Source organism: Rhinatrema bivittatum, chromosome 1 (genome assembly GCF_901001135.1).
Source record: "Rhinatrema bivittatum chromosome 1, aRhiBiv1.1, whole genome shotgun sequence".
Classification (NCBI taxonomy): domain Eukaryota; kingdom Metazoa; phylum Chordata; class Amphibia; order Gymnophiona; family Rhinatrematidae; genus Rhinatrema; species Rhinatrema bivittatum.
The window spans coordinates 557,334,985-557,407,073 of record NC_042615.1 but is presented as its reverse complement, the minus strand read 5'-3'; positions in this window follow the sequence as shown (position 1 = coordinate 557,407,073).

Below are 72,089 nucleotides of genomic sequence, written 5' to 3'. Positions count from 1 at the left end.
CCCCCCCACTGGACCCCAGGTAATTTAAGACATTTTGGGGGGGTTCAGGAGGGTGGGGGATTTATTTTAAAGGGTCGGGGTGGGTTTTAGAGTTGTTTTAGTGTGCCGGTTTTCCCACCCTCCCCCGATTTACGATTTACACGATATTTAACAAAACAAAACTGCGACGATCCGATTCCCTCCCCCCCCCCAGCCGAAATCGATCGTTAAGATGATCGATCACATGATTCACATCTCTAGAAAGCAACATTTCTACACTATTGGATGAATTTTCAAAGAGTTACACGTAAAAGTTAGCATCTAAGAACTTAAGTAGTCTATGTCTATCTTTATCTTTACTATGAATTTATGTATCACCTGTTACAGATGCTTTAGGTAATTTACGATAAAACATTCACAATAAAATATACACATAAAATACACAAATAGAAAATCTCATTTGGGGGGGGGGAGGAGCCAAGATGGTGGCTTAATGCCACCATTGCACTGCTCAGCGCTGCAAGAGTTTCCTTTTTCTCTTTTTACCTGTTAAGAGTTACCTCTTGATACCACTAAAGAGAAAGGGGAAAGTAAGAACTTTTCCCTTGGAGCCCCTCTCTCTGTCTGGGCAGCCGTCGATTCAGTATCAGCAATGCCTGGCTGCAGCTACGTATATGGGGTCAGTGGATCCGGCTTCTGTGTGGAGGAGAGCTCACCACAGCTTCATAGGAGGTGTCCCTGAGCCCTCTCGAAGTCACACCACCTCTGTCCACACAGGAGGGGTCACAGCAGCTTCTCGGGCAGAGTACAGGAGAGGTTCCTCGTGCAGCAGACACCAAGGGAGCAGCTGCGCTATGTATCCCTGCACTGGAAGTGCTGGAGACTGTAACAGGGAGACCAGCCGCAGCCGTACCCCTGCTAGGTGAGACACTACAAGGGGAGAGAGGTGGTGAAGAAAGAGGGAAGGAGATAAAGGCTGCGGAGAAAGTCATTTTTTCGATCCAGAAACCATCTGTGGTAACCCTGGAATCATTATGGGACCTTGTTTCAACAATGGGTAATGCTTCTAGTGAGTGCTCCACTAAGAGTAATATTTTGTTGCAACAGTTTGAGACATTTTGTAAAAATAATACGTTACAACATCAGGATAACCAGCAGAAATGTAATCAACTAGAAGAAGAAATACATACTATTAGGGGATTACAAAGCTCTTTAATTCAAGATAGTGGTCTCTTGAATAGAAGAATAGAATTTGTTGAAAATAGAACGAGACACCTGAACCTTTGTTTTTTGAATTTTCCAAGGGTTGTGGGAGAATTGCCACGTTTCTTCTTAAAGAAGAGGTTTCTTCTTGAAATTTTAGAGTTTTCTTCTGATGCAATCCTCCCCTTGGATAAAGTATATTTTTTACCAACTGGATCAAGATATCAAATGCAAGTACCTGCTGTTGATGTGGACAATCTTACAGAGTATCTGGAATCTTCTAACTATGAAGTGGTGGAATGAGCCACGTTGCTGGTTTTGTTCCTAACGGATAGTGATCTAAGTGCCGTTATAAAGAAGTATTTCAAGAAGTCGAATACATCATTTATGAGACAATCTATGAGAATATTTCCGGACTTGGCTAAGACCACACAAGAAAGAAAGAAGGGATTCTTGGCTATGCACCAAGATCCCCTAGCCCTAGGGACATCCTTCTTTCTGAGATATCCATGCAAATGTTTAGTCAAGTATAAAGGAGATAATGTTGTGTTTTTTTTTCACCGGAACAACTTAAAAATGTTATTGATTCCAGGAAAGTGATACCACCTGTTAAGACCGAAGTTAATTGATGAAAATTATAGGTAGCTGTGCTGTCGTAAGCTATGTCTTACCTCTATATGTTTCCTCTTAACCTCCTATATAGGCTAGCCTCCCCCCCCCCCCCCCCATGATTAGGGGGCTAAAGGATCCTGTGATTAAGATTTGTAATAAGAGATTTGTTTCCTTTTGCTGAACTATTTTTGTAAAGTGAAGTATCATATTTCTGAAGCAAAGTGGATTCTTTGTGAAATGTTATTTATGAAATTTCAATAAATAATGCATAAAAAAAGAAAATATACAAATAAAAATGTGACAATGATAAAATCATAAAAACTATAAAAAGGTAAAATAAATAGAACAAAATAATATAAACATATCACTTTTAAATAACATGATATAAGAACTATGTGGACAAAAGTAATCTGATGGATGGCTTTACAGGATTACATAAAAGCTAAATGAAATAATGGATTGTTTTGAATAGGATATCATCCTCAAATCAAAGGGCAAGCTATTCCAGATTTCAGGGATAACCATAGAAAATGCCCTTTTGTGTGTAGTATCCAGTCATCCCACTTTATGTGATGGTATATCCAATAGGGATGTGCAGACAAAAAGTGTTCGTTGATAAGTTTTCGTGGGGTGTCGATTTCGTTCAATATGGACTTATGGAGAATTCCATAAGTTGAGGATCTGTCCATACTTTTCCCGGTTCCCTAAATAAAAATGTAACCCCCCCCCCCACCCTCCTTAATCCCCCCCAAGACTTATCAAAACTCCCTGGTGGTCCAGCGGGGAGTCAGGAAGCCATCCCTGCACTCCTTTGCAATTTCCTCACGGCGCCGATAGCCTGTGTCACAGGGGCTGCCCGTGCTATTGGTCAGCCCCTGTCACATGGTCACGGCGCCATCTTGTGCTTCTACCACGTGACAGGTAGGTCATGTGGCAGGAGGTTGCTCCGGGACCCTCGCTGGACCCAACCGGAACTTTTGGCCAGCTTGGGGGGACCTCCTGACTCCCCCCAAGCTGGCCAAAAGTTCCGGTTGGGTCCAGCGGGGGTCCGGGAGCGGAGGCGCGGAGGAGCACGTGACGCCGACGTGACGCCGACGTCACGTGAATAAGCTTGTGGATTAAGTTGAACCAGTAGATGTGGTGCATTTGGATTTGCGATGGCCCTATCTTCCCTAAATGCCCCTTTAACCCCTCAATTATGTAATGGTCCTACAGACTCCCTCGCAGGCTTCCTGCATCAGATATATTTTAAAAAGGTTTTATTATAAGTTATTGCCTTTATGGCCAAATTCTTTTCAAAATCTTTTTTAGCCTGTCTTATAAATGTTTTACATTTAATTTGTCAATGTTTATGCTTTTTCCTACTTTCATCAGATGGATACTTCTTCTAGTTTTTAAGGAAGATCTTTTACCTCACCAATCATTTGGTCTTCCTTCTACTCTTCTTAATGCATGGAATTGTTAGGATTCGTGGGCTCGTGTGCCCTTGGCCCGAGGTGAGGGTTGGTATCACCTGTGGGGAGGAGCCCCACAGGTCCCCACCGTCGGGAGGCGAGGTCAGCTTTGGTAGGAGATTCAGTAGTGTAGAGGAATGGAGCATCCTGCGTCACAGCCACGTGATTGTAGGTGCAGTAAAGGAAGTACTGTGGGGGATCCCAAGGAGTGGGGTGAGAGACATAGTTCTGGGAGAACACATAGTATACTCACTGAACTGGAGAGGCACGTACCAGAACAAGAACCTCCAAGAGAGGGAAGCACTGGGCAGGCCCCGAGGAGCGGGGAGCATGAGACAGGAACTTCTGGAGGTCCGCAGCGGAGAGCAACCTGAGGGGTGGGGCTGCGCAGCAAGAGAGGCTCTGGCGTGGTGACGTAGGCCAACCTGCAGAGCAGGGAAAGCCCAGGTGAATCTGTGCAGTTGTGACGAAACCAACCCTGGGAGGCGGGGCTGTGCACGATGGAATCTCTGGCAGAGAAACGAGAGCACTACCACGAGGAGTGGGGGTGCTGAGTAGAGTCACTGAAACAGAACTGAAGCGCTGACCAGAGGATCGGGGGAAGCACAGGCACAGTCTCTGTATAGATCATATGTGCTACCCGAGGAGAGGGGAGGCACAGGTACAGTCTTTGTTGTAGAAGGTAGGCACTGCCCCAAGGAACAGGGAAGCATGGGTCCAGACTCCAAGCAGAAGGTGGTTCCAAGGGGTGACCCTGGGGAGCAGGGAGGCTGATAGGCAGGAGCTCTGGGATGTGCAGGGCTAGCCCAAGGAGCAGGGGAAGCCAGGAGACAGAGTGTCATACAAGAGCGCAGCAGGGCCCCCGAGGAGCGAGTACCTGAGCAGAGACCAGAGGCAGGTAGAACCGATACAGGAACCCCGGGTCCTAGAAGCCAGAAGCAGGTATCGGAAGAGAAGGAACTCGTTGGCAAGTCAGCTAGCAAGGGATGTAGGCGGTGCTTAAGAATCCCGGGCTAGTGATGTCATCAGCCAGGGATGCCCCTGAGGTTCCCGCCCTTGGGTCTTCAAAGGAGAGGCTGGTGGCTCTCGTAAGCCTAGGAAGGCCCGGAGCTGGTGTGGGTGTCCCAGATGCCATGAGAAGTCCTGGGAACCCAGAGGAATGCGGCAGTAGCAGCTAGCCTCAGCCGCGAGTAGGCCCAGAGACGAGAGCAGAGCAGTACATGAAGTGAGTTGCATTGGTTGCAACCATCTGCGACCGATGGTCATAACATGAATACATCTGGACGACTTCTAAGATAAATGTCCATTCCTCTTGCACACTCTTAAACTTTATAGCTGCACCTTTCATTTTTTTTTATTTTTCTTATTTTATCAAAGTTTCCCTTCTGAAAGTTTAGCAATAGCACTGTAGATTTACTTATTGTCCACCTTCCAATCATTATTTCAAATGTTATCATGTTATGATCACTATTGCCAAGTGGCGCCACCACTGTTATCTCTCTCACCAAATCCTATGCTCCATTAAGAATAAGATCTAAACTGGCTCCCTCTCTTGTTGGTCCCTGAACCAATTTCTCCATAAATCTGTCATGTATTCCATCCAGGAACTTTATCTGTCTAGCATGTTCTATTATTACATTTTATTACAGACAAAAAACCACTAACATTGTTCTATCAAATTATCAAACACTACAAGAACAAGCTTTTTCGAAAGTAGCCTTTCCAATATGCCCAGTATTCTACTGTTTACCTAATACCTAAAGTACACGAGTATGGTAAAACCCCAGGTAGACCTATTGTATTCTCCTGTGGATCATTATTGGAACCATTATCCATTTATGTAGATATTTTTCTACCGAACTTTGTTTTTCAACTTCCCTCATACAGCAGAGATTTGGGACACATTATAACCATGTTAGAACAATTAGAAGTCCCTATATCGAATTTATTGATGGTCACCATCGATATAGCTTCTCTTTATACTAGTATCCCACAGGATAGGGCTACTGAAATTGCACAATTGTTTCTGGAACAAAGAGCAGAACTAGTCTGGGTGCCCACCAATTTTTAATAGATCTTTTGTCAATAGCCATGAATAAGAATTTTAGTTTCAATCAGACTTTTTATCATCAGTTTAAGGGAGTCACCATGGGGGCCTCGATAGCCCCTGATATTGCGAATGTATATGTAGGCATGTTTGAGAAACAGATATTTACAGATTGGGCATATAAAAACAATATATTACTTTGGAAGTATTGATGACATTCTTTTATTATGGCCTGGAGAAGAGATGGACTTATTAGCTTTTTAGAATTGGTTGAATACACAGGATCCTAATTTAAAGTTTTCTTTTAATATGAATAAGGCAGTGATACAATTTTTGGATACATCTATCAAATATTATAGTGAGTGGTTTCAATTTTCTATTTTTAGGAAAAAGACAGATAGGAATACATTATTGCACTACACTATTTGTCACCCTGAGAAACAGACAAAATTTACCAGTGGGCCAGTTTTTAAGATTGAGAAAACTGTGCTCTATTACAGAAGAGTATCAGGATAGAGCTACAGAAATGTTTCAGAGATTTAGGAATAGAAGACTTCCAACTAAGAGTTTGAAATGTTCCTATAAAAGAAGAAAGTGGGCTAACTGAGAATTATTGTTACATTCCGCTCCTTTGAGTGGGGCTAAATGACTGGTGTGTGACCTCCCCTTTTTCCCGATAATTTGGAAAGTACAGCAGAGTATTAGAACTCATTGGGATATCTTACACTTTCATTCTGTATTTCAGGAGAGTACCATTTTTGCTCTAACACGAGCAAAAGATTTGAGAGATAAACTGGTTTGCTCCAGTTATAGGAGACAGATAGGGGAGAATTAAAGGGTCATTTCAAATATGGACACTGAAATGTATGCCAATTTTTATTTGATGGAAATACCAGTTGTCACCATTTTCATTTGATGTCTGTGGGCCGGATTTTAAAAGGGTTACGCGCTTGCTTTTCACTTGACAGGGATAATTTGGAAACTTGCAGCTCAGGTGATTCTTTGCTTATAGGCAAAAGGACTACTTTTGCTTTTATTGGAACCTCTCTGTTGGGATTCCCTAACTCTCCTGTTTCATTAACATCCTTCGAAGATACCTCCCTCCAAACCATGTGCTGCTGAGCAAATGTTGGCTTTCCCCTTTGTTCTAGTTTAAAAGCTGCTCTATCTCCTTTTCAAAGGTTAGCGCCAGCAGTCTGGTTCCACCCTGGTTTAGGTAGAGCCCATCCCTTCAGAAAAGACCCCTCCCCCTTCCCCAAAATGGTCCCCAGTTTTTTACAAAACTGAATCCTTCTTCCTTGCACCATTGTCTCGTCCACACATTGAGACTCCAGAGATCTGCCTGCCACTGGTGACCTGCGTGTGGAACAGGGAGCATTTCAAAGAATACTACCCTGAAGGTTCTGGATTTCAGCTTTCTACCTAAGAGCCTAAATTTGGCTTCCAGAACCTCTCTCCCACATTTTCCTATGTCGTTGGTACCCACATGTACCATGACAGCCAGTTCCTCCCCAGCAATGTCTAAAATCTTATCTAGGTGATGTGTGAAGTCCGCCACCTTCGCACCAGGCAGGCATGTTACCAGGCGATTCTCCCACCCACCAGCTACTAGGGGTGTGCATTCGGATTGACCGCATTAGTAAAACGCAACTCATATTTTTTTTTTACTTAAAAAATTGATTCGACATAAACGATCGGATTTCCCACATATCGAACATAGATATGTTCGATATGTGGGAAATCGCGATTGTTGAGCCAAAATAAAAATATAAACCCCCTCACCCTCCTTAATCCCCCCCCCCCCCCCGACTTACCACAACTCCCTGGTGATGGAGCGAGGAGTGAGGACGCCATTTCTGCAATCCTTGGCGAGAAGCATGTGACGTCGGTGGCACGTCGAGTGACGCGGCATCACGTGATTCCCGGCTCGTTCGCGCCGGACGGCTCGTTCGGCCCAAAAAGAACTTTTGGCCAGCTTGGGGGGGTCAGGAGGCCCCCCCAAGCTGGCCAAAAGTTCTTTTTGGGCCGAACGAGCCGTCCGGCGCGAACGAGCCGGGAATCACGTGATGCCGCGTCACTCGACGTGCCACCGACGTCACATGCTTCTCGCCAAGGATTGCAGAAATGACGTCCTCACTCCTCGCTCGATCACCAGGGAGTTGTGGTAAGTCTGGGGGGGGGATTAAGGAGGGTGAGGGGGTTTAAATTTTTTTTTTGCACATATGTACATATACCCAACTCATTGGATTTTTTTTATGTCCATATTGGCCGCAAGTGGGACCCCCTTTCGGACATAAAAAATATGAACATAAAATTTTGCTCTGCACATCCCTACCAGCTACCTAGCTATGTACATTCCTAATAATTGAATCACCCACTATCAGAATGGACTTAGCCCTTCCTTCCTGTGCATTAACCCTGGGAGAAACATCCTCAGTGCGAGAAGAGAATGCATTACCTGGAAAGCAGGTCCTTGCTACAGGATCACTTCCTTACTGCACCAGATTGATACTCTCTGACCAGGAGACCTTCCTCCTCCGAGGCAGTACTAAGGCTGCCAGACTGGAGTTGGGACTTGGCTATTATGTCCCTGAAGATGCCATCTATAAACCTCTCTGTCTGACTCAGCTTTCCCAGTTCTGCCACTCTAGCCTCCAGAGATCTGACTCATTCTCTGAGATCCAGGAGCTCTTTCCACCTGGTTCACACATACAACCTCTCACCAATGGGTAAAATATCATACATGTGACATTTGATGCAGAAGACTGGTAGGCCCCCCTTTTTTTTTCCTTCCTTTGACTAGCTTTTTATAACAAATACATAAACTCTAAGCTTTTTCCTACTTTTGGTTATCTTTTTATACAAATACACAAGCTCTAAGCTTTTTTCCTACATTTGGCTAGCTTTTTTATAGCAAATACATACATACTCACTAAAGAATATACCCCATCAGTTTACCTCACCCAAAACTTTTTTAAGTTTTAAAATTTCCCAAAACAATACATACCGATCCTCTTCAGCTACCAGCAAGATAATGCTTTCCTCCCAGTGTTCCCACCTATATATGTCAGTATCTATGGTAACTGGTATTCCCTCACTTACACACTATGAATGCTATTTATAAAGCATCCCCATCCCTTGCATAAAGAGTATGAACATGTTAACATGCATGTCAATAGGTTTTTCTATAATGATATGTCCATGTTCATAACATTATGTTAAGTGTGTAAGTGAGATGTTTTATGAGCCAGATGCAAATCAATTTTATGTTTATGGGGAAATGCTCCCATTTTGTGCTTATGGGTAAAATGCTTCTTACTTCTGGCTCATTTTCTGGACGCAGATGCTTTATTGAGCTGCTAGAATGCTGAAGCACTTACTGATCGCTGAAGCATCCATGTAGCAATGCACCTACTAGGCAACAATACATAATGTACTTTTTGTTTATTGATGTGTCAAGGCCCAGTGCATTGATGTGCCAATGTATCTTCATAGTTGCACAATATCACAATGAACATTGCAGTATATACGCTCATGTGTCAAGCTGTCTTCCAGTTACTAATGTCCCCAAAAGTCTCCGTAGTGATTGAATATTACTTTGAACATTGTCATGTATCCATTTCTATATTGATGGGTATTCACTGTTAAGCTATACATCTATTAACATCTGTTAAAACCATCCACAAAAATTTCCATGCTGATATCCTGCTATGTTTGAGACTTGAGTATGCCAAGATGTGCCTACCATTCCGAGTAGCAGAACACAATGGGGCAGATTTTCAAAGGGTATGTTACGCGCGTAACCCCCGAAAAGCTGCCCCAAGCTGCCCCTGCATTTGCCGAGCCTATCTTGCATAGGCTCGGCGGCACGCACAAGCCCTGGGACGCACGTGTGTCCTGGGGCTTCGAAAAAGGGATGCTCTGGGGCGGGGCCATGGGTGGGGTGCCGGCCCGGGGGCATTCCGTGGGCGGGCCCGAGGCCACCGGAACAGCCGCCGTGCTGGGGGATGGCACGCCGGCAGCATAACTTTCTGGATAAAGTTAAGGAGGGGGTTTTAGATAGGGCTGGGGGGTGGAAGGAAAGTTCCCTCTGAGGCCGCTCCGATTTCAGAGCGGCCTCGGAGGGAACGGAGGAAGGCTGAGCTGCTCGGCGCACGCAAGTTGCACAATTGTGCACCCCCTTGCGTGCGCCGACCCTGGATTTTATAACATGTGAGCTGCAGCGCGCGCATGTTATAAAATCGGGTGTAGATTTGTTCGCGCTGGGTTGTGCAAACAAATCTACGCCCGCACGCAGGTTTAAAGATCTGCCCCAATGGTTTTTGTAAGATTTGTATTTACTCTGCATGTGCAAATGGCAACTTTTAATACCAAAATTTTTTTAAATGCAAATTTAGAATTTTCAAAACACCAGAAAATTAAAGTTTAAATGGTGCAAAATTTGAGTTCAACTTTCAAGGTGCTTCTTGAGCTATGCAAGCCATAAAAAAGACAATATTTTTTTCAAGCTGAATATTTTAACGTTGTTTGCACTCGCCAATTCAAGAACATTTTGAGGGGGAGTTGAGAGGAAAGGTTTTGTGATGGTAATCTAACAATGTGTATGCACATTCTTTATCATAAACATTGTAAATCACTGGTGGGAGAGGAAAGGTGATTTCATACTAAAGCAAAACAGTACTACACTTGCAAGACTGTCTTACCAGTTAAAATTTCAGACAAATATAAAGTAGACACATATTTATTAAAATAAAGTAAGAAACCACACTTTTAAAACAATCCTGTAGCTGAAAGCGCATCATGTTGATTTCAAATCTAAGCCTGACTAAACGATTGAAAAAAAGATCTTGTTTCACAATGTCTGCAAGTCATTCAACCACTAACCTCTCTACACCAAGCATGACGTGCCAACCAAAATATGTCAAGATTACTTGTGCTCAATAAAATCTCTAAACCAAATGACATACAGCGTGTACTTCATCACTGATGTATTTCCATGAATTAAGGAATATATAGGGCCCAATTCACCGAAACTAAAGACTTAAGAACATTTCTGCCAGATATTTATTGACTTTGGCAAATAAAAATAATCAGATCCTAAGTTTTAAAGAAAAGAACATACATAGTTCAAAAAAATGAATGACCCTCCTCAGTGAGGGTTTTTACATCAGTCCCCTACTTTAGAATCATTTGTAATATTACCAATGACATTAGACAATCCATGAGCTTCATTTTCCATAACCAGAGCTGATCTCCTAATATCACCAACTTCTTCAACTGAGGATGAGAAATGAGCATGCTTTATGTTTGTATCAGTATTGATGGATTTAAAATAAATAAATATGGACTATCTTTTGCTGATTTGTCTTGTCTGTTTTATCTGTATTGTTGGTTTCTAATCTATGATCTATAGTTTTGGTTGGGTAGGCAGTATAAAAGAATTTCAAATAAATAAATAGATAAATAAATATATAAATAAATGTTCTCACACGACGTAAGTGTTGCGGTCCCGGTCGCGACCGGGGTCTTACCTTCTCTTCTCCCCCAGTCCCGGCGGCGCAAACATCGACGGCGTCCCCGCGGAGGCCGCCGTGGGAACGCCCTTTCTCTAGGCGCGCGCGCGCGGGAGGGGCACTGAAATAGCCCACTTCCCGCCGTGCGATGCTCCGCCCCTTCTGCTGACGTCAGACGCTGGGGGGGATTTAACCCCGGTGTCTGCACTTACTCAGGACCTTGCAACCGGGTCCCTCCTTGGTCCCTAGTTGCTCCTGGCCACGAGGTGTCCAGCTACAGAGTCTGCCTGCCTGCTTCAGAGTCTCCCTGCTTGCCTGCTACCGTACCTGCCTGCTTGCCTGCTACGTTGCCCGCTTGCTCCAGTGGCTGGGCCCCTACGGGCTCCTCCTGGGGGGGCTCCGGTCTCTGTTCCAGTTCCGAGTCTTGCCACAGTTCCAGCCTTGTTCCAGTTCCGAGTCTTGCCACAGTTCCTGCCTGGTTCCAGTTCCGAGTCTTGCCTGTTCCTGTCTGGTTCCAGCTCCAGCCCACTTCAGTTCCTGCTTGAGTCTGGATCCCTGCCTGCCTGCTCCAGTTCCGGCTTCCGTAATCACCTAAGTCCCAGCGGCTGGGCTCCTAATGGCTCCTCCTGGGGGAGTACCGGCTTCCAGGGTGAAGTTCACCTCCAGCTCCTGCCTGGTATCCGCTAGGGATGTGAATCGTTTTAGGACGATTAAAATTATCGTCCGATAATTTTAATATCGTCTTAAACCGTTATGGAACACAATACAATACAGATTCTAACGATTTATCGTTATAAATCGTTAGAATCGTGAGCCGGCACACTAAAACCCCCTAAAACCCACCCCCGACCCTTTAAATTAAATCCCCCACCCTCCCGAACCCCCCCCAAATAACTTAAATAACCTGCGGGTCCAGCGGCGGTCCGGAACGGCAGCGGTCCGGAACGGGCTCCTGCTCCTCAATCTTGTCGTCTTCAGCCGGCGCCATTTTCCAAAATGGCGCCGAAAAATGGCGGCGGCCATAGACGAAAAAGATTGGACGGCAGGAGGTCCTTCCGGACCCCCGCTGGACTTTTGGCAAGTCTCGTGGGGGTCAGGGAGCGATTTCCCGCCGCGATTTCCCGCCGCGAATTGTTTTCGTACGGAAAATGGCGCCGGCAGGAGATCGACTGCAGGAGGTCGTTCAGCGAGGCGCCGGAACCCTCGCTGAACGACCTCCTGCAGTCGATCTCCTGCCGGCGCCATTTTCCATACGGAAAATGGCGCCGGCCATACGCGTATGACCGGCGCCATTTTCCGTACGAAAACGATTCGCGGCGGGAAATCGCTCCCTGACCCCGCTGGACCTCCAGGAACTTTTGGCCAGCTTGTGGGGGGCCTCCTGACCCCCACGAGACTTGCCAAAAGTCCAGCGGGGGTCCGGAAGGACCTCCTGCCGTCCAATCTTTTTCGTCTATGGCCGCCGCCATTTTTCGGCGCCATTTTGGAAAATGGCGCCGGCTGAAGACGACAAGATTGAGGAGCAGGAGCCCGTTCCGGACCGCTGCCGTTCCGGACCGCCGCTGGAACCCGCAGGTTATTTAAGTTATTTGGGGGGGGGTTCGGGAGGGTGGGGGATTTAATTTAAAGGGTCGGGGGTGGGTTTTAGGGGGTTTTAATGTGCCGGTTTTTTCGATTTTTCGATTTTTAACGATTTTTAACGATTTTTCACGATATTTTACCCCCCCAAACGGCAACAATACGATTCCCTCCCCCTCCCAGCCGAAATCGATCGTTAAGACGATCGAGGACACGATTCACATCCCTAGTATCCGCCTCCCGACCTGTCAATCACCAGAGACTATAGTACACCTCTCCCCAGTATCTCACAGGTCGGCCCAAGGGTTCACTAAACAGCTCATTCACAACAGTAAGGGCAATGAATCTAAAATGTTTGGTTATACAATTATCATACTGCCTCATTTAAATATGTTCAAAGCTGTTGGTAGAGTAACTCTAGTGTAGCTCATTCCTGTTCTTCAAGGTCAAAATTGGGTGAGTGCAGCAGGGACCCCCAAGCCTCCAGAAGAAACACTTACTGTGAAGTAGAAAATGACTAGGCTCTCTTCAGTGGTAACATGCGAGGAATACTTTCCTTGGTAATCTGTATTAGAAAATAATAAACATTATTAGACATGGTTGTGACAATAGGCACTGGCAGGGATGAAAAGCAGCAGTTGCAGACTGACTAATGCAAGTTTCTGGTTTTCTAGGTTACGCTTATACCTCCTTCCTATTCTGAGCAGGTTAGGTGACATAGCCGGGGAATGTTAACCCCTTGATATCTGGTTTAAAGGAGGACCTTTTGCTTTTGGTCCTCTAACAAACCTTCTTCATGGCTGAATATTCAGTCCTTGAGATCTATCCTCTCCAGGACCTCACTGTGGCAACAACTGGTGGAAACCCAGAGCAGAACATGCTGTGTCCTCATGAAAAGGTTCTTTCTCATGTTGCTCTTCCTATTCCCCAGTCTCATGTCTGGAAGACTTTCAATGTCCTCCCAGGTTGTAGGTTTGAGTTTGTCTTTTTCTGGCACTGACCTCAGATTCACTGGTAGCCATTTTGAAAAGCTAGAGCTGTAGGATCTGAATGATTGGGGATCGCTCCTTTCACTGGAAAACCTCCCAATGCGGTAAGAATTGGTTTGAGGGGTGAAGAGAGGTCAGAGAAGACCAAGAAGTGTTTTTTATTTTTTGCTGTGTTTGATGGGTGGGAGGAGAGACCCAGCTTGAGTGGCTTTTTTTCCCAAGATGGCAGCAGCGGTAGCAGCAGCTTCAAAATGAAATGAAATAAAAATGAACAAAATCACATTTGGTTTTCTTTCATTTAATTTGGAAAATGAAATTAAATGACATTGGAAATGTCATTGACATTTCCTATTTTGTTTCAAATGACAGAAATATCTCTACCCACAGTGAGAGCAGTTTGAGTGTCTTTTGTCTCTTTTGCTCTCACTCCTGAGTTAAGCTACTTTGTAGTGAACATAAGAACATAAGATATACCATACTGGGTCAGACCAAGGGTCCATCAAGCCCAGTATCCTGCTTCCAACAGTGGCCAATCCAAGTCACAAGTACCTGGCAAGTACCCAAACATTAGATAAGCAATAGTAGCTTGTGATAAATTAATTACCGTAATAGCAGTTTAAGGATTTTTCCTCTGGGAACTTATCCAAACCTTCTTTAAACCCACTTACACTGACTGCTGCAACCATATCCTTTGGCAATTAATTCAGAGCTTAATTATGTGCTGAGTGAAAAAAAAAATTCTTTGATTTGTTTTAAATGAGCTACTTGCTAACTTCATAGAGTTCCCTCTGGTCTTTCTATTATTTGAGAGAGTAAATAACCTATTTACATTAACTTGTTCAAGTTCTTTCATGATTTTGTATCTATCATATCGCCCCTCAATCGTCTCTTCTCCAACTTGAACAGTCCTAACTTCTTTAGCTTTGCCTCATAGGGCAGCCGTTTCATGCCCGTTATCATTTTGGTCATCTGTCTTTGTAATTTGTCCAGTACAGCTATATCCTTTTTGAGATATGGTGACCAGAATTGCACACAGTATTCAAGGTGTGGTCTCACCATGGAGCTATACAGAGGCATTATGACATCCTCCATTTAATTTGCCATTCCTTTCCTAATAATTCCCAACATTCTGATTGCTTTTTTGATCGCCATAGCACAATGAGCTAACAATTTCAATGTATTATCCACTATGACGCCTGGATCTCATTCCTGGGTGGTAACTCATAAGATAGAACCTAACATTGTGTAACTATAGCAAGGGTTATTTTTACCTATGTGCATCACTTTGCACTTGTCCACATTAAATGTCATCTGCCATTTGGAAGGCAGGTCTTCCAGTCTCACAAGGTCCTTCTGCAATTAATCACAATCCGCTTGAGATTTAACTACCCTGCATAATTTTATGCCATCCACAAATTTGATCACCTCATTCATCGTATCCCTTTCCAGCTAATTTAAAAATATATTAAAAAGCAACTGTCCAAGTACAGATCCCTGAGGCACTCCACTGTTTACCTTTTTCCACTGTGAAAACTGACCATTTAATCCTACTCTCTGTTTCCTGTCTTTTAACCAACTTGCAATCCACAAAAGGACATTGTCTCCTATCCATGAGTTTTTAGTTTTCTTAGAAGCCTCTCATGCAAGACTTTGTTGAATGCCTTCTGAAAATCCAAATAGATCACATCTACCGGTTTACCTTTGTCCGCATGTTTATTCACCCCTTCAAAAAAATGTAGGAGATTTGTGAGGTAAGACTTCCCAGAAGTCTAAGAAGTAAGATGGGAGAATTAGAATGTATAGCAGTGAATGATGACATAGACTTAATTGGCATCTCAGAGACATGATGGAAGGAGGACAACCAATGGGACAGAGCTATATCGGGGTACAAATTATATCGCAATGACAGAGAGAAGCACCCGGGAGGCAGTGTGGCGCTTTATGTCCGGGATGGCATAGAGTCCAACATAGATGGCATGCAGTCCGGGATGGCATAGAGTCCAACAGGATAAACATCCTGCATGAGACAAAATGCAAAATTGAATCTTTATGGGTAGAAATCCCTTGTGTGTCGGGGAAGACTATAGTGATAGGAGTATAGTACCGTCCACCTGGTCAAGATGGTGAGACAGACAGTGAAATGCTAAGAGAAATTAGGGAAGCTAACCAAATTGGTAGTACGGTAAAAATGGGAGACTTCAATTACCACAATATTGACTGGGTAAATGTATCATCAGGACATGCTAGAGAGATAACTTTCCTGGATGGAATAAATGATAGCTTTATGGAGCAATTGGTTCAGGAACCGACGAGAGAGGGAGCGATTTTAGATCTAATTCTCAGTGGAGCACAGGATTTGGTGAAAGAGGTAATGGTGGTGGGGCCGCTTGGCAATAGTGATCATAATATGATCAAATTTGAATTAATGACTGGAAGAGGAACAGTATGCAAATCCATGGCTCTCATGCTAAGCTTTCAAAAGGGAAACTTTGATAAAATGAGAAAAATTGTTAGTAAAAAACTGAAAGGAGCAGCTACAAAAGTAAAAAGTGTGCAAGAAGCATGGTCTTCATTAAAAAATACCATTCTAGAAGCACAGTCCAGATGTATTCCACACATTAAGAAAGGTGGAAAGAAGGCAAAACGATTAACGGCATGGTTAAAAGGGGAGGTGAAAGAAGCTATTTTAGCCAAAAGATCTTCATTCAAAAATTGGAAGAAGGATCCAACAGAAGAAAATAGGATAATGCATAAACGTTGGCAAGTTAAATGTAAGACATTGATAAGACAGGCTAAGAGAGAATTTGAAAAGAAGTTGGCCGTAGAGGCAAAAACTCACAGTAAAAACTTTTTAAAATATATCCGAAGCAGTAAGCCTGTGAGGGAGTCAGTTGGACCATTAGATGATCGAGGGGTTAAAGGGGCACTTAGAGAAGATAAGGCCATCGCGGAAAGATTAAGGGGGTCATTTTCCAAGGAGTTACTGCAAATCGTGCTAACACGATTTGCAAATTTTTAATTTTGTATTCAGGGGGTGGAGTATATGTCAAGTAGGAAAGAGTTATCATGTGCCGTGAAACAACCGCAGTGTTAGCACGGCTTATAGCTACACCTCTTTCATTTGCAGTATGTTGTGCACTAGAGGCTTATCACAGTTCACAATGTTTCCAGACAGCCTGTAGGCTAGGGGAGAGAGAGAGAGAGAGAGAGAGAGAGCGCCTTGCTATAGTGTCTCTTCCCTAGACAGGTATTTGTATCCCTATGAGAGGCCCACCTAGTAACGCGAGGTGGGGATTAGGTATGAGTGTAGGGGGTTGGGGGCCACTTTCACATTGAACATGAGACGTACGAACAGAACAATGGTCTCTTGTGAAGATTTGATGGCCTTCGGAGTGAGGAAACTCACTCCAAGATGAGATTTGGGCAATGTTCTCTCCACCTAGCTTGATGGAACAGCGTCTCATGATGCTTAGGGTCTTCATACCACTCTTTCTGATGCATTGACCTTTTTTTTTTTTTTTTTTTGCTTCCTTGAGGTTTTGTCTGCCTCTTTTGGTGCTTTGTTCCCCTTTCAAGATGCCTTGAGCTGTTCATTCAACATGGTGCCAATTTTCCCCTCTCATGCAGCCTTGCAAGTTTCATGCCATTGTTATTGATGCCCTTTGCTCACTTTTGGAGGCTTGGGGTATTCCGACCAGTCTTGCTGCTACTTTGCCCTCTGTTGGTGCCTTGAAGAACTCCTGCCACTGCTGGTAGTGTATTGCCCCATTACAAGTCCTTGGGCTATTCATGTCACTTCTGGTGCTACATAGACATAGTTTTGATGTGTTGAAGTGCCTTCACCTTCTGATTATAACTACCCACAGGTTTCATTAGAAATGATTAGCAAACCCCAATTTGGGATCCAAAAATAGTCTGCATTGCTTTCCCCATTGACTTTAATGGGAAATGAATAAACAAATATAACATATAAATATGGTTTTTTTTTTACATTTGAAATATGAACATAAGAACATAAGACTTGCCATACTGGGTCAGATCAAGTGTCCGTCAAGCCCAGTATCCTGTTTATAAGAATGGCCAAGCTAGGTCACAAGTATCTGGCAGTATCTCAAAGGGTAGATAGGTTCTAAGCTGCTTATCCCAGGAATAAGAGGTGGATTTCTGCAATCTATCATAATGGTTAATGGATTTTTCCTCCAGGGAACTTGACCAAACCTTTTTTAAATGCAGCTATACCAACAGCTTTCATCACATCCTATGGCAACTAATTCCAGAGCTTAATTATGCTTTGAATAAAAAAGTATTTTTTTCTTGTTTTAAATGTATTACCTACTTACTTCATTGTGTGTCCCCTGGTCTTTCTATATTCAAAAGAGTAAACAATTGATTAACATTTACTCATTCAATTCCACTCATTATTGTATAGACCTCTGTCATATCTTCTCTCAGCCATCTCTTCTCTAAGCGGAAGAGTTCTAACCTCTTTAGCCTTTCTTCATAGGGGAATTGTCATTACATTGGCAGCCCTCCAGTGTCAGGTATCATAGATGATGTTATTGATAGTTAAAAATTTCTAATAACAGGTCCGCAATCTCATTTCTCTGTCTTTCAGCACTCTGGGATGTAAACCATCTGGTCCAGGTGATTTGCTACTCTTTACTTTGTCAATTTGCCCCAGTACATCTGTTGCGTCAGTTGGTCTCAGACGGCTTCACCTGACATGCCTCACCTCTATTTCAGCCTTCTCCACCAGCCTCATGAAAATGGCGTCCGTAGCATCTCCTTGCCACAACCTCCGGCGTCCCCAGAGCGGCTTTGGCGCAGCATCCCACCATGTTGACCTGAGGCCTCCTAGGGCGCACATGCCTCACGTCTTGTAGCAGTGTTGGCATGAACCTCGGGGGCATCCCCCTGGAGTGACATCACTGCTTCTAACTACAAAAGGTTGCCCATTTGCTGACTCTCACCGAGTTAGCAACGGATTGGATTCGTTCCGGTCTGAAGCTTCTCTGCCGCGTCTGCTACTACTGGAAGCTATCTATACCCTCCAGGTTTCTACTAACTTGGGTACCCACTCCTCGGGGGCCCTTTGCTTATTTCCAGGTGCCTATCCTGAATCCAGGTACTCACTCCTCGAGTGCCTTTGTGTCTATCCTGGTGCCTGCTACCAATTCTTCTACCTGCTGGAACACTACCTATCAGCTACAGAGAGTGAGTATTATTTCTCCCAGCCTGTTCATCTACAGCTCTTCGTTGTCTATCTGCATCAGACCCTACACCACCATTGTGGAACGGGTCTCCTCTGCCGAGGATCACAGACTGTTGTTACCTATCCTCTCTCTACTGCTTATTGGGAATTCTATCTACTCAACTACAAGGGAGTGTGTAATAACATTTGCCAGTCTGTCTCTCCTACAGCGCCTCACTGGATATCTGCATCGGGGCCTTATACCACCATTGTGGGATGGGTTTCCTCCGTCGAGGATCACAGACTGTTGCTATCTAACCCACTCTCTACTGCCACCTCTGGTGAACCATACAAGCTGCATAATAAAGATATATTCTCTGTGTTTGTGCATCTGAGTCTAGCCTGGTGCTACAGTTCCCTTCGGGGTTCCTCCCCGTGGGAGTCACTACCACTGTTGCCCCTAAGAATCCACCAAACACCTCAATATCATAACATCTTCTAGGTTCATTGAGATTTGCTTCATTTCCTCTAAACAGTCACCTTTGAATATCATTTCTGGCATGGATATGTCACTGCAACAAGAAAATAATGTGCGGCAATAACTTAGACTGAACAATACCACTTTAAACCAAACTGTTAAGTTTTAATGGGTGCACAAAACAATAGTGCACCAAATTTAAATATTAGCATTTAGAATAAGTATTTACACAAAGCCCCAACACGGCCGTGTTTCACGTCAAGCTGCGTCAGGGGGAGGATTCCAAAGGTCTGAAAACAGAAACAATTTACATGCAGTTATTGTGCAGGGAGGCGGACACACTGAGCAAATATTTAAACAATATATGACATGAGGAACCACTGAAGAACTCAACGAAGCAACAATATCAAAACCAACAAAGCATGGTGCTCAGGGAATAATATATATAAAAATATATATTAAAAAGTCCTAAACCAGTAAAGAGAAGGGGGGGGCGGAAAAAAGGGAGAAAGGGGAAAGGGGAAGGTAGAAGGAGAGGAGGGAAGGAAAGGGGACAGGTGGAAGGGGAAAAAAAGGGGGAAAAGCAAGAAGGGATAAGGAGAAAGGAAACGGGGGGGGGAAGGGAAAGTGGGAAAGGAAGGGGGAATGGGGAGAAAACAGGGGTAAAGTGAAAGAGCCAGTGAACTAAATGAACTCACGAACTGGAAGCAGCTTTAAAGGAACAAAAATAGGAAAATGCCCCTATGAATAGAGTGAAACATAGCCAACCACCGTTTCACAGAAGCCTCAAAACAGCAATACCTTAAACGGGCTGAAACTGTGGCTCAAGGCACGGCAGAAACGTCGGTACATCAACAAAACTAAAAATAGAGGGGCGGATTTTCAGACTCCGCGAATAGGCCTACTTTTGTTTGCGCTCCAGGCGCAAACAAAAGTACGCTGGATTTTAGTAGATACGCGCGGAGCCGCGCGTATCTGCTAAAAACCGGGATCGGCGTGCGCAAGGCTATCGATTTTGTATAGCCGGCGCGCGCCGAGCCGCGCAGCCTACCCCCGTTCCCTCCGAGGCCGCTCCGAAATCGGAGCGGCCTCGGAGGGAACTTCCTTTTGCCCTCCCCTCACCTTCCCCTCCCTTCCCCTACCTAACCCACCCACCCGGCCCTGTCTAAGCCCCCCCCTTACCTTTGTCGGGGGATTTACGCCTCCCGGAGGGAGGCGTAAATCCCCGCGCGTCAGCGGGCCTCCTGCGCGCCGGGACGCGACCTGGGGGCGGGTACGGAGGGCGCGGCCACGCCCCCGGGCCCGCCCCGGGCCGTAGCCACGCCCCCGGGCCCGCCCCCGGAACGCTCCCGACACGCCCCGAAAACGCTGCGCGGTTCGGGCCCGCCCCCCCCCGACACGCCCCGACACGCCCCCTCCGAAAACCCCGGGACTTACGCGAGTCCCGGGGCTCTGCGCGCGCCGGTAGGCCTATGTAAAATAGGCCTCCCGGGGCTCTGCGCGCGCCGGTAGGCCTATGTACCGGCGCGCAGGGCCCTGCTCGCCTAAATCCGCCCGGTTTTGGGCGGATTTAGGCGAGCAGGGCTCTGAAAATCTGCCCCAGAATGTTCAGTCTAAGTTATTGCCGCACATTATTTTCTTGTTGCTGTATCTCTAAATGTGTGTGCTCTTTACTCCGCTCTCCCTGCATGGATATGTCTTTTACATCTTCCTCAGTGAATACTGAAACAAAGAATTAATTTAATCTCTCTGCTATGGCTTTGACATCTCCATGTGCTCCTTTGACCCCTTGACCATCTAATTGTCCAATTGACTCCTTGGCAGCCTTTGTACCTCAAATGTACCTGAAAAAGTTGTTATTGAGAGTTTTTGCTTTCACAACAAGTTTCTTTTCAAATTTTCTCTTTGCCTTCCTTATCACTTCTTTGCATGTGACTTGCCAGTGCTTATGCTATTTCCTGTTTTCTTCATTTGGAATAAACCAAATGAAACAAAATTTTTGCCTCTGCATATCCCTGCTACCTCTGATTCATGGAATAGTTTTGAATAAGGATAAAGGACTCCAGCCTTTACACTTTTCAAAATAATTAGTAGAGTAAATAGAGTACTACCTCAATACCTTTCACTAACTTTCAAAAATAAACAATTGTTAACATAAATTCACAAAAACTTGACTCATCAAGAAACTGAGCCACAGAGGAGCACTGCTAGATCATTTCTCATTTGAATTGGAATTCTGCTTTAAGCATACAGGCTGATATTCAAAAGATATAGACACCTAACTTAAAAAGTTGGGTGCCTATATCTTCCTAAATCAAAATTTGCCCTGCTGAGCACTTAAATGTAGAGCCCTAAAATCTTGGTGGGCCCATGAGTTGGAGCTGGGTGGGGAAAGGAAGATGGGAATCTAATGATTTTCAGCACTGGATCTTAACTTTGCTGTCTAAATATAGCCAAAACAAAATGGCAGACCTCAATTTTAGGCATCTAATATTTGGTGAATTTTCAGCCATAAAATTAAGCTCCTATATTCAATTGAAAATTTGCCTAATTTAAGGCCCCTAAAATCGAGACTCCTAGCTCAGATACTCAGCTTTCTGTGAATATTGGCTTATATGTTTCATTGCAGGTGTTAATGCTTCTTATGGGTAGAGCATAATGTCATTGCATTTTTAGGACCTGGTAGATGTAATATTTATTTTTTTAACAGAATTACTCCACTGTGAATGCTTGTGTTTAAGGAGCACAGATGCTTCTTTAGAAGGTATCTAGATTTGGACAGGGTCAGATTTACATTTGCTGCACCCATTGGCAGTGTCGGGGGTAGGGGAGGCTTGCACTCTTCCTCCTGTGGGGGGTTTCCTCTCCCAGGTGTAGCAGGAGTAGCAGCTTGATAGAAGAAATTCAGCCAGGGCTTGCAGCTGCCCATTGCATGACCAAGACTTTACAGTGGTCCCCACCCCTCCTCCCACACTGACTTCCTGTTACTATGGAATCCCATGTGAGGGGCAGGGTTTGATCATGTGATGGATGGCTGCAGGCCCCACATTTCTTTTTTCAAGTTGCTGCTGCCACCACCATGGGATCAGGATGTTGTTACTTTAGGTAAGCTGCTGGGAGGTAGGCCCTGATAGAGGCTTAGCAGTAGGGGCAAGGCTCTAGCTCCTATCAAAATTTGGTGCTGGAGGCATTTGCCTATGTTACCTATGCCTAAATCCAAGCCTTTTTTTTTTAAGGTCATTATGCATTTTTAGCAACTGACCCTCCTGTCCTGCCTCTCTTATGGCACTTATTCCCTTATCTACATAGAAGTCATTATTTAGTAAGTTGGTAAATGACAAACTTATCTGAGTAAAGTTGCCTGGATAGCTTAAGCTGAATATTCAGTGGCCCAAGTCTCTCACTGAATATACAGTACTTAGCAAAAGTTACTAAGTTAAAGTTAATCAACTTTAGCTAAGTTAGGTAACATTGTTACCAGTAGCATGCGGTCAGGGCCTTCAAGAGTTTCAGTGAATCTCTGGATCTTTTTTTTTTTTTTTGGGGAGGGGGGTGTTCAGCTGTAGATTTGTGTGGCCAATAGAAACAGCAGCCTGTCGCTGCCTGAAGGCTGCACCTCAGAGGAAACCAAGAAAAAAAAAGATTTGTGGTCTGAAGACCAGGTAGGGGACCTTATGGGTAGGACCAATCGTAGGGACTGGATGCAGACAAGTGGCAGTCCAGGTACTGATTGAAGCAGCAGCATAGCATGAGATAGAAGGCAGGATGTTGCTTTGGCTGGAAGAAGGTCCCACCATCTACCCCACATGAAAAACAAGCCAGCAGAGAGTATGAGACAGGATGTCTTCAAACTTGGAGCTAGCTTCTATACCCATGTGGATCCAAGGGCAGTTGGCAGGAGGATAATTAATGTTGTGTGGCTCTTTCTTCTAGGATCTTAGTGCTGGTGTTTAAGATGAGCTAAGATGGAATCAAGATGGCCGCTGCATAGCAGATGCATTTCAGCACAGCTCCTGAGAATTCCAGGTATACTTTAACTATTTCCACTGAACAAGTTTTCTTTTTCTAATGGGGAAACGGAAGGAAGCTTTACAACAAGGGAAGACGGTAAGTTCGCCGGTTCACCTTCACCAAACATCGCTAACTGAAGCGTGATTTACCCAGAGTTCGGTGATCGAAGCTGGCTTGGCCATCGGCAGCAGATGTTTCTCTTAGCCCTGATTACCATTCCACTCCATGCCCTTCTGCTGAGGCTTTGTCAGAAACACCTGGGGAGCTGGAAGGCTCCGCTTTTTCACCAAGCCCGGCTTCCACCATTTTGCCGGTGCATATCCAGCATTTGATGTTGAAGAAGGGACTCGAAGGGCACGACTTACTAAGGATAGTGAGGTTTATTGTCTTCCTTGATGATGGAATCGAAGAAAGCAAGTTTGGCAGAAGTTATTACACCTTCTGGGATTCCTTCTACAATTTTTCCTAATCTCTCTGACTGTGCTAAGCCTGATGTTATTACTTTGGATAATCTCTGGACTGTCCTAATGTCAGTTAATAAATCTCTCACTGACTTGGTTTCTCTAACTACAGATTTATATAACAAATCTCAATCTTTTGAAACACGGCTGGTCTCTATGGAACAGAAAGTGACCGAGATAAAAACTAATATATTAGAAATTCAAAATGTACAAGTTAATGTTATCAAAGACTTGTCTTCTACTTCTCGTAGAATTGAGAATATTGAAAATTCTCTTAGATTTGCAAATTTTAGGATACTTAATTTTCCTCGAATTCCTCTAATTACACCTTCTGACCTCTTTTCCATGTATTTAAAAGAAGTTTTGAAACTTCCAGAGAACACTCTCCCTCCTTTGGAAAAGATTTATTTTCTTCCAACAAATAGAAGATCATTGAATAATAATGCTGTGGAAGTTCCCTCTAACCTGACTGATTTTCTTGAAAATTCTGGAGAACAAATTGTGCTAGATCGAGCTACATTATTGGTGTCATTTGTCTTTATGCAAGATCACAATAATATTCTGCGTTTATATTTTCAAAACAAGGACTGTTTGTTTAGAGGCCAAAAGATTTGGATATTTCCAGATATAACTAAGGTAATGCAAGAACAGAGAAAAAAAGTTCTTAGCAATGAAAGATTCAGTGTTCTCTTTGGGAACAATTTGCTTTATTCGTTATCCATGTAAATGTGTGATAACTTTAGATTATGCTAAATTTGTCTTCTTTGATCCTATCCAGTTACTCTCTTTTTTTGGATGCTCGTCAGAGAATTCAGAACTTAACTGCTACAGATAGAGTGGATTATGTGTAAATGGGTTGATTTTCATGCTATGCAGCTACCTTCCTTCTTATAGAGAATATTGAATTTTGTTTTTTTTAAGCCATTCCCCATGTTTTTTCCTAAAGTGTTCCTCCCCCACTATATTGTGGTCTAAAGTGGCAATTTGAGTATTTTTTCTTTGTTTTATTACTGCATAATCATCTTTGTTTTTCAATATGCCAATATTTCTATATTGAATATATCATGTATATTTGATTTGAAAATTATAAATAAAGAATTTAAAAAAAAAGATGAGCTAAGAAAAAGTTCAGTGAGATAAAAAGACAGTGAGAGAGGAGAGCAGGGACGGGGAGGCTGGAGAACAAGGCAACTGGAGAATGGGAGGTGAACTGGGGAGAGAAAGAGCTAGAGAATAACTGCTGGAACTGGGGAGAAGTCTAGTGGGAAGAAGGGCCTAGGAAGTATGACTACTGGGGGTCTGGGTGGGGAGAGGGGACTGAGGACTGGGGAACATGACTGAGGGTCTTGGAGGAGAGAGGTTATGGAACAAGACTTCTGGGGGTTGGAGATAGGGGACTGGGGAGCATGACTGGGAGTCTTGGAGGGGAGGGGCTATGGAACAAGATAGCTGGGGCCTGGGTGAGGAGAGAGGACTGAGGCACATGACTGCTGGGGTCTTCAGGGGCTGGGAAACAAGATTTCTGGTGTAATTCATCCTTGACCACTTACCTCACAGAGAGTTCCTGGGTCTGTGACCATCCTGGCGGGAGCCCCCCAGGGAAGACTCCATTGGTCCTCATGTTCTTGGGGCCCGGTACCTCCATCAGGGGAAGAAGGTGTAAGTAGGTGGGATTTTGCTCCCTTCACCCCAGGAAAACAAAAAGGACTGTGAACAAAGCTGGAAATATGTACCAATATATACAGGTTAATTAGACTATATAAATATATATATTTCTACATGACTATGTACATCACTAATAGGATGTCAAACAGCACACTTATCTACTTGTGGTTAATAGTCTCAGGCCACATGAATATATCCATTTCTACAAGGTAGCAAGAACATTTAATATTTGACAATTTCGGAGTTGTTGGCCCCCACAGTATACCACCATGTAGAATAGAAGGGACCCACTTAATCAATTGTTATTATTATTCTCCCCCTTTTTTTTCCCCAAGTCTCACTCATGTGAAATGATGCAACTGGGCTGGTGGGCAATGTTGGCCTGGAGGAGTCAGTTGTATCTAAATTGCCATTTCCTTGGGGCCACTTCCACTTTGCTGAAAGATCTGTGTCAGCTCTGGGGTCCACAACCTCCTAAAGACCTGACTCTACTTTCCAATCTGTTTCTGGGGTCCATGCCCTCCTGGGGGACCCACCTCTGCATACTAGAATGCTACTGGTATCCATGCCCCGCTGGGAAACACAACTGCACTTCTGGACCTGCCTCTGTGGTCCCCTTCTTCCTGAGGTATAGCTCAATCTTTCCCTGGGGTCCACACTCTCCTGGGGGACTGCTCAATCTGCTACTGGGGTCCCCTTGCTCAATGGGGACTGCTTGATCTGCTGCTGGATTCATGCCCTCCTGGGGGACCGCTTGATCTGCAGCTTGGGTCCTCTTGCTCAAGGGGGACCCAGGGTCACCTCTCGATTTGCCACTGGGGTCCCCTTCCTCCTGGGGGACTGCTCTGCCTCCAGATATGCCACTGTCCTTTGGTTTCTCTCCCTTTTAATGAGGCGTGTTTTTCCTGGCTTGGGTTTACAGCTCCACTAGGCACATGGATTGTTTAGAATTTAGTGATCCAGGCCCTCTGCAGTGTTAGCTTTTAGTGATTTTTGCTGTGCTAAGCTCATAGCCAGTCATTTGCTGTTACTCAGCCTGGGTGGGTCACCTTCTCTCAGCCAAAAGACCAAGACCCAGGCAAGACCATGGGAAGAGAAATTATGTACACCCTTTCATCCTTCCTAGCCTTTTTTTTCTTTCTGTTGTCACCCTTGTTAGTCTGGTGAGAATCTGTTTTTTTCCTAGTACTGCTTTTCAGTACATTTTTCTCACAAATCCGTCCCTCATTCAGAATTGTCCAATGTAGGACTTTTCCAGTCATAGATCTGTGTGATTTAAAGTGATATTTCACTGTAAGTTATTAGCATTAATCCAGGGGGCTATGACATGCAAATCCCCTACCTGAGTCTCTGACTCATCTATTCAATGGTCATATAAGCACCCTCACAGTAAGGGGTCTGGCAACCTTTTTAATCTCATTCTGGGTTTCCTGGGCTGGTGGCTCGGGTTACATAGCTGGATTGCCCTCTTTTTTTTCTCTGCTGCAGTTCACTAAAAGGTAGTATGCTCTTTAACCTCCATCTCTGGAAGGGGGGTTTCACTGAGAATGGGGGGGGGGGATAGGTGGTGAGAGTGGTCTTGGGAACATGACTATTGGGGGACTGGGTAGAAAGAAGGAACTGGGGAACATGACTGTTAGGGATGGCAAGAGAAAATGGAAGAATGACTGGTGGAGGGGCTGTGGGAAAAGACTGCTGGGGAGTGGGATACTGTGGGGCTGGATGAGGTGAGGGCACTGGGGAGCATGACTACTGGGCACTGTTGGGTCTGGGTGGGGAGATCTGACTGAGAAGCATGACTGCTGGTGGCTGGGTGGAGGAGAAGTGGTTGGGGAGCATGACTGCTGGGGGCTAAAGTGGTCTGGGTGGGGAAAGAAGGTTGGGGAGCATGATGTCTGTGAACTGGGGGGTCTGGATGGGGAGAGGGGGCTAGGGAACATGACTACTGGGGGTCTGTGTGGGTACAGGGGACTGGGGAGCATGACTGGGGGTCTTGGAGGGGAGGACTGTGGAACAAGACTGATGGGGGATAGAGAGAGAGAACTGGGGAGCATGACTGGAGTGGTCTTGGAGGGAAGGGGCTGCGAAACAATACAGCTGGGGGCTGGGTGAGAAGAGACTGGGGCACATGACTGCTGTGGACTTTAGAGTCTAGGTGGGGAGAGGAGGGCTGGGGAGCAAGACTGCTGAGAACTGGGGGCTAGGTATGGAAAGGGGTCTAGGGATCTTGACTACTGAGAGACTAGGGAACATGACTGCTGGAGGATGGCAAGAGTGGACAGGGTCATGACTGGGGAGAGGGGCTGTGGAAAAACACTGCTGGGGACTGGAGGGCTGAGTGAGGAGATAGCACTAAAGGGCATGATTTCTGTTGATTGTTGGGTCTGGTGGGGAGAGCTGACTGAGGAGCATGACTATTGGTGGCTGGGTGGGAGAGAGCGGGCTGGGGAGTATGTCTGCAGTGAACAGGGTGTATGGGTAGGGAGAGGGGACTAGGGAGCAGGACTGCTAGGAACTGGGGGATTTAGGTGGGGAGAGGGGACTAGGGAACATGACTACTGGGGGTCTAGATGGTGAGAGAGGACTGGGGACTGGGGAGCATGACTGTTGTGGGATGGGGAGAGGAACTGAGGAGCATGACTGGGGGGTCTTGAGGAGAGAGGGGAGGGGTTGCAGAACAAGACCACCAGGGACTGGGGGGCTGCATGAGGAGATGGTTTGAGGAGCATGACTGCTGGGGGCTGGGGGATTCTGGGTAGGGAGAGGAGACTGGGGAGTATAATTGCTGTGGGGGTAAGTGGGGACAGGGGGCTGGGCAGCAAAACTGTTGGGGAACTGAAGGGGAAGGGTAAGAAAAGGAGACTGGGGAGCAAGTCTGCTAGGGACTGGGGGAGGTCTACATGGAGAAAGAGAGCTGAGGAACAAGACTGCTGTGGACTGGGTGGGGAGAAGAGCTTGGAAGAATATGTATAGGGGCAAGGGAGGGGGTGCGCTGTAAGAGCATTGTGTGTGTGTGTGTGTGTGTGTGTGTGTGTGTGTGTGTGTGTGTGAGACAGAAAAGTAGGGAGTATGAGTAAAATCATGTAAGCATGCGTGTTTAAGAGTGTATAAAGTTTGTGTGGCACCCTTCCCTTAATCCATGGCAATCTCACCATGACTGGGAATCAAAAAATCCCATGAACTGGGAGCAGGAGATTTTTTAATTCTTATAAGTTCAATTATTGGATGTTGTTTGATGAATCTGCTCTTTGAAAATATTATATTGGAGTTTGGGGAAATTTATAAACATTTTTATGAGGTTTAAATTATTGAATATTCTATTCATCAGCTGTCTTGAAATATTTATTATTTTTATTAGTATAGTTTTACTATTTTGATTGATGTTTTATATTTCTTGATTTTATTGTTGGTTGGTCTTTCAAATGCAACCAAAGGGAAGGATTCTGCTAGTGAGTAGTTTCTTAATAGGGATCTATAGCAATTTGGCTTGTTCTGTTTTCAATAGGAGATATATTGATTTTCTAAGGCCTGCTGTAATATTTGCAATACAGTTCTTTCCTGGGTATAGTGGTAACTGAGTCCTGAGAGTCAGTGTTGTTTTAATATGGCAGATTTACTTCTTCTGGTAAACTGTAGTCTTGGTAGGCTGTGATAACTTGTATTGGACTGTGTTTAAGTACTATCCAAAAATACTGTATCGGGCCGATTAAGTAAAATTCGCGGGAGAGCCGGCTCTCCGACGTGAGAGCCTGCTCTCCTGATGCACACCCAGGCCACTCTCCTGCGCCCACGATCCTCTATTTAAATGAGGGCCTGCTGTAATAAGGAGGCGCTAGGGACACTAGCGCATCCCTAGCACCTCCTTATTGACAGAAGCGGCAGCTGTCAGCGGGTTTGACAGCCGACGCTTAATTTTACCGGCATCGGTTGTCGAACCCGCTGACAGCCACGGGTTCGGAAAATGGACACCAGCAAAATTGAGCGTTCATCTTCCAACCCGTGAACCGCGGGCAGATTTTTAATTTTTTTTTTTAAATTTTAATTTGTTTTTATTTTGGGGGCCTCCGACTTAATATCGCTATGATATTAGCAGTTTTTTCTGCTTTTCTGTACACTTTCCCGGTGCCGGCCGAAATTAACTCCTGCCTTCGGGCAGGCATTAATTTCTGAAAGTAAAATGTGTGGCTTGGCTGCACATTTTATTTTCTGTATCGCGCGGGACTAACTAATAGGCTCATCAACATGCATTTGCATGTTGTGGGCGCTATTAGTTTTTGGGGGGTTGGACATGCATTTTCCTCGCGCTATTACCCCTTACTGTATAAGAGGTAATATTAGCGCATGGAAAACGCGCATCTAGACGGTGGCTAACGGTGTGCTCAGCCTGAGCGCACCGTACTGAATCAGCCTGTATGTGAGCTATTGAGTTAATATAGAACCTGTCTTGTGAATGTCTCTGATCTCACATCTGAAGAAGGGATAAGAAAATTATTACTTACCTGCTAATTTTCGTTCCTGTAGTACCATGGATCAGTCCAGACAGTGGGTTATGTCCCCAATCCAGCAGATGGAGTCAGCACAAGCTTTGAGGGGGCGTATCCACATATACTACTACCCCCTCTGCAGGAGTTCAGTATCGAGTATATCAAAGCCAGAGTAGAAACCCCCGAAGGATCAAGTTTGTGGAAACAGATAATGAAAACAATTGTAACCGCAACAAGTAACTGCAAACATCCTACCAACTTGTAGGGAGCTGTGAAAAACAGCGAAAAGAAACAACTGTGAAGACACAGAACACTGCGAGCAAGAAGTAGCGCAGAGCTGAGCAGGATCAAGAAGCCAAACGCGGTGGGCATCTGGACTGATCCATGGTACTACAGGAACGAAAATTAGCAGGTAAGTAATAATTTTCTTTTCCCTGTACGTACCTGGATCAGTCCAGACAGTGGGATGTACCCAAGCTTCCCTAAATCGGGTGGGGTCCTGCGAGGCCTGCTCGGAGAACCTGCTCGCCAAAGTGTCCAGAGACCGAAGAGGCGAGGTGCAGACGATAGTGCCTCAAGAACGTGTGTAACGATTTCCAGGTGGCTGCCCTACAAATTTCCTGCGAGGATACCGAGCGAACCTCCGCCCAGGAAGCCACCTGAGAACGTGTAGAATGCGCTACGATTCTGGGTGGGGGAGTCCGACCCGCCCCAATGTAGGAAGCAGCAATGCCGGCCTTCAGCCATCTGGCAATGGTAGTCTTCGAGGCCTGAGACCCCTTCTTAGGACCGGCCCAGAGTACGAAGAGATGGTCAGAGGTCCGGAACTCATTTGTAGCCTCCAGATAGAGGCGCAGAGTGCGCTTGACTTTCAAGAGACGGAGAGACTTCGGCTCTGAGGAAGAGAAGGACGGCAACTCCACCGTCTGGTTCACATGGAATGCAGAAACCACCTTCGGAAGGAAGGAGGGAACGGTGCGAAGCGAAACTCCAGAGTCGGAGAAACGGAGATAGGGCTCGCTACACGACAGAGCCTGCAGCTCCGAGATGCGTCGAGCGGAACAGATGGCCACAAAAAATACAGTCTTGAGAGTGAGATCCTTTATCATTGCGCTGCGCAGCGGCTCGAACGGTGGTCCCGACAGGGAGCGAAGCACAATGTTAAGACTCCAGGAGGGACAAGGGTCCCGTAACGGAGGACATATATGCTTGACACCCTTGAGAAAACTAGAAATGTCAGGATACTGTAGAAGAGAGCCCCCATCGCTCAACAGCGAACCAAGGGCGGCCACCTGAACCCGTAGTGAATTATAGGCGAACCCTTTTTCCACCCCCGCCTGTAGAAACTGAAGGATCTGAGGTACAGAAGCCTTAGCGGGTCTCGTGGCCTGGCTGGTACACCACAGCTCGAACACCTTCCAGACTCGAACATAGGCCGCCGACGTCGATGTCTTTCGTGCCCGCAATAGCATGGATACTACCCGCCTCCGGGTAGCCCCGACGCCGGAGGCGGCGCCTCACAAAAGCCAGGCCGCAAGACAGAAGAGTTCTGCCTGCTCGAAAAATACCGGGCCCTGATGTAGGAGCTGGGGGAGGTGCCCCAGCCTGATTGGCCCGTCGATCACCAGCTGTAGCAGGTCCGCAAACCAGGGTCGCCTGGACCATTCTGGGGCGACGAAAACCACGGTCCCCTGATGGCTTTCTATTCTGCGGAGCATCCTGCCCACCAGGGGCCATGGTGGAAAAGCGTAGAGCAGAAGATGTGGCGGCCACGGGAGGACCAGGGCATCCACTCCCTCCGCGCCGCGCTCTCTCTGGCGACTGAAGAAGCGTGGAGTCTTGGCGTTGAGAGCGGACGCCATCAGATCCAAGTGGGGGGCCCCGCACCGATGGACGAGAAGTTGCATCGCTTTGTCGGAGAGAGACCACTCTCCGGGGTCCAGCAGTTGACGACTGAGGAAGTCCGCCTGGACGTTGTCCACACCGGCGATGTGCGAGGCCGCTAGCCGGACGAGATGACGCTCCGCCCATTGCATCAGCAGCGCCGCCTCGAGCGCGACCTGCGGGCTGCGCGTGCCTCCTTGTCGGTTGATGTAGGCCACGGTGGTAGCGTTGTCCGATAGGATTCTGACTTCCCGGTTCCGAAGAAGCGGGAGGAAATGTCGCAGAGCTAGCCGGACCGCTCTGGTTTCCAGACGGTTGATTGACCACTTCGCCTCCACCGTGGACCACGTCCCCTGTGTGGCGCTTCGATCGCAGACTGCACCCCAGCCTGCTAGACTGGCATCGGTAGTCACCACCACCCAATTTGGCAGATCGAGGGACACGCCACGGGCCAGGTTCGGCGGATCCAACCACCAGCCCAGACTGTCCCTGGCATTCTGCAGGAGCGGGAGAATCATCTGGTAGTCCTGCGATACTGGTTTCCAACGGGAGAGGAGCGCCCACTGTAAGGTCCTGATGTGCGCGAAAGCCCAAGGTACAAGGTCGATGGTGGACCCCATCACTCCCAGGAGTTGCAGGTAGTCCCAGGAGGTGGGCTCTGGTAACACAGAGAACCGTCGTGTGTGATCCCGCAAGGATTGAGCTTTGTCCTGGCGCAGAAAAACTTTGCCCAGTAGGGTGTCAAAGGTCGCCCCCAAAAATAACCCAAGCATTGCGAGGGCATGAGGGAGCTCTTGGAGAAGTTCACTACCCATCCCAGGGAATGTAGAAACCGTACTACTCGAGTCACCGCTGAGCGTCCATGATCGAATGACTTCGCCCGGAGGAGCCAATCGTCCAGATAAGGATGAACCAGGATGCCCTCCTTCCGGAGAGCTGCCGCCACGACTACCATGATCTTGGTGAAGGTGCGTGGCGCCGTCGCCAATCCAAACGGGAGAGCCGTGAACTGAAAATGTTGGTCCAGAATTTTGAAACGAAGGAAATGGTGGTGGTCCGGGCGGATGGGAATGTGCAGGTAGGCCTCCGTTAAGTCCAGGGAGGAGAGGAACTTCCCCCAATGCACCGCCGCAATCACTGACCGGAGCGTTTCCATGCGGAACCGAACGACTCGAAGGGATTTGTTGACTTCCTTGAGGTCTAGGATAGGCCGGAAGGAACCGTCCTTCTTTGGTACGACGAAATAGATGGAATAGTGGCCCGAGCCCACCTCTCCGAAGGGCACGGGCGCAATAGCGCCTATCTCCCAGAGTCTGTCCAGAGTCAGCTGCCCCGCTCCTCTCTTGAGGTCCGAGCCACAGGGGGAAAAGATGAACCTTCCCTGCGGGGGGCGGACAAATTCCAATGCGTAGCCGTGTTTTATGGTATCCAGGACCCACTGGTCCGAGGTGATCCGTGCCCACTCCGCGTAGAAATACGTTAGTCGGTCCCCAATCCTGGGGACAGGGGAGTGGGCGAGACTGGCATCATTGTGAAGACTTGGTATAGGGGTTCCCGGTTCCGGGAGTAGTGCGTGCGGGCCAACGCCCGCAAAAGGAGCGCAACCAGGGCTGAGACCTGGGGGCGAATGACCGGGAGCCTGCCTGTCTGTATCCCCTGTAGCGCCGTTGCGCTCTGGTCCGAGAAGAAGAAAATGCTCTGGATGGTCGAAACCTATCCTCCGGCAGCCGATGAACAGCGTTCTCCCCCAGGGACTTGATGATCTGGTCCAAATCCTCCCCGAAGAGGAACTTGCCCCTGAAGGGAAGAGAGCCCAGACTCGACTTAAAGGACGTATCAGCCGCCCAATTGCGTAGCCACAGTAGTCGTCGTGCTGCCACTACCGAAACCATGGATCTTGCGAGGACCCGAAAAAGGTCTTACGAGGCGTCCGCCCCATACGCCACTGCGGCTTCTAGCTGATCTGCCTGGGCAGCCTCATCGGATGGCAGGTTCTGAGACGTGAGGAGTGAGACCTCGAAAACCCGCTTAAGGAAAACTTCCAACTTACGATCCTGTGTGTCCCGCAACGCCGCACCTCCCGTCACTGGGATAGTCGTCCTCTTCGTGACCGCCGACACTGCGGAGTCCACCTTTGGGACCTTGATGAGGTCCAGAAATCTTCGGGGAGCAGGTACAGCTTTTCCATAGCCCGGCTGCTCTTCAGGGAGGCCTCCGGGGTGTCCCATTCCCTGGTGAGAAGTTGTAAAAACGAGTCATGAATGGGAAAAGCCCGAGCCCTCGGCCGGTGTGCCGTCAGGACAGGATCTCCCTTCCTTGAAGAAGTGATGACAGCGGGAGCTACTGGGGCAGGCGGGTCTGGTGGCGGGTCCAAATCTAATTCTTGGATGATCTGCGGGATGAGGTCGTCCAGCTCTTCGCTCTGGAAGAGGCGTAGGGTACGCGGATCATCCCCCCTCCTGCGTGCCGTCCCCTTGTCCCCCGTCCGGGAGGTCAAGTCCATGTCCCGCTGGGTCTGGCACCGCCCCCACTGCCGCGGGCATGGATCGGACCTGGGTAGGAAGGCGGGAGGCCCCCACTCCCGGAGGGTTGGGGGGGGGCCGGCGTCGAGGGCGACATCCGAGGGATCTTAGGAGGGGGGGTCCCACAGGTGCTTCCAGCCCCTGCAGATAAGCGGTATGCATGAGCAGGATAAACTCCGGAGAGAACCCCGGCCTGCTCGGGTGCGCTTCAGGGGCGGCGTGGTTCCTGCTCCCTGGCTCTGGGTGCTTGGTTCCTGCACCAAAATCGGGGGAACACCCCCGCTGGTAGAGTCCTCCAGGGATCCGTTCTCCCTCGTGGCCTCCAGGGATCCGTTCCCCCTCGTGGCCTGCACCTCAGGGCGCTCAGAATGTAAAATGGCCACCGTTCCCACCAAAAATGGCGGAGTGGCCGGCCCGCGCCACCCGGGCAAAAAAGAGAAATCAGTCAGGGACTGTGAGGTACCTTCCCCCCCCAGGAAGGCATCGTGCACAGATGCCCTCCCGGGAAATCCGGGACCCCGGGTCTCCGCAGGCCGCACAGCGGGACGGCCGCGGCATCGGGATCGCTGAAGGAGAAAAGAAAAAGCCACGGGGGGGGGCCACGCGCACAAAAGCGCCGCTGCGGGGGGGCCCGCACTGCCTGCTGTCCGAAAATAGAGGAGGGTGCCACGGGGGGCCCTTCCCGGCCACACGACCCGCCCCAGACATCTTTCCCTAAATGGCTGAGCAGCCCATGAGGAGCTGTAAAATGGCCGCGGGTGAGGGAGTAAAGAGCGAAGAGGCCGGCTCCACCGGCTTTCGCGGGCACCGGGGGCTGAGCTGTGAAGGAAAAAACTACAAAGGAAAAACAAACTTACCCCTGGCTGCAACGAGAAATAAACAGCAAGGCCGCAGAGAAGAGACAAGGAAGATAAGCCACTCCCCAGAAGTTGAAAGAACTCTGCCTTTTTTTTTTTTAAACTTAATACAAACTTGATACAAACTGGATCCACAGAAAAAGACAACAACAAGCCATAATCAAGCAAGAAAGTGAAGAAAAAGGAAAAGGAGGGGAAGCCTGATTCCCCTACTCGCATCTGCTGGAGTCAGAAGATACTGAACTCCTGCAGAGGGGGTAGTAGTATATATGGATACGCCCCCTCAAAGCTTGTGCTGACTCCATCTGCTGGATTGGGGACATAACCCACTGTCTGGACGGATCCAGGTACGTACAGGGAACTAAGTAGTTTTAAAAGCTTTTGTACAATATTTTTAGATACATATAATTTACTTAATAGCCTGACATGTTCTGTTTTCTTAAAAGGAGATGTATTGGTATTTAAGGCCTGCTGTAATATTTGCAGTATTGTTGCTTGAGCACTATTTTGCTATGGGAGGTTTACTATGTTGTAATTCCTTATTCATGCCTTTCTGAGGGCTAAGCCCATACCCACTACATGTTAAAATGGGCCTAATGCCATACAAATTCCAAATATCTTCTGTGTCTTGGGGAGAAGGAGCTGAGGGAGTGAGACTGCAGGAGACCTGGGGAGGGGGGGGAGGGGGGGAGAGGGGAGAGGAGAGGGAAATGAATGAGCAGGACTGCTGGTGACTCGAGGTGGAGGGGGGGGGGGGAGTGAGACTGAATCCCCTGCTATAAATGCCACTGCATGCCATTAATTGATATTCTTCTCCTTACTAAATATAAGGGGGGAAATACCCTCAAATGCCAGCAGTGGCCTTATCCTACCTCTAAATTCCCCCCCCTCAAAAGGATCCCGTTGCATTCATAATATTCAAAATAATTTATTAAAATGGTGCCATATTGTTTGTTCTCTCTGGTCTCTTTCAGAAATGCATAAACAGCAGCACTTTGCTGTTGTAGGGATTCATATCTCATTATTTGCCTCCTTGTGAGAATCCCATACTTATAAGTCATCATCCTGATCTACTTACTAAGACTGAGAAAAAAAAATGTTTAAAAGGATTGACTGAAAGCAAGTGGTAATAGAAAGCCTACATTTAGCATAATCCTCTTTAAAAGGCTGTTCCAACCACAGTAATCAAGAGTATAGTGTCAATCCAGATTCTTCATTATCTCTTCATAGCATTATGTATCATCATCTACCCAACAGCAAGTTACTAGATCATAAAATAAGATTACTGCCTTAAAATGCCAGGTCATATCACAAAAATACTCCTATCTCTCTATCTACCCATCAAAATAGAGTGGAAGTGCTTCTGAGTAATATGTGATTCATCAGAGCTGGTAGAGAAAATATTTATACTAGAGAACATTTATTTCTAAATAAAATAGTCAATCTGAAATTGATCCAATGTGGATAAACACATTACTTGCATTAGAATCTATTCCACTATCAAGCTGGATACTTCTGCTGAAACAAATATTTGTAATCCAATCACCATATTTAATATTTAGCTGTGAATAGTCTGTAGGGCATCAAATGGCTGGAAAGGTAAGTAATCATGGAAAGTTTGCTGTTTCTTTGTTAGCAAGCTACCCAGAACAAAATATCCTCAATGTTTTGCATGAGCAACTTACTAAAAATGTAACTGTAATTTAAGTCATGTATGTATTAATGATAGCACTACTGTGTTGCTCCTCCCATGCACTTCAGAGTTTCTGAGAAAATGTATGGGCATAGTGAAGATGAATGATTTGACGGTGAACAAAGCCACCATAATAGCATCAGCAGGATTTAAAACTAAGCACAGGAATAGATTTCAGCAAAATGAGTGCTCTTACTGTTTTGTTAATTTTTTTTTCTGTTGAATATTCACCGAGGTTTGCAAAGAAATAATTTGCATAACTTCCTGCTTCTCATATGCTGTTGGCTTCCAGTGTATGTTTAATAACATTATCATGCCATTGGCAAACTTATTAAATCAAAAGACCAAATCATTCTAGGGGAAATTAAATAAAAAAAAATCTATCTGGGTGATATCCAATGCATGCACAAAGAAAACAAGTGCCCAGCTATTACTCCTGCTTTCTTCATAAATAATAAACTTTATTATCCCATATGAGGGCAATTTTCAAAGGCATCTCTTCTCAAAGTCATATACCTAGGTAAGATGGCCTGGCTAAAAATTGCCCTTCTCAAATGTGGCTCAAAGTATGCACGGGTTCCATGGGACATGGACTTCTGGCCTCATTAAAAATACACTTTCTTGTGGGCATGGTTATTTATTTATTTTATTTATTTAGCAAATTTTCTGTACCGTCATTCAGTTATACCATCACAACGGTTTACATAATTAAGAAAATAAATACATAGTTATAGTATAAAATATAGGATAATTAAAATTAAAGAATTAAGGTACAAAACTATCAAGTACAATGTCATGTAAAATAATTAAATATCAAAGGCATAATAAAATATAAAATAGGTAAAATAGAGATAAAACAACGTAAAAGAAATGATTAGTTTACAGGCAGGTCTCAGACAGCTCCATTATAGGCTCTAGTAAACGGCCAAGTTTTCAGATTTCTTTTAAAAACCTTAAAATCAGATTGCATTCTTAATTCAAAGGGTGGCTCATCCACAGTTTCAGACCTGCTAGCTTACAGACGGGATTGTCATAAGGCCCTTTATTCACTGATCTAAGATTAGGCAGAGAAAGGAACCGGCACATGTCTATTCCATTCTGAAATGCAAGTGTGGTATTCTGAACCCTTCTTCCCCATCCCCAATGCTGTGCACAGTTAGCAGGTACAATGCACACAGACATTTTTAGCATCCATACTTTGAGCTTGCTAATTTTCAAAAAGAAACAATGTAGGTAGTTTTTCTTTCAAAATGTTACTGAAATATACACATTAAAAGTGCTCACATGGGGTAGATTTTAAAAGAAGCGTGCGGGTGTACATGTGCACGCAGTACTTGGCGTGCACACATGGACGCCCGATTTTATAACATGCACACGCAGTGTGCACATGTTATAAAATCGGGGTTCGGCGCACGCAAGGGGCTGCACAATTGTGCATTCTGCTCGCGCCAACACCGTGATCTTCACCCATTCCCTCCCAGGCCACTCCCTAACCCCCTACTCTATCCTTCCCACCCCTTCCCCTAACATTCCCACTCCCTAGCCCTATTCTAAACCCCCCCCCCGACCTTTATTGTACCTCTTGCGGCAAATGGCCACTGTGGTGGAGGCCTCTGGCCCCAGCCTGCCCCGCCCTCTCAGACCGCCCCGCTCCCTGGAATGTCCCTCCCCTTTTTCAAAGCCCCGGGACGTAGACGCGTCCCGGGGCTTTACGCGCGTCACTGGGCCTTTATAAAATAGGCTCGGCACATGTAACCCCCCCCCTACCCTAGAGCTTTGAAAATCCAGCCCATAGTTTGCAACCAAATAGGCTAGTTTTCCCCTACATCAAGTACAGTATTTTATATTAGAGATGTGAATCATGTGATCGATCGTCTTAACGATCGATTTCGGCTAGGAGGGGGAGGGAATCGGATCGTCGCAGTTTGGGTTTTTTAAATATCGTGTAAATCGTGTAAATCGTGTAAATCGAAAACCGGCAACCTAAAACATCCCTAAAACCCACCCCGACCCTTTAAAATAAATCCCCCACCCTCCCGAACCCCCCCAAAATGCCTTAAATTACCTGGGCTCCAGAGGAAGGCCGGCGCCATATGGCAACACGATTCGACTGCAGGAGGTCGTTCCGGACCCTGCTGGACTTTTGGCAAGTCTTGTGGGGGTCAGGAGGCCCCCCCAAGCTGGCCAAAAGTCCCTGGGGGTCCAGCGGGGGTCCAGAACGACCTCCTGCATGGTTTGCATTTCAGTTAGACTTCTCAACCTTAAAACCCCCTTTCTAGTCCAACATTAGAAAGAAACAGAACCAACTATACCACCTAACCACATTACCCTATTCAAAATCAGGTTCTCACATCTGACTGTCAGATACTCCCTTGTTTTTGATCCTGTGCTCCATCTTCCTGGCAGGGTATAGGACATTCCTGGCATCTCCAACATGTCATTTCCATAACTACTTTTTCTTCTTCCATTCCTCTATCATCTCTGGGGCTCTCTCTTTTTTTCTGCTTCTCTTCTCAGACCCAAGCCTGGTCATAGACTGAATCCCCATGAAACACTTCTCCTGACAAGAGGAGTCCCCAGGTTCACCAGCCTTGGCTGGGTACTTCCTTCACTCCTTGTTTTCAGTCTCCACCTGACAAAAATAGGAGCCCTAATTTATAGTTCTATGACCATAACCCAAGGAGTATGTTATATTCTGGTATGTTTGTAGACCCTGGATAGGGGTGAGAGCTGACTCCACCCACAGGGGGGAGCCCTGAGGGGACTCACCATGATAGGCGTGGCCTTAGCTGAGATGGACACACCAGCAATAGGCTTTATTATACTGGAAATGTAGAGGATCACACCAAGTGGGATAGATAGACACAGTCCAGAGATATGGGTGGCTTGTAGATGATATCCCCGGTAGTGGTCCACGGAGCGGGGTATGCCAGGGAGTCCCTCCTTCGTGGAACTTCCTGTATTGATCCAGTTGTGGCCCGTAGCGCAGGGTACGCCGAGGATCACAGGAGAGTGTTGAGAGTAGAGCAGGAGGTCAGCGGAGCTGAAGAGCAGATGGTACTCACTCTGAAGTGTGCAAGGAAGTTTGCTGAGGCGATCACGGTAGTGACCCGCGGCATGGGGGTACACCGAAGGTTCCGTCAGCAGAAGGGAGCGAAGTCACAAGGCTGAACCAGACAAGCCCACAGTAGGAGTAGAGAGATTCCAGGCAGGAGGGCCCTCCAAGGAGCGGATAGCCAGAACGCGACAAGGCCCCCGAGGAGCGGGTACCTAAAGCGTTCAAGTCTCTGGTCAGGACTGAGTTCAGCATAGTGAAGCAAGCGTCTCCGAAGGAGTGGAATTCAGCAGGAAGGAAGTCCTTGCTAACTCATGGATAGCTCAGACCGGCTGGCTCAAATACATGCAGGCAGATGACGTCATTCAGAGGGGACACCCTGAGGTTCCCGCCATGACCTGTATAAGATGGGACCTGGAATGTGCACGCGCGTGCATTAGGTAATACCCAATTCAAGATGGTGGACGGGATTGCCCACACCTTCCCAGGAACGCTGAGGAGAGCAGCATGGAGAGGCAGAGGTCGCCAATTGTCCTAAATTACTGGTGCAGGCAAAAAGAGGTGAGCAACAGAGGTCGCAGCCATCTGCGACCAACGGGCGCAACAGTACCCCTCTTCTTAGGGACCCTCCCAGGAGATTTCGGCTTCTTAGGATGAGTTAGATGAAATTGATGTATCAAATCTTTGTCAAGGATATTTGTAGCAAGCTCCCAGGTATTTTCTTCTGGTCCATATCCTTCCCAGGATATGAGGTACTCCCAGTGCTTCCCACGTTTGTAAATATGGAGAATGTCCTCCACTTGGTATGTAATATCCTTTTCGGCATCAAGAGGTTGAGGATCCAGAGTCTTGGTAGAAAACTCGGTGAGGACCAGCGGCTTCAAGAGAGATACATGGAAAGCATTATGTATCTTCATGGAAGCGGGTAACTGCAGGCTGTAAGTTACTGGTCCCAGATGACATGATATGAGTGTCTGAGTATCGCTGTTCTGACTGAGCATGGCTCCTACTTCGACATCGGAGGCATCAACCTCAACAATAAATGGTCGTCGAGGGTCTGGGTGGTGAAGGCATGGTTTTTTGAGGAAGGCTTCTTTGAAGGTCTGAAAGGCAGCAACTGCTTCAGGCAACCACTATGAAGGGTTGGCTCCTTTCTTAGTCATGGCAGTGAGTAGTGCCATCAAGGTGGAGTAGTGCGGGATGAATGAACGTTAATAATTGGTGAAGCCGAGGAAGCGGCGGAGTGCCTTTAGGCCAATGGGTTGAGGCCAGAACTATATGCTTTTGGTTTTTTATGGATCCATCTGGAACCCTCTGCTGGACACCATGTAGCCCAAAAAGAAAACAGACTCTTGCTGGAAGGCACATTTTTCAAGCTTAGCATAGAGACGGTTTCTCCCGTAGTCTCTGCAGAACTCTGACGACATCCACTTGATGCTTTGCAGATCTTGGGAAAAAATCAGTATGTCGTCTAAATACACAACCACACATTGGTACAGCATATCTCGCAGAATCTCATTCATCATATTTTGGAATATGGCCGGAGCGTTACATAGGCCAAAGGGCATGACCATATACTCAAAATGGCCATCTCGGGTATTAAAGGCTGTTTTCCACTCGTCCCCTTGATGAATACAGACCAGATTATAGGCCCCTTTTAGGTCCAGTTTTGTAAAAATCTTGGCTCCCTAGAGCCTGTCGAATAACTCTGAGATCAGAGGTAGGGGATAACGGTCCTTGATGGTAATTTCGTTTAGTCCTCTGTAGTCAATACATGGATGCAGGGATCCATCCTTTTTGCCGACAAAAAAGAATCCTGCGCCAGCAGGTGACTTGAAAGGTTGGATGAATCCTTTTTTTGCAAGTTTTCTTGGATATAGGCCGACATGGCCTTAGTCTCTGACAGAGAAAGTGGGTATACCTTCCTCTAGGAGGCTCTGAGCCTGGTTTTAGATTAATAGCACAGTCAAAAGACAGGTGTGGTGGTAGTACATCAGCTGCTTTCTTAAAAACATGTCGTGAAAGGACGTGTATTGTGGCAGCAAACCTGGAAGAGAAGCGGTGGTAGACATGCAGGGTATAGGAGTTACACTCTTGAGACACTTGTCATGATAAGCTGTACCCCAATGTGAAAGTTACATGGTGTTCCAGTCAAACTGGGGTGTGTGATCTTGCAGCCATGGGAGGCCAAGTATTATCAGATGAATGGCCTTGTCAAGAACCAAAAATGAGATAGTCTCCGTGTGAAGAGCACCAGTGTGCATGCAAATTGGTTGTGTGGTATGGAATACTTCTCCAGGTAATGGTTCGCCATGTATAGAAGAGAGAAGCAGCGGAGTGGATGTTAGAATGGTAGGAATCCGTAGATATTCCACCAACCTTTTAAGTATAAAATTGCAACCGGCTCTGGAATCGACAATTGCAAGAGTCTGGAATTCAAGGGTCCCGGAGATGATCGAGACTGGGAGTGTCAATGGAGGAGATGGTGTAGTAAGACCTAGGAAAAGTCCTCCGGCAGATCCTAGGTCTGCATATTTCCTGGACAGATGGGGCAGGATTGAACAGCATGGCCTGGTTGACCGCAGTACATACAGAGGCCCATTCTCTTACGGTAGCGCCTCTCCTTGGCGGTTAGATGGCTGCGGCCTAATTGCATGGGTTCATCTTCTTCAGGAATTGGTGTAGGCTGGGTGTGTGCTGCAGGTACGGCTCATGGATGCATACTCAGAGAGGTGTTTCTTAGGGCTCTTAACCTCTTGGGATCGTTCCCCTAGGCGATGATCAATTCTCCCAGCAAGGTTTATAAGTGAGTCCAAGGTATCAGGTAACTCATGTGCTGCAATTCATCCTTAATACGGGAGTTAAGGCCCTCAAGGAAAATCACACGTAGACACTCTAGATCCCAATGAATCTCTGAAGATAGTCTTGAATTCAATCACGTAGTCCTGGAGTGGCTTGGCTCCTTGTTGGAGATGTAACAGAGTGGATCTGGTGACTGTCTTGTATGCAGGGTCGTCAAATACTGACTTAAACAGAGCAAGAAAACCTGGCAAGTTGCTAACGATCGGGCATTGTATTCCCAGAGAGGTGAAGCCTAAGCCAGGGCTTTCCCATCTAAAAGAGACAGGATATACGTGGTCTTGGATACCGCAATAGGAAAGTAGGTTGGTTGTAATGACAAGTGCATACAGCACTGATTGAGGAAGCCTCTACATACCAGGGAATCTCCTGAGAAGCGAGTAGGGGCTGGCAGTGGTACTGCAGTTCGTCCTGGAACCACTGATGATGAGGCATCTTTATCAGACATTCTTGGAGTATTCAGTCATGAGTTCTACTGATTGAATGCATTAGTCAAGGTCGCTAAAGTCCTCTGTTGTTCAGCAATACATTGGGCCAGGCCAGGGATGGCCTGAAGGGCTGAGACCTGAGCCGGGTCCATGGAGTTAGCAATCTGTTATATTCTGGTATGTTTGTAGACCCTGGATCAGGGTGTGAGCTGACTCCACTCACAGGGAGGAGCCCTGTGGGGACTCACCACGATAGGCATGGCCTTAGCCGAGATGGACACAACAGCAATAGACTTTATTATACTGGAAATGTAGAGGACCCCACCAAGTGGATAGATAGACACAGTCCAGAGATATGGGTGGATCATAGATGATATCCCCAGTAGTGGTCCACAGAGCGGGGTATGCCGGGAAGTCCCTCCTTTGCTGGAACTTCCTGTATTGATCTGGTAGTGGCCTGCAGTGCAGGGTATGCTGAGGATCACAGGAGAATGTTGAGAGTAGAGCAGGAGGTCAGTGGAGCTGAAGAGCAGATGGTACTCACTCTGAAGTGTGCGAGGAAGGTTGCTGAGGCGATCATGGTAGTGGCCCAAGGCACGGGGTACACCAGAGGTTCCGTCAGCAGAAGGTAGCAAAGTCACAAGGCTGAACAAGACAAGCCCAGAGTAGGAGTAGAGAGATTCCAGGCAGGAGGGCCCTCTGAGGAGCGATAGCCAGAACGTGACAAGGCCCCTGAGGAGCGGGTACCTAAAGCGTTCAAGTCTCTGGTCAGGAACGAGTTCAGCATAGCGAAGCAAGCATCTCCGAAGGAGTGGAATTCAGCAGGAAGGAAGTCCTAACTTATAGGTAGCTCAGACCGGCTAGCTCAAATACACACAGGCAGATGACATCATGCGGAGGGGACGCCCCCAAGGTTCCCGCCATGACATGTATAAGATGGGGCCTGGCACGCGCGTGCCTTAGGTAATACCCGGTTCAAGATGGCGGATGGGATTGCCCACGCTGTCCCAGGAATGCTGAGGAGAGCGGTATGGAGAGGCAGAGGTCGCCAATTGTCCTAGAATTACTGGTGAAGGCAAAAAGGAGGTGAGCAACAGAGGCCGACAGGCGCAACAGAGCATCTGTACTCCCACCCCCTTAAAGGACAACACTCCACAAAACCCATTAACCAACATCATTTGGAAATGATCTTGACTCTTCAGCTTGGAGAAGAGATGGATGATGGGATATATGATAAAGGGGCTATAAAATAATGAGTGGAATGGAATGAGTAGATTTTTTTTTTAATTTTATTTTTATTGCAATTTCAACATATATTACAGAATTCAACATTCTCAGAAAACAGATTTTAGCAATCTCAAATTAAGAAAACAATTTCCAGTTATTACATTTTTATATTTCTGTCTTATATCATAGGAAAATGGGGGAGTCCATTTAGTACTGAGCAGTCAAAAAAGGAAAATTAAAATCAAAACTAAAAATTTGCCAACCGCCTAGATAGGAGCCATGATTAACCTCTATTTTACCGAAATCTATGGTTTATTCAGGAATGTGAATCTAGATACGCACATAATTGCATGGGGGTCAAAGAATATATACCTAGACTCTTGATAAATAACAATACATTTACAGGGGAAACCTAATATAAATTTTGCACCCCTTGCGGTAATTTCCTGTCTCATTTGCAAAAATTTCCTACGCTTATCCTGAGTTGATTTAATAACATCCGGATAAATCCATATCCTATGACCATGGAAATTATAACCTTGATTTCTAAGGTACATCCTTAACACAGCATCCCTCTCAGCAATAAAAACAAATGTTACTACTAAAGTTTCCCTTGTTTCAATAGTAGTTTCTAAAGTCAAATCAAGTAGTGCCATAGCATTCAAAGGGTCCTCTTGACACCCTTGCAGATGTTGATCGCCTTCCTTCCTTTCCTTAAGCCTCGGTATATAATACATTTTTGAAATAGCTGGTAATCCTTCTTCAGGAAATTTTAAAATGTTCTTTAAGTAAAATTTAAACATATCTCTCGGAGCCACAGCTTTTATCTTTGGAAAGTTCAATACTCTGAGATTATTTCTTCTAGACTCATTTTCCATTCTCTCCATTCTAATAAAGGAAATAGTCTCAGATTTAATTAGATTATTCTGAATTTCTTCATTTTTCTTAAGTTTTAATTCCATTTCCTTCACATTTTTTTCCACAGACAATATTTTCAAGTCTAGATTTTTAGTGCTTTGCAAATTTTCTTTTAACATTGTAGTCAATGCGTTAATAGAACTTTCCATTGAAACAAGCATTTTCCATATTAAATCAAGAGTTATTTCTGGAGGCTTAACTAAAGGTAGGTTGCATATCACTTGTACCTCTGATTCATCTGTCCCTGTAGCCACAGGAACTCCGTTCACACCATCTTGATGTTGTTGCAGATCGGTCTCCATGCCCCTAGAGCCCTGAGAAACCAGGCTCTCCGAAAGGATTGCACTGCCTGCTTCCTTTCTCAGGGCAGTTGTTAGTAATGAAGCCGTCTTTCCCTCCAGCCACCAACCGTGGTGTCTCCAGATATACTGAAGATCTCTGACGGTGGTTCCAGAGGAATCGGAGCGCCGGGGCTGAGGGATGACTCCTCCACCTGGGGGCTTGGCGTCTGCTCCACGTTGGACACTCCCGCGGTTCCTCCCTCCGGCAAATGTCTCATGGATCCAGCTAACAACGTATCGATTCGCGGTTGTCTCCAGTCGGAAATCGGCGTTGAGATAGAAATTACTATCAATTTCGCCTTTCTTTTAGTATGAGGCATTTGAGAAAGGATCAGGGAAATCTAGAGAAAGGTAAATTGCATAAAATTTGTGGAGCGATATTGTGAGCGTCCTCTCTAGGCGGTGGCCATCTTGGACTCCCCGTGGAATGAGTAGATTTTAATCAGTTGTTTCTCTTTCAAAAAGTACAAAGACAAGGAGACACACAATGAAGTTACTAGGTAATACATTTAAAGCTGTTGTGATTCTGCCTGCTAAGCAGACTCCCAACCACCAGAGGTTCCCAAGGAGCTACATCTACTCTTGCCCCAAAAATAGTCTTCATGATTCCATGACTCAGAAGGGCTTAGCCTATTTAACTTTGCCTCTTGCTTTGTCATCGAGTCTGCTTGGCTCCCTGTCTGCATATGCTTTGCAGCTTTCCCAGGCCTGCTACCTTGCTTCAGCTGTTGCCTTAGCCATAGCTATTGCCTCAGCCATAGTCTTAGCCTTAGCTCCAGCTATTGCCTTAGCCTTAGCCTCAGCAATTGCCTGAGCCATAGCCTCAGCTATTGCCTTAGCCTCAAGCTTCAGCCATAGCCTTAGCCTCAGCCTCAACTATAGCACTAGCCTTAGCCTCAAGCCTCAGCCATAGCCTTAGCCTCAGCTATAGCCCTAGTGTTAGCCTTAGCCTTATCCATAGCCTCAGCTATTGCCTCAGCTATAGCCTTAGTCTCAGCCCTAGCTATAGCCACAGTCCCTTTGCCTAAGGACCCTCAGGCCCTCCATATTTTCTGTTTGGCCTAGTCCCTTTCTTGATTGTGTCTTGTTGCTGTATCCAGCCTGTTGCGTCCATCGGTCTCAGACGGCTTTGACTTCTGTGCTTCATCTTTCTTCCTTCTCTCTCCTCAAGCCTTGGGAGGCTGGCTGCCACCATGTCTTCATGCTGCTCTCCTCGGCGTACCCAAATTGACAACGGCATTCGCCATGTTTCTCCTAAGGGCCTCCTAGGGTGCGCACACACACGCCGCCCACATCTTTATTCACGTCATGGCGGGAACCTCAGGGGTGTCCCCTCCGAGTGACATCAGCACATCCTGGTATTTAGCCTGCCCTTCGTTTGCTAACAAACTGAGTTAGCAAGGATTGGAATGCTCTGATCTAAGCTGCTCTGCTGCTTCCCAGCAGCCGCTGGATGCTCTCTCTCTCTGCCCTTCGGGGTAATTCATCACTAACCTGGGTACTCGCTCCTCGAGGGCCTGCATTCCCTACGCTGGTGCCTGCATCCATTCTACTTCTGCCTGCCAGGATCTTCATCAATACAGCCAACTGCTCAGTGAGTACTAACACTCTGTCTGTCTCACCTACAGCTTCAGCGCTTGGAGTCTGCATCCGGGTCCTACCTCTGCTACCCTGCGCTGCCCTTCAGCAACCCAAGTGTGGGACTGGTCTCCTCTGCCGAGGACACCTGGACTGCTTCTACTGAGTTACCTTCACTGCTGTCCAACCTGGGCAGTGCCATCAAGCTGTATAATAAATACAAATTCTCTGTGTCTGCGTGTAGAGTCTAGCCTAGTACTGTGGTTCCTCACGAGGCTTCTCCCCGTGGGAGTGGCCATCACTGCAGTACCCAAGAATCCACTTCAACACCTCAAAACGATAACACAGCCATTGTCTTAACCTTTGTTTCATTTCAAACTCCAGCTTTGCCTTGCCTCAGACTCCACTTTGCCTTGCCTCAGGCATTGTGTCCCAAGCCAGGCTACTTCAATTCCAGCTAGTCTAAACCCTGCTGGCCGCTGGAACCCAAATGCTCAACCTTCGGGAGAGGTGGCTGGTATAGACAGAAGATTCCCTAGCTCAATCCTTCCTTGCCCTGAGGTCCTGGACTGTTCCTATGGGGGTTCCTAGCCTTACTGGGTCCTCAATCATAACAAAAACTATTAAGAGAAAATATTTTTTTACTCAGCGCATAATTAAGCTCTATTTATTTATTATTTATTTATTTATTTATTTATTTATTTATTTACTTATTTAAGGTTTTTTATCTATCGACATTTGTAAGAACATCATGCCAGTTTACATCGAACAATATTAACAGAAACAAAAGTTACCTAGAACAAGGGAAATTGAAACCGGGGCTTAAGGAAGTAAGGGAGATTAATAAATAAAATGAACATCGGAAAAGCTAATTAAAATGATAAAATATTGACTAGCACAATTTGAAGCAGAAGATATGGGAACAGAATAATACATAGGGGAAAAGATTAAATAGATTAATAACTAAAATGAACATCAGAAAAGTTAATTAAAATGATACAATATTGACAAGCACAATTTGAAACAGAAGATATGGAAAAACAGAATACATAGGGGAAAAGAGGGGCAAAATAAATAAGGGGCACAATACATAGGGGAAAAGAGGGGCAAAAGCTCTAGAATTTGTTGCCAGAGGATATGGTGAAAGCTATTAATGTAGCTGTGTTCAAAAAAGGTATGGACAAGTTCCTGGAGGAAAAGTTCACTAACCGTTATTAAGGTAGAATTGCAGAAATCCACTGCTTATTCTTGGGATAAGCAGCTTGGAATCTATCTACCCCTTGGGATCCTGCCAGATACTTGTGACCTGGATTGGCCACTGTTGGAAACAGGATTCTGGGCTTGATGGGCCTTTGATATGACCCAGTATGGCAAGTCTTATGTTCTTATGTCCCTCCATAGACTTTATGGACATTACCTATACCATGGGCTTTTGCCACTCCTGCTGCTATCTGGTAGCCATTCACCAGAAGATGCTGATAATATAAACAGCAAGAAAAATGTTTCTATTTCTTGTGGGTCAATGCCAAATGCTTTCACTTCCTGTTCATAAATGACAGTGGCAGACGAAAGGTAGCTCCAGACTGCAATGAAAGGGGATGTGATGCTGTGGGAGTCTTTAATCAGTCAGATGATGATTGGATCAGTAGATGATCAATGGATAAAAGAGGCACTTAGAGATGACAAAAAGCAGAAAGACTAAATTAATTATTTGCTTTCGTATTCACTAAGGAAGATGTAAAAAAAGATACCCATGACCAAAATGATAATGGGATGGAATGATTCACCTTAGGAAAGGCTAAAGAAGTTAGGATGCTTCAGCTTGGAGAAGAGACGGCTGAGGGGAGATATGATAGAAGTTTATAAAATAATTGTTATGAGCGCGAATAGATGATTGTGAGCAGGAGCCCCTGTGCCATGGTACAACCTGCACAACCCTGGGGCTGGCGCAGGTGAACACATCCGGGCATGGGCTGATTGGATGTGGAATACTCAACTCATCTCTGAACTAGGAACACATTTGGCTTGGAACAGGAAGACTTGGATGTCCAGCACGCATCAGGAAGGGAGACCCAGCAATTCAATGCCGGTCTCTGGGGTAGCCTTCCAGCCACTCTGAAAGACCTTTCAGACTTGCCACTTGGGATCGGCTTGAGCGTCAGGACCGACGAAGGTGAGGATTGAAGATAACTCTAGAGATGTGGACATAATGATGGCACACAAGATTTGGAATTAGACGAGGACACTGAAGACTTGGAACTAGTTGAAGACAATGGAGACTTGGAACATGATGAAGCTCTGGGAGAGCCCTATACTGCAGCATATCAGGTGGGCTGGACATGGACCACGCCAAAGGTGGCATAGACTCTGGACTTGGAACTTAAAGAGGACTTGGCATCAGGACTTGGAACAAGACGAGGACTTGGCATCAAGACTTGGAACATGAAGGCTCTGAGGATTTCTGGCACTCCTGCACACCCTACACAACCCGTGGGCTAGTCGCAGACCACGTCAATAACAGTGCAGGCTCTGGACTCAGAAGCAAGGCAGAAGCTGGAACAAGAACTCCAAAGACTGGGATAAGACTCAGGAACTCAGACTCAGCAACTCAGAACTTAGACTCATGAACTCTGAACTTAGACTCAGGTGCCAGGGATGACCTTCCAAAGACTTGAACCAGCAAGGCAGTCTCTAAAGACTCTGGACAGAATGAAGACTTGGAATTAGGAACAAGACATGGAATACAGTAACGAAAATGCTGAAGACAGGAACCAGGAACTGGAGAGACTAGGAACATGGAACAGGCAACATGGAGGCAACCTTGAAAACACTAGCAGATCTTTGCAAAGGCAATGAAGAACTGACTGAGGGGCCCATTTTATAGGGATAGCAGAAGATGATGTCATCTGAGAGCTCCACAGGCTTTTCCCGCCACGGGCTCTTTAAATTTTGAAGAGATGCATGTGTGTTTAGGCATGCCTGCAGAAGCAGGAGCCATGGTGGTGGCGGCATACCTGGCTGCAAGGATGGAAGAAGCAGCTTTAGGTGAAGCAATGCTCTGTTCAGGTGAAGCAATGCTCTGTTCTTTTTTGACTGGGTAACCAAGGAATTGGATCGAGGAAGTGCGCTCGATATCATATACTTGGATTTCAGCAAAGCTTTTGACACGGTTCCGCACAGGAGACTGGTGAATAAAACGAGAAGCTTGGGAGTGAGTCCCGAGGTGGTGACCTGGATTGCAAATTGGTTGACGGACAGAAGACAATGTGTGATGGTAAATGGAACCTTCTCTGAAGAGAGAGCGGTTTTAAGTGGTGTACCGCAAGGATCGGTGTTGGGACCGGTCCTGTTCAATATCTTTGTGAGCGACATTGCGGACGGGATAGAAGGCAAGGTTTGTCTTTTCGCGGATGACACTAAGATCTGCAACAGAGTGGACACGCCGGAAGGAGTGGAGAGAATGAGACGGGATCTAAGGAAACTGGAAGAGTGGTCGAAGATATGGCAGCTGAGATTCAATGCCAAGAAGTGCAAAGTCATGCATATGGGGAGTGGAAACCCGAATGAACTGTATTCGATGGGGGGGGAAAGGCTGATGTGCACGGAGCAGGAGAGGGACCTTGGGGTGATAGTGTCTAATGATATGAAGTCTGCGAAACAATGCGACAAGGCTATAGCAAAAGCCAGAAGAATGCTGGGCTGCATAGAGAGAGGAATATCGAGTAAGAAAAGGGAAGTGATTATTCCCTTGTACAGGTCCTTGGTGAGGCCTCACCTGGAGTACTGTGTTCAGTTCTGGAGACCGTATCTACAAAAAGACAAAGACAAGATGGAAGCGGTACAGAGAAGGGCGACCAGGAAGGTGGAGGATCTTCATCGGAAGACGTACGAGGAGAGATTGAAGAATCTAAATATGTACACCCTGGAGGAAAGGAGGAACAGAGGCAATATGATACAGACTTTCAGATACTTGAAAGGTTTTAATGATCCAAAGACAACAACAAACCTTTTCCGTAGGAAAAAAATCAGCAGAATCAGGGGTCACGATTTGAAGCTCCAGGGAGGAAGATTCAGAACCAATGTTAGGAAGTATTTCTTCACGGAGAGGGTGGTGGATGCCTGGAATGCCCTTCCGGAGGATGTGGTGAAGACCAGAACTGTGAAGGACTTCAAAGGGGCGTGGGATAATCACTGTGGATCCATAAAGTCAAGAGGCCGCCAATGAAGAGTGGGTGACTCACCAGAATGATGGCTACTGCCTGGAGACAATACCCTTATTCAATAAACGTACACATGCTTACTGTGACTCCAACATCGTTCTAGCTTCAACAGCAAGAGGAAATGTGGAATAAAGGATCTGCACTCACAAAGGGGGGAGTAGCTGGCTTGTTACGGCGGTTACTACCCCAAACCAAATAAGCCTGTTACTTCTATTTCTATGCATATAAAGCATAGTTCTCTGCTTCAACGGCAGGGGAGAAGAAAAAACTGATACTTCACGCATATCCAGCATAGCTCCCTGCTTCAACGGCAGGGGAGAAGAAAAAAGGGTTCACACTCACAAAGCGGGGAGTAGCTGGCTTGTTACGGTGGTTACTACCCCAAACCAAATGTGCCTGATACTTCACTTTCGATGCATATCCAGCATGGCTCTCTGCTTCAACAGCATGGGAGAAGAATAAACTGATACCTCAAGCATATCCAGCATAGCTCCCTGCTTCAACGGCAGGGGAGAAGATAAACAACCAATAAGGGCTGTATAACATAGTCTGAGTAAAACAAATAAGCATGGGTGTAGCTTGCTTATTGCGGCGGTTACTACCCCTACTACCCCTAACTTATCAGCTAGATATTCACTTGGATGCAGCTCCATCACTGCTTTCTACATTAATGGTGGGGGTGGAAAGGAAATAGAACCAAGAGCTAAGAGAAACAGATAAGTATGAGAGAAAAAAGTGTGTGAAGCTTGCTGGGCAGACTGGATGGGCCATTTGGTCTTCTTCTGCCGTCATTTCTATGTTTCTATGTTTCTATGTTCGTGCAGAGAGGCAAGGTGGTGTCAGCGGTGTTAGCAGCTGCTCAAGACCACACAGGACAGAAGTAGCACCCGCCGGCATCAGGGGTTGGTGACATCAGCGAAATCAGGAGGTGAGTGAGGTGTTTGTGGGCCTGTCCCACAAATGGAATCTCAACAATAATGAGTGGAATGGAACGAGTAAACGTTAATCAGTTATTTTTCAAAAAGTATGAAGACTGAGGGACATACAATGAAGTTACTAGGTGATGCATTTAAAACTAATAAGAGAAAATATTTTTTTACTCAACTCATAATTAAGCTCTAAAATTCATTGCCAGAGGATGTGGTGAAAACTATTAGTGCAGCTGCATTTTAAAACATTTTGGACAAATTCCTAGAGGAAAAATCCATAAACCATTATTAAGGTGGACTTGCAGATATCCACTGCTTTTTCTTGAGATAAGTGACTTGGAATCCGTTTACCCCCTTGGGATCCTGCCAGGTATTGATGATCTGGATTGGGCTCTGTTGGAAACAGAATACTGGGCTTGCTGGACCTTTGGTCTGACCCAGTATGGCAAGTCTTATGTTCTTATAGATCATCCCCACTAGAAAACAGAAGCAAGGAGATCCTAAATTCCCTTCTAGGCACTAGTCTCTGGACTGGCCAGTGCCATTTTCTTCTACAGCTGTATAAACATATATCCATATAAGGACATGGTAGTGGCTAGTTCTGTGAACAGCACCATGTTGATGCCAACTTGGTATTGGTCTCAGGGCCAGCCAGAGCCATTTTTAAAGGGACTACAGTGAAGCAGGAGCAACTGAGGATTGTTCCAGTCCCTTTCTTCCTGAAAGACCACTATGGAAGAAGTAAGTGGAGGATGGAAAGGTCATCAACTCTGGCTCTTTTATGAGGGGTTGGGGGCATAGTTTCCTCTAAACTGAACACATAAACAATCACTCATACATTTCAGAGCATCTTTCACAGGTTTTAAATGGTCATTCACATGCTTATTTTTCTCTGTGCTTTATACAGAAATGAAACTCTGATTCTGGTGCTCAGAAATTGTTGGTTTCAAAAAATTGTTGCTCACATGAAAAATAATTTGCACACACCTAGTCACTCCTTGGAGGGAAAATTGGGGCCTGGCCAGCTGTCAAGGTGGGAATAACTGGTGTTTGCTCCTTCCCCTTTCATCCTATAAGACCTCCAAAGAAAGGATAAAAGGTGGTGGAAGGTGACAAGGCCTGTATTTTATTTTTTACTTGACAAATAATTTGCACTATTTTCTAATAGCATGTAATATATGTCAAAACAAAAACACTCACAAATATTGGGGGGGGGGGGGGGTACCCAAAGAGATTTGATTTCTTTGAAATGAACCAAACCAAAATGGCCACTTTTGCTGTGCTTCCCAGTCGTGGCAGGCCCACGATCAGGCTCACTCACCCCCGACGCCAGGCCCCTGGAGAGCTGGTCTGACCTCTTTGGTGGTGGTGGACAGTTGCCTCTGTGTCCATGCTCCCTCTGTGTTCCCGGGACCCTCATGTGCTGCCGCAACTTCCTCCGGGGCGGGGAGACGCTGCTACTTCCTCCTCTTTGGTCTATTGGCATTAGGTGTGCGTGTGTGCCTCTCTGGGATTTAAAGGGGCCACGGCAGGAAATCCTCCCAAGGCCCCAGGTGATGACATCAACCAGCTCCACTATTTAAGGCAGGCTCAGACGCTCAGAGCTTGCCTTGGCAACAGGTCTCCATGCTTCTCAGTCATGTGCTTTGTTGCTGCTCCAGTTCCTGTTGCAGTACCTGTTCCTGAACCTGTTCCTGATCCAGCCCCTGTTCCTGCTCCTGCTCTGTCTTCGGACATACTTCCTTGGCTTGAACCAGACCTGAACATGACCTCGCCTTTAGCCACCTGCCTTCGACCCTTTGCTCAGACCTGACCTCACCTTCAGCCACCTGCCTTTGACCTTGCGCTTGGATCTGATCTCACCTATAGTTGCCTGCCTTCAACTTCTCAGCCGAACCAGACCATGTCTCCAGCCGCCTGCCTCAACCCTCTGTCTGGACTCGACTTCAGCTCTCGCCTCACCCTACTAGGACCCTCCACCTCTGTTGCTTTCTGGTGCCCTGCCTCCGGACACCTCCATCGGGATCAACCACACGGAGGCCCGCCTAAGTCCAGCCCAGCTCAGTACCCAAAGGCTCAACCTGCGGGGAACGAGGGCTGGTATTGGCAAAGCTCCAGTCAGCCTCCACTTCCCGCTTGGCCTCACCTCCTGTTGGTGGGGACCTGTAGGGATTTCCTGCATGGGTGGTGCCAACACCACCTCTGACCAGGGGTCCACCTCCGCAACAACTTTTGGTTAGATTCCTTTTTCATTTCAAATGAATGCACAATCCTAATCCTAATATCTTGTGTTCTGTACTTAGGATTTCAGAATATTCTCTATTATTCCAGATATTTCCTCTATGAATGTGCCATTTGATTGGTCTGACAGGGTTTCCAGGTTTGTGGGTTTTAGGATATCAGATTTTCCAGCTGAGACTTCACCTGTTTTGCAAATATGCTGCTAAGATTTTTCAGTTGTTTAGTGCATTCTTATGTGGGTTCCTCTATAAATTTCCTATAGTATTTATTTATTTATTTTAATACATATACATGTTCACAGGTAAAGTAGCAGTTCACAATACAACATACATAATTAAATAATATCACAACCAAATCAGAAAAAAATACAAATTAAAATATTAAATTAAAATGATGTTCAAAACATTATATTCCTCTTTATTATTCTCTGATATTATTATTGAAAAAGGGGCAATTTGCCTTAATTGGGCAGAAGATGGTATTAAACATATGAAAATACAAAATGAGGGGTATAAATAACTTATTGGCTATAAATTTCCGGCATTTATAAAACAGGCATACACTATAACTATAGTTATGCCTTAAAACACTTAAGGCCGACTTTTAAAAGCTCTGCGCACGTAAATCCAGTGGATTTACGTGCGTAGAGTGCCTTACGCGTGCCGGGCCTATTTTATAAAGGCCCGTTGACGTGCATAAAGCCCCGGGACGCGTCTAAGTCCCGGGACTTGCAAAAAGGGGAGGTCTGGGAGTGGGGAGGGGGCGGGGGCGGGGGCAGAGGCCTTCGACACAGCAGCCATTTGCCGCTGTGTTGTGGGATCGCATGTCGGCAGGCTGCCGGCGCGTGCAACCTGCACCTGCCTCAAGGTTTGTTAAGAATTTGGGGGGGGTTAGAGTAGGGCTAAGGGGGGGAAGATTAGAGGAACGGGTGGGAAGGTTAGGTTAGGGGGGAGGGAATGGGGCAGCTCGCATGGCGTCGGTGAGCAAGTTATAAAATCGGGCGTACATGTGTGCGCCGTGTAGCATGCACACATGTACGCTCACGCGCAGATCTTAAAATGTACCCCTTAATATACTGTTTTTAATTTCAAATTTTAGGAATCATTATTTGTGTCAATTTTATATTTTTTTTGTTTTTGTAATGCAAATAACAAATTAATTCAAACTTCCTCAAGTTCCTATAGATTGAAAAACTCTCAGGGGCAGATTTTTTTAAAAGTACGCACGCGCATACTTTTGTTCGCGCAACAGGCTCAAACAAAAGTTCGCCAGATTTTAGAATCTGCGGTCGGCAAGCGCAAGGCTGCCCAAAATTGGCAGCCTGCGTGCGCCAAGCCGCGCAGCCTGCCTCCATTCCCTCCGAGGCGGCTCCGAAATCAGAGCGGCCTTGGAGGGAACTTTTTTTTGTCCCCCCCACCTTTCCCTCCCTTCCCCTATCTAACCCATCCCCCAGCTCTAACTAAATCCCCCTCCCTTACCTGAGGGGTAGATTTTAAAAGCCCTGCATGCTGGCGCGCCTATTTTGCATAGGCCGCCGGCTCACGCAACGCCCCGGGATGCACATAAGTTCCTGGGCTTTGCTTGGAGGGCGTGTCGGGGGCAGAGTGGCATTCGGGGGCATTTGGGAGCGTGTCCGGGGGCGTGGTGGTGGTCCATGGGAGGGGCTGGAGGCGTTGCGGCGTTCCGGGGGCAGGGCCGAGTACTCCAGCACAGCCTGCCTCTGCCAGAGGCAGGCATAACTCAACAAAATAAGGTAGGGGAGGGGGATTTAGTTAGAGCTGGTGGTGCTCCGAGTGCTCCGCTGTGCCGGAGCACTCGGCCCCACCCCCAGACTGTCGTCACACCTCCGGCCCCTCCCACGGACCACCGCCATGCCCCCCGGACACGCTCCCAGAACACCCCCGAATGCCGCACCGCCCTGACATGCCCCCCGACACGCCCCCCAAGCAAAGCCCCGGGACTTACACGTGTCCTGGGGCTTTGTGCATGCCGGTGGCCTATGCAAAATTGGCACGCCGGCGTGCAGGGCTTTTAAAATCTACCCCTCATGGAAAAGGCTCTCACTGAGAAGGGAGTATTGGTAAGCTGGTCAAACATCTTAAATTGAAGAAAACCATGTTTTCTTTAAATTTTGTTTGTTTCCTGGCTTTCCCCAATACCAATTACCCGACACTGCCAGAGTTTTGACAATGGATGTATGCTTCAGGGGCTAGAGAGAGCTGGAGAAATCAGAATTAAATTAAACAATGTTAGTCTCGAACGAAATATAGCTATAGGTTTTAAAACTTACTGTTTTTGTTAGTGTCAATCTTTTATGAAGCCACCATTTTCAAAGCATCTGACGGCGTACACTCACTGAAGAAATTTTAAAGGAGCATGGGTTAATCCTAGAACATTCATCTGGGTAATTTAAAAAAACTTTATTGGCAACGAGCCAGACTAGCTGTCAGATGCTCACTATAATGAATGGTTAGAAATAGAGAAAAAACAAAGAGTGTTAAACTTCTGTTGAGCTACATAGAATTCAATAAAATATATAGACCAGTCTACCTCTTTATTGAGACCAAAAGAGGCTATGGTATTCCAATTATAAATGAAATCCTTCTCTAATTGCAGTAAACAAAGATCAAAGTCACCACCTCTAACAGAGCGTATCTTTTGTACCTAGTAATTCACATACTTCAGTTGAAGATGACAAGGGTTTACAGAGATTTATCAAAATGTGATCATTTTTGAATGAATAACACCCATGATAAGAAAAAGGGGCATGGTTTTGATAATTTTAGAGTTACCACACTGTGCACTATATTAGTGCTTTGCATAGCTATTTTAATGGAATGTGCATTAAAGTTATTGTACCCTGCAAGTTGTGAAGTGCCCAGACAGGCCTTTCTTACTTTTTGGGGGGGGAAGAAAGAGAGAGATAAAGACAGGGAGAGACTCTCTTTACAAGGCTCTCATAGTAGTCAACTCTTTATACTACTATAGGAGGGTCAGCTAGTAATTTGAGGTGAGGTTTTGGTGGTGTTCTAGGGTTTCGGGGGCCAGTTTTACATGCACAGTGAGATGTATGAACATCACAGTACACTTCAGTGAAGATTTGACATGATTTGGAGTGAGAAAAGTCACACAAAGTTAAGATTTCTACAATGTTCTCTTGTCCTAGCTTGATAGTACCCTGATAGAGAGTCCATCAAGCTAGGGTGTCATGTTCCTTACCCGGATGCCGATGCATCAACCCAGCTGTTGTCAAGTGTCTTCGTCAGGATGCCGTCGCATCAACCAAGTGTCTAGTCTACAATGCCGTCGCATCGACCATAGTCCTGTCTTCGTATCAAGGCCTCCGTCTGCCCTCAAACTCAGGCCAGGCCTGCTGCTCCATGCTGTTCACAGCAGGTCCGAAAGGGCTCGGAATGGTCGGAGGACCATTCAATTTCCAACATCCTTGGGTGTTGGCCTTGGGAGCTTGCAGGCCTGGCAGAGGGTCAGCCCGTTAGCCATGTGGAGCCACCATCAACCCTTGGCTTGAAGTGTGTTACCCCGTACGTAACACAATTGAGCCGCTTTCACAAAAGGCACTTCAAATAGGCCATGATAGGCAGATCTCAGTGCTCTAGATGGATGGTATATCCATAGGAATTGAAGTAAATAACTTTATGAACTAGGGTAGCGAAATTAAGTCGGAAGCCCCAAAAGTAAAAAAAAAGTAAAATTTAAAAAAAAAATTTAAAAATCTGCTGGCAGCCTGCAGGTCGGAAGATGGATGCACAAATTTGCCGGCGTCCGTTTTCCGAACCCGTAGCTGTCAGCGGGTTCGAGAACCGACGCCGGTAAAATTGAGCGTCGGCTGTCAAACCCACTGACAGCTGCCGCTTCCCTAGCGCCTCCCTAGCGCCTTCCCTAGCGTGTCCCTAGTGCCTCCTTTTTGACAGAAGCAGCGGCTGTCAACTGGTTTGACAGCTGACGGTCAATTTTACCGGCGTCGGTTCTCAAACCCGCTGACAGTTATGGTTTCGGAAAATGGACGCCGGCAAAATTGAGCATACGCCTTCCAGGACATTACCTAGTCCAGAGTAAGAGTGTACCATCTTTCACCTGCTGTCTCTGGGCTGAACCAACTCTTATGTCAACTACACATAGAGGCTCACCTAAGTCCTGCCGGCCCTGGCACCCAAAGGCTCAACCCGTGGGGAACGAGGGTTAGTATATGTGAAGCTCCAGCAGCCTCTATCAGTCCACTCTGCCTGCCAACGGTGGGGACCCGTAGGTCCCTACCTACAGGTGGCATCAACCCCACCTCGGCCCAAGGGTCCACCTCCGATGCAACAGAGCATTTGCAGGACTGGCCATAGGATTCCTACTCAAGATCATCAACTCTGTTTTGCTAACGTTAGGAGAAAGTTTATTATGATGTAATGATTGTTTAATGGTTGACAAGTAAATTACAAGTAACTGTAAAGTGTGGCTCCAAGAGGAAAGAAAAATTATATATTTTCTAGGGATGTGCATTCGTTTATGACGAAATAGGAAATATAGACGATATTTCCTATTTTGTCATGGTTCGGGGAGTCCCCGAAACTATAGGAAAACCCATGAAATTTCGTGTCATTTTCTTATCGTTTTCGGGGGGGGGGAGAAGGGGCACATAAAAAAACAAACAAACCCACCCCAACCCTTCAGATTTAATTAATTCCCCTTTGCAAGATCAAACCTGCCTCGCACACCACGGATGTGATCCCTTCTAACCTACTCATCTCCATCCCAGAAAACATCGCCAAACCAATCGCAGAGATCATTAACTGTTCATTAACACAAGGCTTAGTTCCTGACCCCTTGAAACTTGCAATTCTAAAACCACTTCTGAAAAAACCCAACCTGTCTCCAGACGACCCGGCCAACTTCCGCCCTATAGCCAACCTCCCCTTCATCTCCAAAATCTTAGAAAAAATAGTCAACAAGCAACTCTCAGATTATTTGGACGACAACAAAATCTTAGCCCCCCACTCAGTTCGGCTTCCGTAAAGCTCGAAACGCTGAAGCTCTCTTAATCGCATTAACAGACACCATACTTTTGAATCTTGATAAAAAAACAACCCTGTCTGCTCATTCTCCTCGATTTATCAACCTGCCTTTGTTACGGTGAACCACTCAATACTCTTGGATTGGCTATCTGACATCGGTATCAAAGGCACCGCTCTTAGCTGGTTCAAGTCTTTCCTCCAAAACAGATTTTACAAAGTCAGAATCAACAATAAGGAATCTCACCCCATCTGTTCCTCTCTGAGAGTTCCTCAGGGCTCCTCCTTATCCCCCACCCTCTTAAACATTTATCTTTTACCGCTTTGCCAGCTCCTCTCCAAACTAAAATTAATGCATTACATATACGCAGACGACGTGCAAATACTCATTCCAGTCACAGAATCACTACAAAAAACCCTAGGCTTCTGGAACAACTGCCTTCTGGCTATCAACAACCTCCTCACAAGCCTTAACTTAATCCTTAATACTAATAAAACGGAACTACTCCTCATCTCACAGGATGGCAACTATGCTGTGTCCAACTCACCCCCCACAAGTCAACCATCCTTCTCCCATCAAGTAATAAACCTCGGAGTCTTCATGGACAACCAATTGAACCTAAAAAGGTTTATCAATAATACTGCAAAGGAGGGCTTTTTTAAACTACAAGTTCTAAAATGGCTGAGACCTCTCCTCCATTTCCAAGACTTCAGTTCAGTTCTACAAGCAATCATCTTTTCAAAAATTGACTATTCAATTCACTTCTACTCGGCCTTCCAGCGAACACCATTAAACCCTTACAGATGCTGCAAAACGCCTCAGCCAGGATTTTGACTAAGAACAACAAAAGAGATCATATTACTCCCATCCTGAGGAACCTGCATTGGCTCCCAATTAAGTTTAGAATCATGTACAAAGTACTAACTATCATACACAAAACCATCCACAAGCTCATTCCACTGGAGCTCAATATCCCGTTTCAGCCACATATACCCTCCAGACCGGTGAGATCAGCTTATAGAAATACTCTCATTGCCCCACCCATCAAAACTTCCCTAAGAAAACGAGCTCTGTCCACATTGGGCCCTTCGCAATGGAACTCTCTACCACCAGAACTCTGGCTAGAACAATGCCCGATTACCTTTAAAGAGACTCAAAACTTGGCTATTCGACCAAGCTTTTCATTTATGCAGATGATCTTTCTAGCACATCACCCTATATACTAACAGTCTAGTTCTCAGGCTAGCAGTCCAAATCTGCAGATAATCAATGTTAATTATGCAGCTTTTTACCCTAACCCTTAGTTAACTCATTATGCACTTAGATCTTTAGCCAGTTTATCTCTAGTTCCACGAAAGAGCCAATTATTTATTCATTTCTTTGATCCCAGTTCCATTGCTCCAAGTTATTTTATCCCTTGTTTAATGTAAAGCATTCTTACATAATTGTTATTGTTATACTGTAAACCGAAGTGATATGTAATTTTCTACATAAATATCAATATATAAAAATGTTAAATAAATAAATAAATAAATAAATAAATAAAGATCCTTCCTTGCCTTAAGAACATAAGAACATAAGAAATTGCCATGCTGGGTCAGACCAAGGGTCCATCAAGCCCAGCATCCTGTTTCCAACAGAGGCCAAACCAGGCCACAAGAACCTGGCAATTATCCAAACACTAAGAAGATCCCATGCTACTGATGCAATTAATAGCAGTGGCTATTCCCTAAGTAAACTTGATTAATAGCCATTAATGGACTTCTCCTCCAAGAACTTATCCAAACCTTATCCAAACCTTTTGTTACAAGACTTAGCATCTACTATAAATTATATGCAGAAAATATTAGAGATGTGATTCGGCCGAACCTTTTGGTTCAGCCTTCATTATCGGCCCTCCGTGGGAAATTTTGTTTTCCGTGGTTCGGGCCAATTCTTTTTTCATCTGTCCCAATGGCAAAGGGCCACCAGTGCCATTTTGTTTACTGGCAGCTGATGGCCTGAGAGCGGGAAATCGCTCCTGGGTCCCCCGCTGGACCACCAGGGATTTTAGGCAAGCTTTGGGGGTGCGTCAGGAGGGTGGGAGATTGTAATTAATTAAATCTGAAGGGTTGGGGTGGGTTTTTTTTTTCCGGTTTGGGACAGCCAAAAAAATATTGGCCTGAACCATGGGAAACGAAATTTCCCGCGGAAGCCGGATAACATAGGACGAACCAAAAGGTTCGGCCAAATCACATCTCTAATATTTTCTGCTTAGAATTTATAGCAGACGCCAAGGCAAGGAAGGATCTTGAAAAGGGGAATTAGCATCACTGATAAAGCAAATCCTTCATGGTCTCCTGTAGATAATTCATGCCACATGCAGATGGAATGACCAATACGAACCTGTTGTTTTTGATTAAAGAGGTAGGTGGAAACCAGTTAAATACTTTTCCTGATATGTCAATCTCTTGAAGACAAGACAGTAGATGAAATCATGTAAATTGTCAAAGGCTGATGATAAATCTAACAGGACTAGTATGTAAGAAGTTCAGTTTTCAAAGCCATGGCCAAATGTTCCAAAAGAGGACAAAAATAAAACTTCAGTGCTCATGTCTCTATGAAAGCCATACTGTCCGGAGTCCAATAAATTGTGATCTTCCAATTAATCATTTAATTGGTTGAGAACTACCACTTCAAAAACCATTGCTAAATAAGAAAATGAAAAAATTGGGTGATAGTTAGCCATTATGGATGGATCTAAACAGGTTTTCTTAAGAGTTGGTCAGATGGATGCTTGTTTCAATGTATCCAGTAGTTCATAAGACATTAGTGATAAGTTAACAACTGAGGCTGTTCTGGGTGCTAAATCAGCATGTAGAAGCTTGACAAAGAAGTGTTACAAGAATCAATGGACAAGAAGGAATATTCATTTTTTTAATTATACATAAAACTTCACATTCTGTAATTTGCTCAAAGTCATTCCATGAGAAATCCAAGCTTATAGTTAGGACACAAGACAGTGGAGACCAAATAAAATTGAACTGAAATTTTGCTGATGTTATAAAAAACAAAATCAGCATAATTTTCTGAAGTGATTTGACACATCATTGAGTATATTGCCAGTGTTTGGGTAAGCTGTTTTACTATTGAAATCAAATAACGGTTATTACTTCCTGTGGAATTCATTCTTGTCAAGTAATATACTCTCTTGGCTTGATTGGTGAGAGTAGAGTATTTGGATAGTAACTTCTTATATTCAGTCAAATCGAGAAGCCTTTTGTGCTTCTACCATTGCTACTCAGCATATCTCAGAATTCCCTTGAACAACTGCAGCTCAGAGGTGTACCATGGGATTAAGTTAGCCAGCTAATTTTATGATTGCATTAGAGCAATCCTAAAGTTAGCCAGATAAACTTATCTGGCTAATTTTGAGAAAGCTAGATGTATTCAGCAGCACATATGAGTACTAAATATCCCATTCAATTTAGTCAGATAAGTTTATCCAGCAAAATTAACCAGAGAACCCTTGGTTAAATATTGACTGCATAAGAACATAAGATTTGCCATGCTTGATCACACCAAATATCCACCAAGTCTGGCATCTAGTCTCTGACAGTGCCCAATCCAGCTGACTAAAAAGTTCTCAGCTGATCTCAAAGAGTAAATGTATTCCATTTTGCTCAATTCCAGAGATAAGCAGTGGCTTTCCTAAATCTACCTGGCTGAGGATGGACTGTAGTTCAGATTTGATAAAGAGGCAGACATCACTACCTTTTCTATGTAAGCAATCTCTTCTAAATAGTGTATAGCTGCTATTTTTAGGGATGTGCAGAAGAAAAAAATTGGTTTCAGTTCATTTATTCATTTCATTGGGACCCCAATTTTTTCATTAGTTTCAAAGCAAAAAAATATATATTTTTTTATTAGAATTATTCATTTTTCATTTGCCATTAAAGTTAATGGGGGAAGTATTGCAGCCTATTTTTGGCTGCAGAACTGAGGTTTTCTTGTCAATTCGGATGAAACTTCTGGGGAGCAATCATCAGAAGTGGAAAAGAGCTCCAAGGTACTTAGACTGTGACAAAATGGCACCAAAGGGGCATTAATTATAACTGCATAATAAGGGGCATTAATAATAACCGCACACCTCTCCAATACCAGAGAAAGAGCATTCACCATAGCCCGGCCCCACCCTCTGGAATTCACTTCCCTATTACCTACGACTGGAGCCCTCCTTACATACCTTCAAAAAAGGCATCAAGACTTGGCTTTTCAGGCAAGCCTACCCAGATACCAATCAAACTTAGCCCACTCCCTATCTGTTCCGCCACCGTCTTCCTTCCTTTCACCCCTTTCCCGCCATCCTTCTCCCCCCCAGCCCACTCCCCCCATGCCTCTGGAAGCTCTCCCCTCCCACCTTCTACTCCCTGCTTCTCTCCCCTCTGCTCCCCCGTCCCCCCCCCCTCCCAGACATACAGTCTTGCTAAAGATATAACCCAAACAAGTAATTATTCTATAGATTTAATGTATATAAGTACCTCGCTTTATTGTATAATTTAGAACCCAGTTACAATTATGTTTTTTGTTCTTATATTGCTCAATTATTGTTTTTACTACTCTCTCTCCTTCTGCCCTATCCTTTCTCGCTGTTCTTGCCCTGCCCCTCTCTCACCCTTTTCTTCCCTGCTTCCCCTATCCCCTCCCTGTTTTTTGTATTTTCTGCCTGCTTCAGTTTTTTGTAAACCGGCGTGATATGTTCTATGAATGTCGGTATATCAAAAGTTCATAAATAAATAAATAAATAAATAATAGCCTAAGGCACCGTAAAGTATTTCTTCACGGAGAGGGTGGTGGATGCCTGGAACGCCCTTGTGGAGGAAGTGGTTAAGACCAAAACTGTGAAGGATTTCAAAGAGGTGTGGGATAAACACTGTGGATCCATAACGTCTAGAGGATGTGAATGAAGTGAAGAGGCATGGGGGTGACTTGCAGGAATGATGGCTACTACCTGGAGATTAATATCCTAATTCAATAAACATACACACAGTTAATGCGACTCCAATATTGCTCTATGATTCAATGGCAAGAGGTAATGTGAAAAAAAAGGATTTGCATCCACAAAAAAGCAGGGAAGTAGCTTGCTTGATACAGCGGTTACTACCCCAAACCAAATAAGCCTGATACTCCACTTTCAATGATATCCAGCATAGCTCTCTGCTTCAGCGGCAGGGAGAATGATGAAAAGATCTCTGCTTCAATGGCAGGGAGAATGATGAAAAGATGATTTATATTCGGACAACAACCAACAAAGACTGAGTTGCACAGGCTGGATAAACATGTGTGGGAGTAGCTTGCTATGATGGCAGTTACTACCCCTAAACAATTAGCTAGATACTTCACTTAAATGCACCTCCAGCACTGAAACCCCTAACCAATTAGCTAGATACTTCACTTAGATGCAGCTCCAGCACTGCTAACTACATCGATGGCGGGGATGGAAGGGAAATAGATCAATGGCGGGGGTGAAAGGGAAAAAGAACAAAAAGTCACTTACAAGGGACAAGAGTAACAGATAAGTATGGGGGAAAAAAAAGTGAAAGCTTGCCGGGCAGACTAGATGGACCGTTTGGTCTTCTTCTGCCATCATTTCTATGTTTCTATGTTTCTGTAAAGGGGCAAAAGGGTACCAGGAATGGCAAGAGTGCTTTAACACAGGCTGGCACAGTGGAGGTAGACAGCCCTCTAGGGATGTGAATCATTTTTTGATGATTTAAAATGTTGTCCAATATATTTTAAATCGTCAAAAATCGTTAGAGGCAATATATAATAGGAATTCCCCCGATTTATCGTCAAAAATCGTAAATCGGGGGAACGGGGAGGGCGGGAAAACCGGCACACTAAAACAACCCTAAAACCCACCCCGACCCTTTAAAATAAATCCCGCACCCTCCCGAACCCCCCCAAAATGTCTTAAATTACCTGGGGTCCAGTGGGGGGTCCCGGTGTGATCTTCCACTCTCGGGCCACGGGTGCATTGATAGAAATGGCGCCGGCCGTATGGCCATATTGCCGTATTGCAAAATGGCGCCGGCCGTATGGCCGAATGGCTGGCGCCATTTTGCAATACGGCAACACGATTCGAGTGCAGGAGGTCGTTCCCGGACCCCCGCTGGACTTTTGGCAAGTCTTGTGGGGGTCAGGAGGCCCCCCCAAGCTGGCCAAAAGTCCCTGGGGGTCCAGCGGGGGTCCGGGAGCAATCTCCTACGCTCGTGACGTCAGGGGACAGGAACCAAAATGGCGCCAGCGCTACCTTTGCCCTGTCATATGACAGGGCAAAGGTAGCACCGGCGCCATTTCTATCAACGCACCCATGGCCCGAGAGTGGAAGATCACACCGGGACCCCCCCACTGGACCCCAGGTAATTTAAGACATTTTGGGGGGGTTCGGGAGGATGGGGGATTTATTTTAAAGGGTCGGGATGGGTTTTAGGGTTGTTTTAGTGTGCCGGTTTTCCCGCCCTCCCCCGATTTATGATTTACACGATATTTAAAAAAACAAAACCGGGACGATCCGATTCCCTCCCCCCCCCAGCCAAAATCGATCGTTAAGACGATCGATCACACGATTCACATCTCTACAGCCCTCTGGTGTTGATTGGGGCAAGATAGGCAGGCACAGAGGAGGTAGCCAGGTCCCTGTAGTGTTCATAGGGGCATGACAGGCAGGCACAGTCGAGGTAAACAGTAGGGATGTGCAGCAGGGACGGATTTGTCCCATTCGGTATTCGTATTCGTGGGGAGCCAAATCTGTTGCATCTGTTCTCGGGGGACCCCGATCCATTCATTATTTACTTATGTATTTGTTTCCCAAAAAAGCCCCATCCCAACCCTTTAAATTGAATTAACTACAACCCCCCACCCTCCTGACCCTCCCCCCCCCCCCCAAGACTTACCAAAAGTCCCTGGTGGTCCAGCAGGGGTCCTGGAGCGATCTCCTGCACTTGAGCTGTCGGCTGCCGGTATTCAAAATGGCATCAATAGCCTTTGCCCTCACTATGTCACAGGGGCGACCGGTGCCATTGGTCGGCCCCTGTCACATGGTAGGAGCAATTGTGAGGGCAAAGGCTATCGGCGCCATTTTGAATACTGGCAGCTGATATCCCAAGTACAGGAGATCGCTCCAGGACCCCCGCTGGACCACCAGGGACTTTTGGTAAGTCTTGGGAGGTCAGGACGTGGGGGGTTTATTTGTTAGATACATTGTATTCGTCGGGGTTCGCCATACGTTTCGTGACCCCACGAATACAACGAATAGGGACATATACCTTGCAGATTGTCAATACATCGAAAATGAATGCACACCCCTAGTAAACAGGCCCCTCTGGTGTTGATAGGGACAAGACAGGCAGGCACAGTGGAGATAGTCAGGCCCCTGTGGTATTGATAGGAGCATGACAGGCAGGCACAGTGTTGGTACTCAGGTCCCTGTGGTGTTGATAGGGGCATGACAGGCAAGCACAGTGTGGGTAGTCAGGTCCCTGTGGTTTTGATAGGGGTATGACAGGCAGGCACAGTGGAGGTAATCAGGTCCCTGTGGTGTTGATAGGGGCATGACAGGCAGGCACAGTGGAGGTAGACAGGTCCCTGTGATGTTGATAGGGACAAGACAAGGGGGCAAGACAAGATGAGGCTCAGCCCGCAGATGGTGTTAGGCCGGTAGCGGCCCCTGGCTCGCTGGGACCAGGTCTTCTCGGAGTTGGGTTGTTTGCGAATGCAGCCCAAAGTGAGTGGTAAACTCCATCCAAGGCTAAATACCAGCACGAGACCAATAGTCAATAAGTACCATAAGGGAAAGTTGAAAAGAACTTTGAAGAGAGAGTTCAAGAGGACGTGAAACCATTAAGAGGTCGGTCAGACCTGGGCACCGGATCCCATTTGGGTAGGTAATGCCTCCTAGATGGCCCTGGCCCCCACAGGGTGCATTTCCTCCATGGCAGTGTGCCGCAACTGGCTCCAGGTTGGCTGGGAAGGCCTTGGGGGGGGCAGGTGGCTCGCCACTCCAGCAGCACATGTTATAGCCCCCCCCCCCCCCAGCAGCAGCTTCACTGTTTCCCCCAGGGCCGAGGGAGATGACTGCCACAGCACCCTCCTCCAGAACCCCCTCCCCTCGCCACGGTTCTGCAGTGATGTTGGTGATCCACCCGACCCATCTTCAAACATGGACCAAGGAGTCTAACATGCGCGTTAGTCGGAGGGACTCCCAAAAACCTGTGGCGCAATGAAGATGAGGGCTGGCATTCACCGGCTGAGGTAGGATCCTGCCGTGTCCTGGCAGCAGGCACACCATTGGCCCGTCTCGCCCGCCCTGTCGGAGAGGTGGAGCATGTGTGAGCACGATAGGACCCGAATGATGGTGAACTATGACTGTGCAAGGCGAAGCCAGAGGAAACTCTGGTGAAGGTCCATAGCAGTCCTGACGTGCAAATCGGTCATCCGACCTGGGTATAGGGGTGAAAGATTAATCAAACCATCTAGTAGCTGGTTCCCTCCAAAGTTTCCCTCAGGATACCTGGCGTTTGGGCTGTCCCCCAGTTTTATCTGGTAAAGCGAATGATTAGAGGTCTTGGGGCCGAAACAATCTCAACCTATTCTCAAAATTTAAATGGGTAAGATGGCTGGCTCACTGGTGTGGAGCCAGGCATGGAATGCGAGTGCCTAGTGGGCCACTTTTGGTAAGCAGAACTGGCACTGTGGAATGAACCAAACGCTGGGTTAAGGCGCCTGATGCCAATGCTCATCATCATCTTGGCAAAAGAAATTGCAAAAAGAAGTTCACAGAGAAAGTGCTGTATTTTCTCAATCATTCACTAATGCTGATCAAAAAACTGAAGGTACTCGCACTGGGACGGCAGCATGGGAATTGCTGCTCATGTTCAAAAGGTTGTTGATTTTCACAAGCTGTGAAAGAGTTTACATTTCTATATCAGTCCCGGACACCACCATCTGTGTGACTATTTATGCTGCCTTTCCACAAAGAACCCTACACTGCTACTGCCCATGTCATACCTGTCCTATGGTGAGGCATGGTGCATGCATGAAGAAAGCTTGCACTGCTGCTGCTCATGCTGTACCTGTCTTGTGGTGGAGCAGTATGTGTGTGAGGGAAGTTTGCACTCCTGCTGCCTGTGCTGCAACTGTTCTGTGGAGGGACAGGGAAGAAGGTACATGTGTGCATAGCTTGCCCTACTACCCCCCATGCTGTATCTGTTCTATTGCCAGGAAGAGATCATTAACATTCATTGCAGTCTTGGCTGATGTCTCCATGAACAAGAGACTGTTGTCATCTGCATATGCCTGTGCCTCCTCATATTCCACCATGCACTTGTTAGCCAGGTCTGCCTTGTTCCCAGCCAGTGCTATCACTATGTTGGGATTCTGCTCCTTTTCAACCACTTTACGCTGCCTGGAAAAAGGGGTCCCTGACTGGTACTGCCACGATTCCCAAATGTCAGTACTGTTGGGTGTTGCTTCTGCATATGATGCATCATTCCAGAAACTGGTTAGATGGCCCACTTGCTTGCCTCTGCTAATATCCCTGGCACAGTAATTACACTGAGCAAAACACAGGTCTTCCCTCACTTTAAAGTGGCTCCAGATCACAGATTTCTTTCGTGATCCCTTCTCTTTAGCCTTCGGGGTGGATGCTGGCACTGGAGTTGAAATAGTGGGTGGACTCTGAGAAGCAATACCAGGGGCATCAATCACACTCTCTGCCTGCGCTGACTGCTCTTCCTCATCATCATCACCAGTTTCCTCTCTCTCCTCCAGCACTGAAGTAGTAGCTAAGATGGAACTAACTAATCCTCCTAAACCTTCTTCAGCTATCATTTCTTCCATTTGTGATGAAGGAAATCCCATATAAGGTGATTCTTCATCTGAATCAGAAGCAAATAGTGACAGTGCTACATCGTCAACGCTAACTAGAGAAGTATGCTGTCGCACTGGTGCTTTTGGGTCTCGCTCTTTTGCTTTCTCCACTGCCCCAACTGCCTTGGATGGCTCAGCCTCCCCTTCCCTCACTTCCAAAATAACATGGTCAGAAACAGGTGGTGACAGTGCATCATCTTTAAATTTAAGTTTTTTCTAGCTGGAATTGCCTGCCCCTCCAGAGATTTTGGATTGGAACAGGTCCCTTTTTAACTTTAATGGGGGACTCCCTCTTGAAGTGCCTCCTCTGCCAGTGCCAATAACATTTTTCCCTCGACTTCTACCTTTCCCTGACATCATGGATTTTAATGGCACTGCCTATTGGGGATTTGGATTAAAAGGATTATTTCTTTATTGGTTGTAATGTACTGAACACCACTGTACCAATATATGTGAGTGTGGAAAACTACATTCACACACAGACACACAGTGCAGTGTCTTGCTGTACACTACAACTGAGACTACTCTATGTGCCCAAAAACTAAAACTCCAGATAAAACACTGGAAGCCTCAGCCTGACTACTCCTGCTGTGAGTCTGCAAGCCAAATTCCTACAGTACTCCTCTCTGTGCATTCACTGTGATGCTGCTTGTAGTTGTACAATGCCCAGACAGCCACTGCAACTCTCCCACTATCTCCCAGCAACACCACCCAAACCCTGCCTGCAACCTATCCCAGGGGGGTAAGATCAGTAGCAAAATGCCACTGCTGGTAGCTTGTCACTCCTTTTTTTCCAGTGTGTGAAACAGAGAGACAGTCTGAGTGCAGTAAAAAAAAGCCTGGCTGCCTGGCACAGTAGCAAAAAAGGACAAAAAAATATTTTTCAACAATTGAATAGCTCAGATTTGAGACACTCTGAGAGTGCTCAATCCAGCAAGTAACCTTCTCAGATAGAACCTAAGAAGAAAGTGCACTGTGGTACACTTGCTCAAGGTAGAAAAAAAACCAGGGTCAGCATCACTAGGTCCACAGAGCAGTGATTGGCTGAATTAGAAAATGCTTCGCTCTGATATGTTGGCATTCTGGTCTCCTTGCCAACCTGTCTGACCCACTCTATGACAGGGCTGTGAGGTCACTTATGACTCACAGGAAAGGGCTGGTTGCTATGGATACTCCTGCATGACCTTCTCTTATTGCAAAAGGCTGATAAGAAAGCACTGTGAACCAAACAAATGAAACTAATATGATATGTTTCATTCATGGGGGGTCGTCATTCATTTCACGGTCCCATGAATGAAATGAATAGTACATCCCTACTATTTTTATTGTCTAGTCGTGAGACTGACTTCACTATAGTCACTGTAGCAGACCTTCTTGTCCACTGAACTAGACTGCAATAAGCTAGACCTTTCAGAAAAGTTCATTGTACTAATAAATTCAGTATGACAGAGTTCTCTAGGCAAGATTCTGGTGAATTACAATTATAATGAATTTTTCATTGCCAATTTCAGCCTGTTTTATTCGGTTCCCATGCAGTGCTAATTTTAATTAGTAATGATATGTCAATTGGAACAAAAGTTAGTGCATTCTAGGTATCTATGCTTAGCTCATATTCTAATGGGATTGTAATTTATATTTTAATTTTGACTTACATCTGGGTTAACTTCTAACAAGATATGTAGAGAGTACAAGAAGCTAGGAAGAGAATGCATTGTACAAATCCATTCCTCTTCTACCATTCATAAATTGAAATTACAGAAATTCTTCGGTGATGTGTACTGTGCTGTTCATACCCCCTACTGTGTTTATAAAACCACCCCCAAAATGATTCCACCCCACCCACACCCCACTCCTAGTTAAAAGTGTCCCTCTTACAGTGGTATAAATAGAGAGTGACATATTGATGTCTATGTAAAGGTTCTTTTTCTCTCTCTCTCTCTCTCTCCCCCTCTCTCCTAAAATATTAGTTTTTGCACCAGTTGTTTTTCTAAGGTTTTATGCTTTTGCGCATTGGGTGTTACGCGTACCATCCGTGGTAGACCTGCGGCATGGCCCTCTCACCTCTCTGCAGTAACTCCAGCTCCTGGTTCCTTGTCTCTGGTGGTGGTAGGCCACCAACTCTGTCCTCGGGCCTCCCCTGGTGCCTCCGGCTCAGCTACAGTACCTGGCATCCTCAGTCCAGCCACCACTTCCATTGATTCATGTCGGGCCTCTCCGCATGGCCCGCGGAGAGATGCTGCTACACAGCACCGTGCCCCTCTATAGGGGCGTGCGAGTGCATCACCAGTGCTTAAGTAGGGCCCGTGGCAGGAACCTAGCCATGGCCCCAGATGATGATGTCAGCGGAGCACCGGTACTTAAGCCCGGGCTCCACTCCATAGCTTTGCCTTTGCAACAGGTCTCCTTGCTGGTCGAGTACTCATTGCCTTCTCAGAGAGTTGTCTCACTCCCATTTTCTTGTTTCTGGTTCCTGACTCCTTGCTTCTACTTTCCTGCTCTTCACCTTTCCTCGGACTGCCTACATGAACTTTGACTTTGCTTTGACTGACCACGCCATTGACTCTCTCCAAGCCTGGAACTCTGCTTCGCTTGACCACGCCATTGCCTCTCTCCAGACCCAGACTCTCCATTGCCTAACTACGCTGTTGCCTCTCTCCAGACCCAGACTTCTACATTGCCTGACTATGCTGTTGCCTCTCTCCAGACCCAGACCTCTGCATTACCTGACTATGTTGTTGCCTCTC